This window comes from Haliotis cracherodii, unplaced genomic scaffold, assembly GCF_022045235.1.
Source record: "Haliotis cracherodii isolate W230 unplaced genomic scaffold, xgHalCrac1.p SCAF_15, whole genome shotgun sequence".
Taxonomy (NCBI): Eukaryota; Metazoa; Mollusca; class Gastropoda; order Lepetellida; family Haliotidae; genus Haliotis; species Haliotis cracherodii.
The window spans coordinates 13,025,328-13,097,416 of NW_027266270.1; the positions used below are offsets into that span (position 1 = coordinate 13,025,328).

Sequence of the window (72,089 nt, forward strand, 5' to 3'; positions counted from 1 at the left end):
AAAGCCTTTTACAAAGTATAAAACCACCATTAACAGTGCCCACATCAAGCATCTATTATACAATGTAAATAATAACTGTGGGCTGCTCGAAAATGTAATTAGCCAAATATCTAATATTCATCAAATATATGTGATTTGCTTTGTGGAACAATAAAACAATTTATGCGTCATACGTTTTTCATTTGTATTTCTGTTAAAATAGATTAAAATAGATTAAATAAAAAAGGGCACATTTAATGAAAGCCAGTTTGGTGCATATTTCCAGATTGAATCAAGCTTCCTGATCACTGATTACGGTAAGTGCATATATATATATATATATACTTGTGAACAAATATACTGACAGTATATGTGTCACTCGTTTGTCCACGTTTGTTATATTTAGGATAAATTCTTGCAAACTTACAAAGCAAAGGTGCATATGGTATAAGAAGGTGTGCGAAAGGGGAACTAAATTGATGAAATGGCCACCAGAGGACACGAATCGTAACTCGGGTCGTTCCGGATTGACACAATTAGTGACACAATGTGGTGACACAACCGGTACACCGTCTGAACAAGCAATGTACTACAAAGATATTTTTGGCTATCATATTTAAAATCAGATTGGATATCCCATTGAAGACATACAAATGTATATTAATTTGTTTGTTGTTTGACACCGCACTCCTCAATATGACATCTACATGCCGGCGGTCTGTATATAAAGGAGTCTGGACCAGACAAACCAGTTATTGTATGAGCAATAATCACGCATTTGGGGACAGGTAACTTCAATCAACCAAGTGGCCCCTTACAACAAGCATAGGTTCCTGGGACAATTCTTATTGCCATGGAGGTGGGGCATTTCAAAAAAAGATGGACTTCCTCCTTTTTTGAAAAGGTATTTCTATGATTTACAACTAGGATGTACATACACAGCAGGATGTTCCCATTGAATTGAAACTTATTCAGTCTTCTAGTTCTGGGTGTATACACTCTTCAAAAAAAAAACGCACAGGTAGATATTTAGTACATTTATCGAACCTAATAAAGTCGATATATTTTATTTAATATCATAGATACAAATATGAAATGTTGAAGCTCGATAGTCACATGTTGTCGGTGTACAGAGACATTGAAATCTGTTCATTGTCATGTCACATAAGGCCACAAGGTTGCGCTGAACTCATTATCTCGTGTGACCGCCCAGGGCAGCAATCACCGCTCTGCATCTCCTCGGCACTGACTGGATAAGTGTACGAATTCTGTCTTGCGAAATTCTGCGCCATTCTGCTTGTAACGCGTTAGCCAGTTGTGTGAGTGTCTGCGGCGTGTTCTGATGTTGACGTACACGTCGATGGAGTTCATCTCAGAGGTGTTCCCTTGGGTTGAGATCTGGAGATCTCGACGGCCAGGGCAAGTCGTTGATGTTGGAATTATGAAGGAAGTCTATGTGCGGTGGAGCGTTGTCCTGTTGAAACAGCTCCCTCTGGCGGTCAATGATTGGAAGAAGATGAGGTTGAAGAATTTCATTCATGCATTGATTTGCTGTCACCCCCCCCTCAACACCATGACACTACCCCCACCGAACTTCACGTCGAATTCACGTACACGTACACAATACGGGGCAAACCGCTCATTTCGACGACGATAAACACGCTGTCCTCCATCTTGTAGGTGAAGAAGAAATCTCGATTTATCGCTAAACCACACTCGTCTCCAGTTTTCAAATTCCAAGGCTGTAAGATATGACACCGACGCAAGCGTCGCTGTCGCTGGATCTGTTGCAAAACAGTGACGATAACTGGACTTCTGGGTCGGATTCCAGCCTCGCGAAGATGGTTCCCCTCAGTCTGGTCCGATATCCTCCTCAAACCAGGGATGCGTCCTGAAGTCTCCGTTGCTGCGGCATTGCGATGACGTGGGCGGAACAGTCGAATGAAGCGATCCTGTGCAGGGGCGGTAACTCTTGGTTTGGCCGGTTCTCGGACGGTCTGCAGTGGAATTGAACTGTGTGTATCGGGCTCAAAGGCGGCAAATGGTGCTGTGGTGGACGTAAGTGGCGTGCAACAGAAGACTGCGATTCCCCTCTTTGGATACGTCCTATGGCGATGCTCCGATCGGCAGCGCTGAGTCTCGGCATTTTCGACATTTCGAAAAATGTTGACAATTGAATGACAACTTATTGGCTAATGCATGCTTGCCTTTATATAGCCACTACCATGAGATACGAATGCCATTACTTGCACTAGCATTTTGCTTTACTGTTTTCCTCCATGACATTTTTTAACAAGTGTGAAAACAATGCCGTTTAAGGCATTGTAAATCGACAATGATGCACCGTTTGTCGAATATCAGGCCACCAACATTTTCCAATATATATCCATTTTTTTATACCGGATATTTTGTGTATTTAGGTTCCATGAACTACATACTACCTGTGCATTTCTTTTTTTTTAGAAGTACGTATGCATGTGACATGTCTCGTAGTCATATGTGTATGGTTGTTGTTGCCTCTTTGAACAATATTCCAGCAATAACACGCTTCGGGGACACCTGAAATGCGGTTGACGCTTTGTACAATGTACCTATGAGGGAAAGTGAACCCGGGTCATCGGAGAGACGGGCACATAATTTAACCACTAGGTTCACCCACTTATAAAGGCCACTTAACACCCTTGCCGAACTAGGCTGGAATTCCTGGGTTCGATCGTATCGCCACCAGTGGCAATTATGATTTATGACTCTTCTATGTCCCTACTATTGACCAATCAGCTTCCACCTCTCATATCACTTGCATTTGTTTCAAACAGAATGGTGGCGCCGAGACAAGAGGATCTGATCGATAATCAAGATCAAGAAACGGGTCACAACTCGCAAAGTGTATAAAATCACTTGAGCACCTTGGTTGAACACAAAAGAAAATTTTGAAAATATCTGTCGACCACCATTTGATGGTACACATGCTCTGCAAATCCTGCAGTCGACGGACATCTGCACGGTGATGTCTAGGTCGTTACGCGATTGTGATTGGACTATGTATAGACTCGTTAGTCCAGCCGCAATGTAACGAAGAGTACAGCCTAGTTCGGCAAGGGTGGAAATTGGACTTTTATAGTCAGTTAACGCCCTTGATTCGGGAAGATGCACCATCCCGAACGGCATGCATGTATGATAGCTTCAGTACAGTCACTGTTATCAATTTGCATCCTTATTGTATGTTCAGATACCGCCCTGTCATCTGGCGATATTTCCTATTTCCGTCTGACTGTAATTATCTTTCCTGTGAGCTGTTCACATGTTTCCTTCTCAGACACATTCAACCTTACATTTGGCTCATGGTATGCGAGGCAATGTCGAGCGTTGGTTGACAGACATAGTCCGGCTCTTCAAGGTAGGATAAACGTATGCAATTAAAATGCACTCTTCGATGTGTATTTCATGCATGAACAGAAATAATGTTTCACATTTGTGTTTACGCTCGTGTATTGAGATTGCTAAATTGTTTCAGTAAAGCTTTCAAAAATTGTATGGTATACATGTTGAGGACATTTCCAAATTCGATTTATCAGTGACAAAAATGATGTCTGATCCCGTGTTTTATGAGGTGAATACTTGACTTGTCTTTGCATGTGTTTGTGATGGATGCCACCGTTTCTGGTACGTCTAGTAACATCATTATTTGATAGTGATTCATAAACACATGCTCATGATATAGTGGGTATCCTACAGTCGACACTGCTTTTGACTGAGAGCTCTTATGAACATGGAAAGGGTTTGGTCGCCTTTATTTATTATCATTTTGCACGAACTTACAGACTTCGTTTCACACAGCTTCGTCTCATGAATGTTAATGCACTTTCAATTGGTTTTGTTACAGATGCCGTGGTGGGATAAATGCGTTGGGGCGGTAATGTATTAATTTGTTGATAAAAGTGAGACGAGTTTTACGACTCAATCAGAATTATTCGCGATACATGTATACATATATATAACGGCGGCCTGTAAATATACATGTCGTCTGAATCAGGCAAACCCCCGACTGAAAAAATGACACGCACTTAAGTGACTAGACCCCATTTCACAAAGTCACCGTAGAGCTAAGACTAACGTAAAGCTATATGAGTCGTATATACGACAGTCGTATACTCACTTTGTATAACGGTACCAAGCCGGCTGGTAATCAGAAGAATCTGGACAAGAGTCTGCGACTGAAAGACCATGTGATCCAGATGAGAGTCACATTGGTAGCCACTATGATAGCCATTGATGCTAGACCCGGGATGATCCGGGGTAGCACTCGATAGTTATTCAATATTTTACCAAGATTGTCAGAAGGGCTGTATTCCTGGTAGCAAATCCGGGTACTCTCCAAATGTCAGTCAACAGATTGGGAGGTACCAAACCTAAGGCACCGAGAACAATGGGGGTCGGACAACTTCGTACTTGGGATGCATGCGTGACATTTCGAAAAGCGAGGTCTGCATATTTGCTATGTTTTACCTGAATCTTGTCAATCACATTAGTGTCAAAAATTGTGTACACATTAGTGTACCGAAAATTCAATGATATCAATGATTTCATTGGATTTGTCAAAAAGGACAAGATCGGGTTTGTTGGCTACGTTTGTATTTCTCATTTTCCATGAAGCCCTCTACATATTCTGGGTCGTACCATGGATGGACCTCTGTGTCAAAACCACAAGCATGGCGAAGACAGTAGTAAAATGATCGAGCCACTCGATCATGTCGCTTTAGATAATGTGTTTGTGCCAAAGCGGGGCATCCACTGACAGTGTGTTGAGCAGTCTCATTAAATTCATTGCATAATTTACATTTCATAATTTATTTACATTTTGAGGCAAAATTACACATTGACGGTTTCGAGTGGGAAGTGACTGGTCCTGAGCAGCAAACAGAAAGCCTTCTGTTTCACTTTTCACGTCAGCCAACTTCATCCAGAAGGGTCACTGATCTTCTCAAGACACTGAACATAGACTCGATGCAGTCGCTCAGATAGCGTCTCCTTCAAAAACTCAGTCTGGGCCGATTTGCGATGACTCTTCGCTTGGTTGACACTCATTTCTGTACTGTCCAGCAGTTCAGAACCATCAACAAAATCAACATTGACATTGAGATTATGTCCCACATCCTTGGCTAGCTTAAGAGCGAGGGTGGTGGGATCTATTGTCTGACATAATTCTTCGTGTGAAGGTGTCAATGCTATGAATTTCCTATTCATCCTTTTAACAACAAGAAAAGAATCTTAAAGGACAGGTTAATTATTTTCATTTTTAACATTTTTATTTTTTAACATTATGCTTCGCCATAGCTTCGTCCTGGAAGTGACCTCAGTATCTCGATCTCCCCATCTTTATCATCAGAAACATCGCACGAAATTTCTCTCGTTAGTTAGTGTAATTTGAATGGTAGGCTGTTTAAATCGTCGCGTAACCTAAACCGGACTCACGACGAAGGTGTAGCTGTGAATGGTCCAGCGTATTTATCATTGAGGAAAAAAGTGAGTGAGTGATTAGATCAATTTAACGCCTTTTATTTATTTTTTGCAGTGTGGCGTGTGTCTGCTGATGGTAATGTACACATTTCAATACCTCATACGAAAACAAGATTTACATTAACGGTCAAACGTTTGATCAACCATGTACAGTTAAACTTTCGGTAAGGATGTAAAAACATGTGTAGGAATAATGCTATCATTTCATAACGAAGTCATAATCGTTTGATAGGCATTACTTAGAAGTTGGCGGATGACAAAGAAGACACATGGTATTGATAACAACTTCTTTATTTACTACCCAAGTTGAATTGGGTCTACTTTGAAATCATAATCCATTTTAAGAATGACTTTAAGAGTATCTAGTTAAGTTGTGAACACATTTGCTGAAATGGTGCTCGTTTTATTTTTTTCAGACGATTGCACATTTATGCTCTTGCTGTTTACCGCGAGTACGTAAACATGTCACCTATTCTGAAATATGGAACATTTAACCGTAATAAATCATGTTATAAACTTTCCCGTAAGCAGTGGAATAACCTTTACAATCTCTTTTCTCTTTGATACGTTTGTATGACGATACAGCGGTTTTGTAAACATGCACATACTGCAAGTTATGATATCCTGTGTTTTATTAACACGAAGTTGGATATTGACATTGTGTTGTTTTTAAGAACCACATGTACTTGTTTAACATGTATCAGATGCATGCAAACCTGTTACTACATGAAAACTGAAAAACAAATTTATGGGATGGAAACACGCATATACAACAGCATGACAAACACGCCTGCTTTGTTTGCACAAAATATATGAGATGTATAAATGAAATGTATGTATACTGTAAACAGCTATATTTCAGCGCCGTTAAAATATTGCGAATACCACACCAAAGACAATATTGCGACGAGATATTTTTGCGAGTTGCCGTGTTGATGATTGATAACTGATTACTGTGAGGTAACAGTGACATTAATTGGTCTGTTAACACTGTCATTTGTGATGTATTGTGTGACCATTCTGCATTCATTTGTGTTTTTAACTTATTGAGTAACTTGTGGTTCTGGTTGAAGATTTCAACGTTTGATGACGTGTTGCAATGAATAAAGTATGTATTTATTATTTATACTTATTTTTGCGTTTTTAAATTTTGCGATTGAGTCTCGTTCGCAAAACTCGCAATAATAAAACGGTCGCAAAAAAATCCCTGTTTACAGTATTCAAGCAATATCACGGCGAGAGACGCCTTAACTTGGTTTTACATGTTGTACACATGGAGGACATCGGTCCCGGACCTTTAACACCGACCATTCTAACCGTAAGGCAATCCCAACGTCCTTTTTACAAAAATCAATTATACTAAAGCTATGTTCTGTTGCAGAGAATTGGTGGGAAAAAGAAGTCGGCTGACCGTTCATTTGACAAATCGGTAATTTCGTTAACATAGATATACACATATATTTATTGTTATTGTAAGCATTACCAATATAGTCTTTATAAAAAGAACATATGTTTAGAATATTCAAATGTTTATACCGGGACCATCTTCTTTTATCGAGTGTATTTTATCTCCATTTTATTATGATAAATATCTTGAACCCATTCACCACCATAAAGCTTCATGCCGGAAGTGACGTCACCATCTCTGATTCTCGCTAATATGAGTAATTTGACAAAGTGGCTATTATTAGCAGCTCGCCATCCGATTCGGGCTCTAAAAGACGCTATGGTGCGGTGCATCTCCAGGGTAGACATAACAGATTATAATACACTTGATAATCGAGGATGTATTGGATGTACATGCACGTATAGATGAAGAATGGATTGTTCCTCAACATGTGCTTGATTGTGAGAAGTGTTGTTATTAGTTTACAGAATGTACATGTTTCAATGTTCACAGAAACGAAATGGACAAAATAAAAAGTGATCAAGCAAACGCGGGAGAGGGATAGTTAATAAACTGACTTTCAATGTTATCGTGTGAATATAATCTAAAACCTAAAATAAACAACACAATAGATAAAAGCAACAAAACATATTTCCATTTCCTGGACCACGTTACACAAAGCGATCTCAGGGCTAAGGCGATCGTAACTTTTAACATAGACTTACATAGACATTTGAAACGGGGCCTTGGAACAGTTACAAATGTAATCGACAGCACCCTTTCCATACTCATGCGAAATCTCTGCCTAAAGCAGGGTCCATTATACGATTCTGACTCCATCATAAGAATGTGGCACGAATCACTATCAAATGGTGATTATACCAGGTGTTTTCTGAAAGGTGAGCGTATCCTGCTCCACCGGTGACACCGTCATAAACACATGCAAGCCAACTGTTTACCTGAAACATACACGGCAGGAAAACACGGTACAGGTCGAAATAGGGAATTGCAACGGACATCATTTTAGTTATTGATGCGTCAAAATTGCAATTGTCTTCACATCTCTACCCTAATTTTTTGGAAAGATTGAATGAAGCCGGAGTCTATTATTTATGACGCTCTTTGAAATCTTCCTAGAAAGAGCATGCTCGATTGTACCTCAAAAGTTGTGAAATGTAGACACCAAAGGCTGGAGCTGCGGGAATACTGCTCGACATGAAGGGAAAATTGACTGTTGGAAGGTTGAAGTCATCCCTCTTATTATACAGTCTTGTGGAGAGTTTTTTGTTTTGCTCTGAATCTTTATACATAGATCTAAATGAAAAAGTTGAGACGGTCACTGATTTCTTTTATATTTAGTCCATATTTATTTGACCGTTATTGAACAACACATGCTTCGCCATAGTTATCAATGTGTGTGTGTGTGTGTGTGTGTGTGTGTGTGTGTGTGTGTGTGTGTGTGTGTGTGTGTGTGTGTGTGTGTGTGTGTGACAGTTTCTCTGACCACCCGATCCATTTAGTCGCCTTTTACGACCAGCATAACTTGATATGGGTCAATTCTGACTGGGGACTCCTACGGCGGCTATCTGTCAATAAGGAGTGAGTGAGTCGTATTTTACGTCGCTTCTAGCAGTTCAACCAAATTTTAACTTCGTCAATGACAATGTTTCAGTTGAGGAACGGGCTTTTCAAGCGAATTCTGTCATGGACCCCATACAATGACAACACAAACGCGACGACACTGAAGATTCTCGTCATAGGGCCAGAAGACAGTGGCAAGTCTGCCTTCATTAACAGTCTGGTGTCCATATTCCTGGGGAAAATAATCCACCTTGGTGACATGGAACAGGCGAGTAGTGAATGCTTCATGGTCAGTTATTGTACCATGAGAAATGCATTTATTAATGTCAACATTGATCCATAATATAACATAATTCGAACATTTATAGAGCATTTCACAATCGGAACATGCTACAACTGTCAATGAGTATATTGCTGGTATGACATTGGTTTTTCACATAAATGTTAACTGTTATGTTCATCAAAAATGTGTATAATAACAACAGATTGTGTTATGTATAAACCAGTCTGATAAATGTGGTAGAGTACAATACGGTTATAACGAACTCAAAGGGATCACTAATTTTAGTTCGTTATAACCGTAGTTCGTTATAAGCATATTTGCAGAATATATACAGTACATGGTCAGGACCAAAAACAAAGTTCGTTATATCCGTCAGTTCGTTATATGCGTGTTCGTTATAAACATTTTTACTGTATATGCAAATGAGGTCACCAAGCGGGAACAACTTTAACAAAGCTCTATACATCGATGCGATGTCTACTTCCTCAATACTATTTTGCCTAATTTTCTAAATACGCTCAGATAGTCAACTTAAACGTAGGGGTATTTGAAAATAACAGACGCAACCATTACACGAGACCATTGGCGATTCCCCATTTTCCTGGCCCTAAACACCACCGGCTTCTGGCTAGAATGTGTCGGTTTGCTAACGGTGGTACAAGACGTGATCGCCAAGCCTGCAGTTTTCTAATCGTCTGGTCAGTAACCCGAACTATAGTGACCTGGCGCAAGTTAACCACGATTTCATCGGCTGTTTTGGGCTCGATTTCCTGGTTTCTGATTAATCGGTTCTGGATTTGTGATGTTTCCCTGAGGTTCCCTGGTCGATCATTAACATCTCGAACATCTGCAAATCGCAGACTCAGACAGGTTGAAGATATTGGTGACCCCGTTTTTACCAGCTTGAAGCATGTCAGTTTCCCTTAGGCGTTCGTCACTTTGTAGAAGACACATTTCCAATCTGGTCACACATACTGCATTAAAGCCAGATTAGAGAGCTTACGTATTACTGTGGATAATACAATCAATAATGCAATGACTCAGAGCGAGTTGACGACCTTTCACTGAAGCGTCAAAATCAAGAATAATTTACGGTTGGTTGGTTTGTTGCACTAAGCCAGAAAATCCAATGATTAATATCATGAGCATCCATCCCACGCAATGGGGATCGATGACATGCATGAACGGAGTCAGCGAGCCTGACCACCCGATCCCGTTAGAGTCCACCTACAATGTTTTTGGTGTGTTGGGGCGTTAGGGTTCATGTTTCGAGACCGTTCTTTGTCTGGAAGTCCTTTTCCAAAGCTGATCGTTCTTATGACGACCAAGCATAACCTGTATATTTCATAATCCCCTACTTTTGTTGGAGATTATAAGTAATCGACACTTTGAAAACACGAAGATCGCATTATACTTTTGACGTCCAACTCGTTGTTAATGGCGTAAAGTAGTTGATAGCCTAAAATATCAGGGAATTTCAGCTGCAAATAAAATAAAATGCAGCATACATAAGATCCTAGTTTGCGTAACTATGACGTTAAACGTTCTTGTTTCTCTGTATGTTTTAAGAATGCCTTTTTCGTTTAAGATGGTATCTTTAATATTCACGTGTAATCTATGCAACGTAAATGTGTTTATCAACAGTGCCTCGAGAAAAGGCTAACTCATGGGAGAAAGGCCTTGCCTATAGTCATGTGTGAGTGTAAGGAAACATCAGAAGAAGACAGCTTGTACGATCAAGTCTTAAGGGCGATTGAAGCACAGACGCTACCCGGAGAAAACGTAAGAGTATTCTGTTCAATGATACTAATATTACTATCACAACGCTATGAAAATTCATAGCGTCAGATTAATAAGTATGGACGTCAGCTAAACTAGAAATGCATATGGATAAGGATCGGGTGGGCTGGATCCGTGACATAGCTGATTGCTGTAGTATCGACGTGGGTGTCACTCGTGTTACCAAACCCCGAGTTGGTCCAGATCCGATTATTTCACAGGCCGCCGTAATAGAGCTGCAATAATGTTGATTGCGAAAAGCAACATTACACACTTTTAGTAAATGAATAATTTTTATATAACATGGCTAAAATTTACAATTATTATCAAATTATTGTTTAAACACCTCAGTGTCCGTCATCATGTCTTGCTGTAACGACAGTCAGTTTGCTTCAGGTGTCTACAAACACAATGACAATAATGACTGAGGAGGTGGCACCTGATACGTCATTGGGAGTTATCTTTGTCGTCGATGTTCAGAAGATTGCAGGCTTAATGCAAACAGACTTAGTGGCCAAGTATGATAGTATCGCTGACCTTCTCAAACATTTCGGTAAGTTTTGTTTGTTGGTTTGTTTCTTGTTTAACGCTGCACTCAGCAATATTCCATCTATATGACGTCTGTCTGTAAATAATCGACTCTTTGACATCATGAGCATCGATCCACGCAGTTGAGATACGATGACATACATCATCAACCAAGTCAGCGAGCCTGACCACCCGATTCTGTTGGTCGCTTCTTATGACAAGCATAGTCGCTTTTTACGGCAAGCATGGGTTGCTGAAGACCTATTCTAACCCGGATCTTCACGGGTATTTCGGTAAGTCGTGGCATCATATGATACTGAGGGGTGTCGTCGTATGATACTGAGTGAGCGAGTTTGGCCCTTTTGAACACTTTTTGTATTCAACGTTCACAGCAAAAGCAAAGCCCGTAAAGATGCGTCGGAGTTTGCTATGCAGAGATGGCGTCCATTAGACAAGACAAGACAATTTTATTCAGTATAGATGCCAGTGGCCCAAAATACAGTCATATAAAGGTTTCATTTCTGAGCGCTATTTTGCATCCACACACACACACACACACACACACACGCGCACGCACGCACGCACGCACGCACGCACGCACGCACGCACGCACGCGCACACACACACACACACAGACTCACACACATAGGAGTGCAAGAAACCTCAGAAAGTGGTTTCGAGAGTGAGAAAGTGGAGTTTGGTTTTACACCTCTTTTACCAATATTTCAACCATATCGCGACGGGGGACACCAGACAAAGGCTTCATACTTTGTACCCATGTGTGGAATTGGACCCGGGCCTTCGGCGTAACAAGCGAACGCTTAACCACTAGTTCTAGGTTACCCCATCGCCCTCATGGGTTCGAATCGAGTTTGTTTCTAGGGTTGTCGGTACGCGTCCTCGTGGATTTTACCAAAGTTGTATGCGTCTAAGACTACATCTCCACCACATTGAGCGGACACGCCGTGATATAACTAACATAGTGTTTAAAGCGGCGTTAAACAAAATTTCCTTCTCACTCAAGTAAAGAGCACAGTTTGTAGTTGATAAGTAACGATTGTCGTCTATGTTTCAGATGTTCCAAGGTGTGTGGTTCTAACACATGCTGACATTCTAGAGCCTGATGTACGAGCTGTATTCGGAAATGGAGCTTTGAAAACTGCATTGCTTCAGGCCCAGATGATGTTTGACGTTCCTGAACATGATGTATTTCCCGTGAAGTGCTACACAGACGAGCAGCAGCTTCACCAGAACATGGACATATTGCTTCTTGATGCGTTGAATTCCATTTTAGAAATTCTAGACAGAAATAATGTAACTTGAATATACGGTCATGTTTGTTTAACGTCCCACTCAACGACATGCTAATTATAAGACGACCGCATGTGGTCGCGTATGTATTCGAACTTGGGCCAGCATGAGCAAAGTTTCACTCCGTCTTTAAAATATAATATTGTTATTGTTTAAAGTCACACTCAGCAATATTCCAGTTATATGACGGCGGCTGTAAATAATTTTATCTAGATGAGATATCCAGTGATTGAGGGCGTTCGGTTGGTCTTGTGGTTAAAGCGTTCGCTCGTCATGCCGAAGACCCGGTCAACCCGACCACTTGTACAACTTGGCAACTTGTAACCCGGAATCCCAAAGAGGATCAAAATTAGATTTACAAGAGACTAAAGAGGTTGCTATTAAAAGAAAGATTCACAAGCGAATTGCCATCTTTAATATTGATAATTATCAGTTATAGTTACCAATCAACCTACATGTAGCCTAGTGGTTAAAGCGTTCGCTCGTCTCGCCGAAGGCCCATGGATTACAATGTGTGAAGCCCATTTCTAGTGTCCCCCGACATGATATTGCTGAAATATTGCTATAAGTCACTCAATAAATCACGTGTAATTATCATCGATGCTGCAATAAAATGGCTATTTGAACTTTACTTTTTCTTGTATCTACATACATGCGTTATAACTATAACATAGATGCAGAAAGATATTTTATGAAAGGCCGTTTTTTGTTTTCATTAAATTTCTTTTGTGATAACGACCTATTATGTCGCCATGACATACTCGCATTACAATCTGGGTAATGTAGAAGGCTGCAGTGTTACTCTTCACATTCTCCGAAAAGGTCTTGGCGTGTTCGACTAGGCAGCGCTTCCTGAGGGCCCTGAGCTGATGATGAGTCTTACCAGCCTGACTGTGCCAGGATCATCCAAACCCTCTTTGCACATAATAATCTATTAACTGAAAGGTATATGAGGTACATTTGCGTGTAGAGAAATATACATGTGTATACAGATAGACACCTGGGGTATATATGTGTATACAGAAAGGAACATTTGGTGAGTCTGTGGGTACAGAAAGGTACATGTGGTGTATCTACGTATACAAAAAGGAACATGTGGTATATCTACGTATACAAAAAGGAACATGTGGTGTATCTACGTGTACAGAAAGGCACATGTGGTATATCTACGTATACAAAAAGGAACATGTGGTATATCTACGTATACAAAAAGGAACATGTGGTGTATCTACGTGTACAGAAAGGCACATGTGGCATATCTGCGTATACAGAAAGGAACATGTGGTATATCTACGTATACAAAAAGGAACATGTGGTGTATCCACGAGTACAGAAAGGCACATGTGGTATATCTGCGTATACAGAAAGGAACATTTGGTGTGTCTGTGGGTACAGAAAGGAACATGTGGTATATCTGCGTATACGGAAAGGTACATTTGGTATATGTGTATATACAGAAAGGAACATGTGGTGTATCTGTGGATACAGAAAGGAACATGTGGCATATCTACGTATACAGAAAGGAACATGTGGTATATCTGTGGATACAGAAAGGTACATGTGGTATATCTGTGGATACAGACAAGTTCATGTGGTATATTTAGGTATACAGAAAGGAACATGTGGTATATCTGTGGATACAGAAAGGCACATGTGGTATATCTGTGGATACAGAAAGGTACATGTGGTGTATCTGTGGATACAGAAAAGTACAGGTGGTATACCTGCGTATACAGAAAGGTACATTTGGTGTATCTGTGGATACAGAAAGGTACATGTGATACATCTAAGTATACAGAAATGTACATGTGGTGTATCTGTGGATACAGCTGTGACCAAACGATTGGTAATCAGGATGCACGAACGTACGGGCCAGTTTATCTAGAAAGCTCTTCAGTCATCATCATATTTAAAACAGGTCGTGATACGTTATCTTGGTTAGTAACATATAATCATTCGCAAACAGTAGCGATTTCACACACGTAACTACATCCCTCTCAAGGTAATTTTGTTTTCGTTTCAGATTTTCAATTGCGAGTGTATTTGACGTTGTGTTGTGTAAGCAGTGTCATGATGCTTGTTGATGTTATTGTTTAATAATGTCCATACAGGCAGTGGCAACATATTGTCATTATATGGCCGTAACATCGATAGCTTCATGTCGGCTTGCGAACAATGTGATGGATTAGAAGATAAACAAGCCATCTGTGTTTGCAATTTAGCGATCTCGAACGTCATATATTTTTGGACAAGAATACGAAAATGTACGAGCAAGGATTCTATCACACCTACACCAACACCAGCCACACACATACACCCTCCACCCACCCACTCCACACACACACATACACACTCCACCCACCCACTCCACACACACATACACACTCCACCCCTCCACTCAACCCACCCTCCACACACATACACCCTCCACTCACTAACTCCACACACACATACACACTCCACCCACCCACTCAACCCACACACACACACTCCACCCACCCTCCAAACACACACACACACTCCACCCACCCTCCAAACACGCCACCCGCCCACCCACACACACACTCCACACACATACTCCACACACACACACACACACTCCACACACATACTCCACACACACACACACACTTCACTCACCAACTCCACACACACACATACACCTACCCACTCCACACACACACACACACCACACACATACACCCTCCACCCACCCACTCCACACACACACATACACACTCCACCCACCCACTCAACCCACCCTCCACACACATACACCCTCCACTCACCAACTCCACACACACATACACACTCCACCCACCCACTCAACCCACACACACACACACACACACGCACGCACGCACGTACGCACGCACGCACGCACGCACGCACGCACGGCCAATAGGAGTGCAAGAAACCTAAGAAGGTGGTTTCGAGAGTGAGAAAGTGTAGTATGGTTTTACACCGCTTTTACGAATATTTGAACCATATCGCGACGGGGGACACCAGACAAAGGCTTCATACTTTGTACCCATGTGTGGAATTGGACCCGGGCCTTCGGCGTAACAAGCGAACGCTTAACCACTAGTTCTAGGTTACCCCATCGCCCTCATGGGTTCGAATCGAGTTTGTTTCTATGCGTCTAAAACTACATCTCCAGCACATTGAGCGGACACGCCGTGATATAACTAACATAGTGTTTAAAGCGGCGTTAAACAAAATTCACTCTCTCTCAAGTAAAAAGCACAGTTTGTAGTTGATAAATAACGATTTCATAATTAACGCCTTCACAGACAAACACCCTCCACACGTGTATTCGGACTTCTGTGATCGAATTTAGATTCTACGAGTACCATGCTACTGAAGATTTTTTTATTCTTTGATATCTCAAAGTGAACAAGTCATTTAACATAAAAAGTTGCTTGTGAATATCTCGATCTATGGAATTCCTCGACATCGATGCATATAAATATGTCTGATTAGACTTGTATGCATTTCATATAGGAGCATTATCAAAATATATTTTTTTTGGTGACGGTTTTGACGTTCTGGACCTTAACCTACACTGGTTTGATGATACGATATCTACACAAGTAGGGGTGGAGAGATAGACTGTAAGTAGTTCTGAATATGTATCACAGACACTAAGGGAATATTTTCAACATAATACATTACATTCTACAGAAAAGTTCCGCGAGTTTTTAACCATTTCGACAACCTGTCATCCTAACAATGGACGTGGGATGAGGGGAAATGGGGTTTAACGTCGCGTCCAAGATCATTGCTCTTATATAGCGACGTGAATGCACGTGTGTCAGGCTACTTGTACTAGACAGGACTGATGCCAATTCATAGTGCTCGCACACTGAGATACCATCCTGGAGTTTAACAGGAATACCCCACTCAGACACAGTATACTGACTCCGAGCCGACCAGTTCTTATTTTTGTCCCTTAAGGCCGAGCGCCATACAGGGTAACAACAAATACCACATTTTAACGTCTTTTGGTTTCGAACCCCGGACTTCCTATCTACCACTAGACCACGAAGCCGGTCCCCAACAATGGAAGATGTCATATGCAACATGTTACGAAGTAATTAACTGTATGTCTTTGTAGAAGGGGGCGGTCAGGTAGCCTCGTGGTTAAAGCGTTCGCTCGTCACACCGAAGACCCGGGTTCGATTCCCGACATTGGTACAATGAGTGAAGCCCATTTCTGGTGTCCCCCGCCGTGATATTGCTGGAATATTGCTAAAAGCGGCGTAAAATCAAACTCACTCACTCACTCACTCTTTGTAGAGGTTTTAATGCCTTTAAAAAATCACTATGTATACGTTCCCAATATTTTGAACCTGTAGGAACATAAGTACTTAATACTGAAGTAGATTAGATACATGTTATTTAAATCAGCGCGTCTCCAAATTAATTCATTGCTTGCAAGCTATTGGCAGATGTGTCATTCCCCCATTTCTACCTTCACAGGACCAGACTTAAGGTCTTGGCGTACAACATGGCAAAACGACTTTCTAAGAAGTTCTCAATGAATCCGGTAGGTTTCTCTCATTCATTGTTACATTGAGTGATTTGGTTTATCGCCGCTTTTAACAATATTCCAGGTATACCACAGTGTGATGCATAATGTGTGAGCAACGCCCGAAGTGATACAGGTCGCATGATCACATATTTTCCACTTTGGTGTGGTGCTGAAACACCTAGAAACATTATCAGGGCACCGGCTTCGAACGTTCAATCATTGGTTTCGGGCGTGACCAAGGGACGCAACTCTGCGTATTGCGCCGTCTTAGACGATTGACCCTGAGATCACAGTAAGGGTTCTGACACTCCTAAGGGACGTAACTCTTAACAGCGGCGCCTCAGACTACTGGGACTCCCATGTCCCCCGAGACATTTTTTTCTTTGCATTACAGGGGGCACGGCTGGCCCAGTCGTCTCAGGCGCCACGATTCGCTGTGCAGAGTTGCGTCCCTTGGGTACGCCAGGACCTATGATTGTGGGTTCGATTCCCTGTTCGCCCCGATTATGTTTCCAGGTTTGTCAGCACCATACCCGTGCTCGTGGGTTTCACCGAAGTGGTAAACGTCTGAGACCTGCATCACTTCGGGCTTTCCTCCCACATTGAGCTGATACGCCGTTATATGACTGGAATACTGTTAAAAGCGGCGTTAAACCCAACTCACTCACTCACTTTTTACATTACATACTTGTTTGTGATAGTACTGGTTCAAAGTGGCAGAAAACAATTAACGATACACCCAGTGACACATAAATATTGTTTGTAGGACTGGAGGGGACATCCGCCTTTTACCGAAGAGGTAAATATGTTTTGAATATTAACAAATATGTATTTTTTTAAATACCATTGCGTAATGCTCTTCTAACATAACAACGACTTGCATTGGCACACATTCATATACGTGGTGCGATGTGTATGTTTAGCTTTCCTTGCACATCCTGCTGGCGCTTGGGTCGTTGTCTATAATATCAATCACTGGATTGTCTGGTCCCGACTATTGTGTTTGTTTGCTTGTGTGTTGTTTAACGCCGCAATACTTTGACATCATGAGCATCGACCCACGGAATTGGGATACAATGACGTGTACCAACCAAGTAAGCGGGCCTGACCACCCGATCCCGTTAGTCGCCTCTTACGACAAGTACAGTCGCCTTTTACGGCAAGCATGGGTTGCTGAAGACCTATTCTATCCCGGACACGTGCTATTAGGAATATTGCAAGTTTCACGCAAGTATAATCATTTTAAAACAAATCACCTATATTTTGCACTTTATCTGCGCCACTGTCTATGTTATGGTACCCAAGGGTTAAGATAGAAAAAGCTGAAACAAGAGCGAGAAGGGACTTCTTCCATTTTTTCCTTGTACATTATATGCGTCGCTATATGGCTGAAATAATGCCGATGCGACGTTAACTTATAGCTTATATGACATGCGACATTACTTCATACGGCAGAGGGAGTATACAAAGGTTGTTTTTCTTACCCGGAATCCCCAAGATCTATATCAATGGTGCTTAGGTAGGTTAGTTTTGCTCAGTGTTTCGTTTGTTTCAGACACGTCATGAACTATTGCAGTACGTGACATCATGGAGACCAAGTGAGCTCGTACAAAAAACATATGGACGAAAGCCTATTCGGTTTCTGATTTTCGGCCCATCAGGTCACGGGAAGTCCTCCTTTATCTCAAGCATTAAGTCGTGTCTTGATGGAGAGATTGGGCAGGGGGCTGTTGTTGGAGCGGGGATGGCACAAGTCAGCCGACAGGTACTTACCAATGGGCGATCTATTTGCAATTAATCGTTCACCTTTTATCAGCTACGTCACTGCTGGGCCTGCGGAACAACTCGTAAGAAAAGTATGCCAGTACTGACCTAATTCTTACATAGAATTTGTTTGTTTATTTGTTTGTTGTCCCTCTGACACAGCAACTGCGTTTTGTGTAGGGACATATATGTCCAAATGGCATCCAGGGGTTAACGCCGCACTAAGCAATATTCCAGCTATATGACGGCGGTCTGTAAATAATCGAGTCTGGACCAGACAATCCAGTGACTGACATCGTGAGCATCGATCCACGCAATTGGGATACGATGACATGCATCAACTAAGTCAGCGAGCCTGACCACCCGATCCCGTTAGTAGCCTTTTACGACAAGCATAGTCGCCTTTTACGACAAGCATGGGTTGCTGAAGACCCCGAGTCTTCAAGGGTTGCATTGTAGTATGTTTGGTGTCAAGGCCAAATTAGTACTAATTGAGTTGTTTGAATATTGATATATTTTGTAGATTAACTGCATTTATTTAAAATCTGAGATCGAAAAACACTTTTTTATAATTCCCGTGAGTACTTTTAGTATAAGGTTAAATGACAAAGAAAACTTAACTCATGCTTAATGTAAACGAACAATTTGTCACAAACTGATAGCAGTTACTGTCACGCTTCAGTACAACGAACATCCGCTGATATACAAGGGAGAAGACCTACCGTTCGTGTTGTGTGACTCCCGGGGCCTGCATGAGGAAGGAGGAGGCGCTGCGATTGATGGGATCCGGATGGTTATTACTGGACAATTTCAACAAGGAGAAATTGTAGGCTGTTGAAACATTTTAGTTCCATTTTTTGCACGTCCTCAATACAAGTATATCTGAGATGTTAATTTAGCATTATTATCTATATAGTAGCTGTAAACCTTTACATACATGATGGGGGAGTAACAGCCTAGTGGTTACGTTGGGGCCACATTCTGAAGGCACGGGTTCGCATGTGTCTTAAATGAAACAGTGAGTGAGTGAGTGAGTTGGGTTTAACGCCGCTTTTAACAGTATTCCAGTTATATCGCGGCGTGTCAGCTTAATGTGGGAGGAAAGCCCGAAGTGATGCAGGTCTTAGACGTTTACCACTTCGGTGAAACCCACGAGCACGGGTATGGTGCTGACAAACCTAGAAACATAATCGGGGCGAACCGGGATTCGAACCCACAATCATAGGTTTCTGGCGTGCCCAAGGGACGCAACTCTGCACAGCTTAAATGAAACAGAAGAGGGGTGGTTGAAGTGTGCTGAGCATTACGAAGGATGTGTGGTATACTCTTAACAGTTTTCATGTATTCAAAGTATAAAACAGTCTCCAGGCTGCATTTGAACCAAATACACACCCAGACAGCGTATTTGTTCATCAAATATTTTCAAATAGTTTATTCGGATAAGATAAACCTTTGCACATGGACAGGTGGGACAACTGTTATTTTATCTCAATACAATATTTATGATACACGATATGATACAGATTTTTTTCAAATATACAACAATATTATTAATTAGCTTAACTTTTTTTGTTGCTACTATTTGATTAATTTTTGCCCGTGATGGATACTTGTAATAGTAGCTTGGGATGTAGAGGGTTATTCCAAAAGCCTTCCATGTGGACATGGTATCAACCTTAGGGAACGATACTCCTTTCCTTGTCACTGTTGTACGATTGGCAGCGGAGATTTAAGAGGGAAAGAGAGAACCCCGAAGATCCCAGAGTAGGAAAACCTTCAACTGCCACCATTAAGGAAAATGTTGTACAAAATATGATAGGATCATGTGGATGATCGACGACTCACCACATTGTCCATACATGAAAGAGTTGAGAACATTCTGAAGAATGAACTGGAAATGACAAAGGTTACAACACTCTGGGTTCCAAGGTTTATCATTCCTGATCAGAACCACCCCAGATTGTATTGTGATAATAAACATCGTTTGAAAGCAGACTGATATTGTGCGATTTGTAACCATGGACGAGTCTTGGGTTCATCTCAATCAGCCAGAGACCACACTAACGGCAAGGTGATGGCTTCGGTTTTATGGGATTCCAAAGGACTCCAACTGGTGGACTACCTCCCCAAAAGGTCCGACCTGATCAGAAACACCCCAGATTGTATTGTGATAATTTACGTCGTTTGAAAGCAGACTGATATTGTGCGATTTGTGACCATGGACGAGTCTTGGGTTCATCTCTATCAGCCAGAGACTACACGAAGGGCAAGGTGATGGCTTCGGTTTAATGGGATTCCAAAGGAATTCCACTGGTGGACTACCTCCCCAAAAGGTCAGACCATCAATGGCCAACATTACACAAATAAACTCAGGGCACTAAGTGAGAATATCAAGACTCTTCGTCGTGGAAACTCACTTAAAGATGTCTTTGTTTCCACCAGGTCAGTGCGCGTGTCAGTTGTCGCCACCGTTGCGATGCAAGGCTGTGAGTTTCAATTCACTAAACGTCCTCCGTGTTCACCAGATTTGGCACCGTGAGATTTCCAATACGTGGCAAGCATTATGCAAATGAGGATGGCATTTCTGCTGTAGAGGTCTTTTTACATCTCCAGAAGGAAACCTTCTACAAAGGTGGATCCAGGCAGCATTGTTGACAAAAGTGGAATATGTTGAAAATAATTAGCAACCTACTTCATCGTAGTTATGCTCAGAGCCGTTAAACCGTCCCGGTAATACATTAATATTCTCTCATTGTAATCTAAATAATGAATAATCCTTATACGTAATTTAGCTGAAATATTGCTCAGAACGGCGTAAGACAACGCACAAACAAACAAAAACGTTCCAAGTGATACCTCCTATGCTTAAAAACCTCTGACGTGGTTCCTATTAATGGTGTGTTGTTTTTTCTTCAAGATGCCAACCCAACGGGAAATGCTAATTGACCCAGCAATGCCTTTCAAAGCTACGGATCTTCCCTTGGGGATAATCTTTGTTGTTGATGCAACAAAGTCAGAGAATCTCCGTACAAAACATTCATTCGCATTGTATCTAGAAAAGATAATCGATTTCCTCAATGACAATGGTAAGAATTAACATTATGGAAACAAGTATATCATTCACTGGGTGAACAAGAAACACCTCATAATTAACATCACTTTATCGTAATGTCCACGATACGGAACACATCAGTACGAGTTTATGAACTGGTGACACAATGTCATACAGCGCTGTGTGTACTGACGCTGCCAGAATTGGTACAATCCAAGAATCACGGTTATAATTCTTGGTCTGGCAAAGCCATACCTGTGATAATTGGTTTTACGAAACAATAGCAAGTGTCTACGATAGTAATAACTGCTGTCTTTTCCGTGAGGCAAGTACACCCAATCTCAAATTTTAAAATCTTCAATACCAGTCTTGTTCCATTTTTTGCAAGAAGAGAAGAGAAACAGAAACTAATATGGATAGTCCAGCAAAAATCCTTTTCTTAATTTCAGAAATTCCCCGATGCGTTGTCATGACACACACTGATGTTGTGGTTACATCTGACTTGAAGAGAAGATAAACACTAACTAATATGGATGGTCTAACAAAAATCCTTTTCTTAATTTCAGAAATTCCCCGATGCGTTGTTATGACACACACTGATGCTGTGGTTACATCTGACTTAAAGAGAAGAGAAACACAATTTTGAAACTAATATGGATGGTCTAACAAAAATCCTTTTCTTAATTTCAGAAATTCCTCGATGCGTTGTTATGACACACACTGATGCTGTGGTTTCATCTGACTTGAAGACGACGTTCTCGAATAAGTCACTCGAAACGGCAGTCGATTCTTCCGGAAAGCTTTTCCGTGTACCTAAGAATAATGTGTACCCTGTTAAATGTTACACAGAAGAAACGGGGACAAAAAAGAAGGTTGACATCTTGCTGTTATGTGCCTTAAAGGGCGTACTGATTGCTGCTAGGCATAGGGCGGAGTTCATAGCGAGATCAAATACGCGATCACAAATACGAGACCACGGGTTCCAGCCTCTAGGCGGACGTGCTTCTGATATTTAAATACAGATATATTACACACTGGAGCCCGGACATAGGTGAAACTATTTTCGGTAATTCTCACTGAGCTTTATGTTTGGTTTCTTGCTGATCGTCCAGTTCGGTCCAGTTGTTTTATTGTTTGCGACGACCCACATAGCAGCATGTCGTCATATCAAGGCATTTTCGCAAATTACTAATTATATACTAAACATACGCTATTGCATTGTTCATGGCGTCACAAATGATTTACGTGACGTTCCAACAATAGTCTCACGGAGCCAATACCCCCATTTGAGAAACCCATCGTTTTCTACATCACTCAGACAATGACAGTGGGTAATATATACAAAATAAACATACTCGTGGATTCTAATTCCGGATTATCTAAGTCCCTCGACAATGCTCGGAATTTATAAAATACATTCACTTTAGGAGTCAGAAAAGGGAGAATGTATCAAACCAAAACAAAACGTTCAACATTATCAACAAAAGCAATTATTCCCCCCCAAAAGGCCTAAATATGATTCAGTTGCTTAATTGTTTTCTAAGTGCGGTGATCAACGCTGTCGTACTTGAAGTAACATAATTAAAGGATGTTCTTTGATAAAAAAAATGTCATTGACGTTATTTGCAGTGGTGGTAATGAAAAGTATATCGGGAAAACGGAACTGAAATTAAACAAGCGAAACAATCTGTTCCGCTCGCAGATAAAATAGTCACCTCACTGAACTATTCCACTTAAAAACATGTAGATAAAATGGAAGAGACCATGTTTATGTTTTCCTGTTATACAAACACAATTATGATGACATTACCACAAAAAGAGCAGCATGTAATACATTAATATTGATATAAGTGTAAAGTCAAACATTCACTATTCCGTTGTACCTTGTATTGTGACGACACAGTCCAACTGATGCAATGAGATTATGTTACTAAGCAACGTCCTTTTGTCTGTTTTTCAGCTTACACAATGTGTATTGTTCTACCGTCGTTTCTGCTTCAAGTTCTCTACATTTTCCATACATTGTGTTTGATACTTTTCTGTGATTAAGTTGGATCTGACAGTCAGAAGTACAAATATATACATGATATTGTTTTATCCATGACGTAGATTCATAAACAAAACGTTCAGAAAGTAGCTATGTCAATCACGCCTTAGTTCTGTCATAGCATTGTTCTAGGGTTATTAATTTATGTGACATTATACATGGTTGAAACAATATAGTGACGTCATAAGAAAGGTTTTTGAGAACACAAAGGCCTCACAAACTATAATCTTTTTAAAGTAAAAGTAGACATGAAGAATATAAATAACATTGTGATGAATTTATGTGCTGTTTTTCGATATTTTACTGTAGAGGTTGTGCGTACACTGCATTGACATAAATCAAAATACAGATTGTAAATTATGTATCCAGTCCTGTGTAAGTGACATGTATAAATAAACATGTATGTATAAAATGGTTGCTGAGTAATGTTTTTTTAATTTCTGTTACCATGTTTCATTAAATTGTTACTGTGTTACTGTTTTATTGATTCGAGCGAACGTGTGAGAGAGAGGCGTATAAAAGTCACGTTTCAGAAAATAAAATTTCCCTCTGACATGTTTCATTGATATCCTCAGGGACACTAGGGAAGGATGCAAGTATGGTAAAAAAGTACGTTTTTTGTATTAGCATCTATGATCTCCCCGTCGGGAGGCCGTGGTACAGTACATGTAGGTCACCAGCAAAGTATGCTGTCCGTAGGCTCAGACGCCTTTGGTTGTACCTCATCGCACCCCATTAACGTGTGGGGCTGTTCATGATATCAATCACTGGTTCGTCCAGACTCATTTATTTTGTGCCCGTCGCCTGAAAGCTGGAATATTGGTGCGTCCGGTGTTAAACAACAAGCAAACATGTCAATGTTTAATCGATCATCCCGTGCTTCTCCAAACTAATTATCAATCTTGAAATTGCAACCAATTGCTGAAGTTTGAATATCGGTATGATGTTTCTGGCTTATTAAAAGAGGGTTCATAGAGCCTTTTGGTCTCAGACAGAAGGAATTTCGTTGTAGTGATTTTGTTGTTGTGGATATTACAGAAAGTCATAGAAGTATATTCACAATAATGTTGATTGAATTGAGCAAATTGTTTCACATTGACAAGTAAAAGGGGGTAACATAGCAATATTGTGGGCAGACAAGAAGATGACTTCTACGAAACAGGTCAAAATCCTACCAATATCGTTGGAAAGATGTGTATCAATGAGAAAGGGAATTATGTTGAAAAAATAAATTGAATGTCTTTATTTGTCTGTTGTTTAACGCCGAACTCAGCAATATTCCAGCTATATGACGGCGGTCTGTAAATAATCAAGTCCTGACCAGACAATCCAGTGATTAATATCATGAGCATCGATCCACGCAATTGGGATCGATGACATGGATCAACCAAGTCAGCGAGCCTCACCACCCGATCCCGTCAGTCGCCTTTTACGACAAGCATAGTCGCCTTTTACGACAAGCATGGGTTGCTGAAGACCTATTCTACCCCGGATCTTCTTGAGTCGAGTCTTTCTTTGTGAGGCTCAACCACCTTGCATATATGGATTTGAAAAGAGCCACAGTAAACGGTATCACTATTGTGTTTGGAAGGGAAACACGTGTGTATACCGAGACTGTTTTGCAATGTAGATAAATATACATGTAATATGATTTTCATTCGGTGTCCTATTTAGTTGATGCAAAGTTTCTTTATTGAAACCGGAATTAAACATTGTCCTACAACAAATATATTATCCCTTAGTTCTAGTTGTGCGGGTGAGTTTCATCAAAATACACGAGGCATGAAGTAATTGATTTTTTCTGAATTTTTCTGACGTGATATATAAGAATATATTGTTTTACCCAGTTCTGTCTATAAATGTTGCAATGGTATTGCCGTCATGCTAGCTTCTGACCGACGTTTTCAAACATTTGAATTTGGTTTCGTGTAGCTGTTGTCACTTCATCGTTGATGATCAAAGTCAGCTAAACAACAGAAACACAATGACCCATAGTATTGACCAAATATAAGTAGCACTGTTATATCATGTACACGGTTGGTTCAGTTTCCCTTATTGACAGGAAAATCAGAATCAGTCGACACAACGAAGTCCATGTTGTCTCCCCGTCGTAGATTTAGTTCAGTTAAGTTTGTTAATTTACGCCGCACTCAGCAGTATTCCAGCTATATGACGGCGGTCTGTAAATAGTCGAGTCTGGACGAGACAATCCAGTGATTAATATCATGAGCATCGATCCACGCAATTGGGATCGATGAAATGCTTCAACCAAGTCAGCGAGCCTGGCTAGCCGATCCCGTTTGTCGCCTTTTTCGACAAGCACAGTCGCTTTTTACGACAATCATGATTTGCTGAAGATCTATTAATAATACCCTGAACACTACTGTGCATTTAGTCGATTCATTCCTGTAATTACTTGTAGATTATAAATCATAACAGGAGGTATATATATTGATGTAACAATAACGTTGAAGAGTCGTTTCCTCGTGTGTGGCGCTTCTGCAAAGAAGCGGACATAAAATTCACACTATATACCTTGCTTTGAATAATAATTTGAAGGTACGCCTTCGTTCACTGTGGAAACTGTCAGCCATGCATGCTGTACTTTTATTTTCATTTACATACATTATGTAGAGCAATTACACTACGAAACTAGTACTAGATTGATAAAATATGATCACACTTCTTTTCACTTCGAATTCCCGCAATGGAGGTTTCGTTGCTATATCCACCTATCATACCATTCTTGGAGCAAAGCCTGCAGAGACCTGTGATCGTGGGTTCGAATCCCGGCTCGCAGTGACTCTATTTCTAGTGCTGTGTGGGGTAACTGGCTTGTTTATTAGGTGATAAAGTGTTTTGGAGTGTATTTGGTTATAAACTTTACTTTGTTTTTTTATTTATTTGTTTTCCAATACCGCTTCTCCAACTATTAATAACGATCTTTAAATAGACCTGTCTGTGTCAGGCAAGTCGGTTGTTGGTGTTGTGAGCAACGATCCACTTCCACGTGGGTTCGGGACCCGCATTAAACCGAGCCTGACACCCGGTCCATTGAGTCGCCTCTTACGTCAAGTCGTCAAAGGCCCCGCAATTCGCTGTACAGAGTTACGTCCCTAGGGCACGCCCGAGAACTATAAGCGTCATAAGAATCCCGATTCGCCCCGATCAATTTTCTAGGTTTGTCAGCACCATACCCGTGCCCGTGGGTGTCACCAAAGCCATAAATGTCTGAGACCTGCATCACTTTGGACTTTCCTCCGACATTAAGCTGATCCGCCGTGGTATAAATGTAATACTGTTCAAAGCGGCGTTAAATCCAACTCAATCACTCTTACGACAAACGCACGTTAACGGACACCAATCCATACCCGGAATCACCACGGTGAACAGACAACTCTCAAGGTACGTCTGTTACGTTATGGTGAAAGTTTTTGAAAATGTCAGATCAAACTATGTTTATGGTCTCTGTTTGGACAAAGAAGCATTTGTCACTGTTAAGATGTTAATACCATATGCGAGTATTCCCTGTATTGCCGTTCTTTCCTGACAAAGAGCTTTGGAGATAATGAAGTCACTTCCAAACGAAGGTTTAATGCCTTCATGTAATAGGAGAGGTGAAATGGGGTTTAACGTCGCGTCCAAGATTATTGCACCTATATAGCGACGTGCATGTACTTGTGTGCGTTTGTGTGGCTGCTTGTACTTGCCCGGACTGATGCCGATTTATATTGCTAGCTCACTGAGATACCATGCCGCAGTTTAACATGAATACCCCACTCAGACACAGTATACTGACTCCGAGCCGACCAGTCCTTGTTTTAGCCTCTTAATGCCGAGCGCCAGACATGGTAACAACAAGTACCATCTTTTAACGTCTTTTGGTATGACGCGGCGGACGCTCTACCACTTGACCACGGAGGCGGTCCCGTCATGTTATAGGTACGGTGTATTTACTATAACAGAATGGAGACAGTCTGCCATGAGTGATTGACGCTGTGCCAACACGTGCACTGAGAACAGTCATTCATTGTGGGGACAACGTATATTATTATTGTCATAACACAGTGAATTTGTTTTTGGTCAACGCGATTTGTTGCGAAGATTGTGAAGAAATGTACACATTTTTATAGATATTAAAATAATAGGTGTTCATGTGTTGTGCGTAATTGTAATTTGATATTTTTCTGTGTGTAACAATGTACTTGTATATGGTGCCTAACAATAGGTATGTTGCCTTTTATAAGGAAGGGGTAGCCTAGTGGTTAAAGTGTTCGCTCGTCAGGCCGAAGACCAGGGTTAGATTCCCCAAATGTGTGAAGCCCATTTCTGGTGTTCCCCGTCGTGACATTGCTGGAATGTTGGTAAAAGCGGCGAAAAACCATATTCATTCATTCATTTACTCAATTTGTATAAGGAATACTGGATTCTTATTCGCAAAGCAATTTTTTTGCCCTTATGATTGATTGTTAGCCCTGTAACGGCCAGTGGAATGACTTATAGGCAATGAAAGGGCTAAAGCTGTTGTAAGAAAATTGTCAAAACTATATTACTACTGTATCGAGCTTATTATTTTTTTATATTCATTTAGAAATAAAATGTTGTATTTGTCTGATATTCAACCTGTGTCTTTTCTTATGATAATAACATGTTTTTCATGTTTTTTTAGAGTTCATATTTTTACTCGTGGGAAGCTGCGCAGCTAATAAAAAAATACTTTCGTCACCCAATGAGATAGACGTGTTATTTGGCAAGAAAAGCCAAAAAACCCTATGTAGTCTGTCAAAGATTGCAGCTGCTACACTGGTGAGTGAGTGACAGCGCGTGTCAAAATGTGTGACAGCGAGTTGCCTCCCTTGCCCCACTGACGTTTGCCCACAGACACATGTTACTGTCACAGTTTTGTCAAACACGCTGTGAAACAACACTTAACCTGGTAACATCAGGTAGAGTTAACAACGTTTATACTACTTATTATGTTATTGCAGTAATCCCATACCACGAGGTTGGCACATATGTCGGGGCGGAATCACAGGGGGTAGAGTTTTTAATTTGGTCCTCAAGGGTGTCCTAATAAAAAAACAGTAGCCAGGAGGTGTAACGTCGCGAGAAATTGCGAGACAGGTGTTCGAGGAATGGGATTTATGGACTGTCCATGTAAGAATGAACTCAGACAATTTTGAGCGAACACTTTAATTGGCTACATCGTCGCTGAAAGGAAGGATTTACCATTCATGGTACCAGTGGCGGCAGTGATAGCAACATCGTCGCCATCTTTTGAGACTGTACCGTCATCAATTAAGTTATCATAATCTCAATAAGCATATTAATAATGAATGTTTCAGCTGATAGTTTAGAAGGGAAATTCACTGCATTCAGAGTCAAGAGCATTAGTTATAACATAAAACACGGCCGTTAATCTACAATCTATTCATAAAAAAATATTGTAAAGTAAATAAAAACTGAAAATGGCCAATAAAACAGTTACTGGATTTATAATCTAAAATACCAAAGCACCATACACCAACAACATTCCACAAACAAAGAAAGCATAAAATATTTTGGTATATCATAAAATACAGCGACCTTCACATTTTTCATAGGACGAGCCATAACGTGTTTGAAGCCGGTTTAACTGCCGGAGAAAGACAAGTGAAATTCACACTGAAGCGAGTGAAGCAAGAATACATTATATTACATATGCTGATAGTGTTAGTGGGAGACATCTCGCATGTTCAGTGAAGCCAAGTTAAACAGCATGACGTGAATGCCCACAGCCAGATTTATTATTCGCTGCCTGCAAAACCGCACGTCGTCCTTCCACGGATGACTGATCAAACTTACTCGTGTCACAATCAGGAAATGATGTTGCGGTTTGATTGGGCGTCTGATGTCTAAATATGACCCACCTACACGGGTCGTTACGTACCACATAGCACAGTCCGTCATGATCGGTACAGGTGTGGTTTCACACCAAACTGTTCACATATAATGACCAGAAATGGGAAGCACGACTTTACACGACATGTTATTGTACAAACGTTTTCAACTCTGTTAATGTATTATGCGGGTTTTCTTTTTTATGATGTGAAACTTCAAGGCCAGAGAAAAATCGTTCTCGATTCCACTGGGCGTAGAAGGCAAACGGCGATGGAAATCTAGTGTTTAAATCCATCTCTGACACAGTCAAATGAAATTCACTTGATGTTGAAATCACTGACGTTCGGGACATATTGTCGAGTGAAAGCAAGAGATAATATTTATGTTTGAGTGAGAGAGAAACATTATGTATGATGAGAGACAGATGATATACATGGGAAGTGAGATCGAATGATAGAGGAGAGAGAGAGAGAGAGAGAGAGAGAGAGAGGAGAGGGAGGGGTGAGGGAGAGAGAGAGGAGAGAGAGAGAGAGAGAGAGGAGAGGGAGGGGTGAGGGAGAGAGAGAGGAGAGAGGGGGAGAGAGAGGAGAGAGAGGAGAGAGAGAGAGGGGAGAGAGAGGGGAGAGGTGAGAGAGAGAGGAGAGAGGTGAGGGAGAGAGAGAGGAGAGAGGGGGAGAGAGAGGAGAGAAAGAGGGGAGAGGTGAGGGAGAGAGAGAGGAGAGGGAGGGGTTAGGGAGAGAGAGGGGAGAGAGGGGGAGAGAGAGGGGAGAGAGGGGGGAGAGAGAGGGGAGAGGTGAGGGAGAGAGAGAGAGGAGAGGGAGGGGTGAGGGAGAGAGAGAGAGGGGGAGAGAGAGGAGAGAGAGGAGAGAAAGAGGGGAGAGGTGAGGGAGAGAGAGAGGAGAGGGAGGGGTTAGGGGAGAGAGGGGAGAGGGGGGGAGAGAGAGGGGAGAGGTGAGGGAGAGAGAGGGAGGAGAGGGAGAGGTGAGGGAGAGAGAGAGAGGAGAGGGAGGGGTGAGGGAGAGAGAGAGAGGGAGGTGAGGAGAGAGAGAGAGGAGAGAAAGAGGGGAGAGGTGAGGGAGAGAGAGAAGGAGAGGGAGGGGTGAGGGAGAGAGAGAGAGGAGAGAGGGGGAGAGAGAGGAGAGAGGGGAGAGAGAGGAGAGAAAGAGGGGAGAGGTGAGGGAGAGAGAGAGGGAGAGAGAGGAGAGAAAGAGGGGAGAGGTGAGGGAGAGAGATGGAGGAGAGGGAGAGGTTAGGGAGACAGAGAGGGGAGAGGTGAGGGAGAGAGAGGAGTGGGGGAGGTGAGGGAGAGGTGAGGGAGAGAGAGAGAGGAGAGAGAGGTGAAGGAGAGAGAGAGAGAGGTGAGGGGGGAGAGAGGGAGAAAGAGAGAGGTGAGGGAGACAGATGTAATAGATTATGAGAGATATGATATAATATAATGAGAAAGAGAGAGATTTATATAGATGATCGGTGAGACAGATAGATAATCATTTTATGAGATAGCGTTTGTGAGAGAGTGAGAGATACATACTAAGTGATATGAGTGAGATAGACAGATAAAATTATATATAAAATATTATATGTATAAAGCGCGATAGAGAGATACTATTTATGATGGGGAGACAGAGAGATACTATATATGATAAGTAAGATAGAGAGATGATATATATGATGAGCGAGAAAGAGAGATAATATTTGTGGTGGGTGAGATATAGAGCAATTACTCTCTTCAAAAAAAAAGAAATGCACAGGTAGTATGTGGTTCATTGAGCCTGACTACATAAAAAACGGTATATAAATTGGATATATGTTATTAGAAAATGTTGGTGGCCTGATATTCGAAAGACGGTGCGTCAGAGGGCAGCCATTGTCAATTTGCAATGGAATAAACGGTAGTGTTTTCACACTTGTTAAAAAGTCATGGAGGAAAACAGTGAAGCAAAATGTACGTGCAAGTTATGGTATTCGTAACTCGTGGTAGTGGCTATAAAAAGGCAAGCATACGCCAATAATTTGTCATTCAATTGTCAACATTTGTCAAGTTCGAAAATGCCGTGACTCAGCGCTGCCGATCGGATCATCGCTATATGACGTATCCAAAGAAGGGAATCGCAGTCGTCTGTTGCACGCCATGGTCATATCATACCACACGAGATCTTACTTGGTTGTGGTTCAGGAAGTTTGACAGCAAATCGCTACATGAATCAAATTCTTCACCCTCACCTTCTTCAGATCATTGACAGGACAACGCTCCACTGCACACACCTCGTTTCAAGGTAGACTACCTTCATAATGCCAACATCACCGCTTGCCCTGGCCGTCGAGATCTCCAGATCTTAACCCAATAGGACACCTCTTGGATGAACTCGATCGACGTGTATGTCAACGTCAGAACACGCGTTTCAAGCAGAATGGCGCAGAATTCCGCAGGACAGAATTCGTACACTTATCCAGTCAGTGCCTAGGAGATGCATTGCCGTGATTGCTACCCGGGGCGGTCACACGAGTTCTGCGCAACCTTGTGGCCTTATGTTGTATTTATGATATTAAATTAAATATATCGACTTTATTAGGTACAAAACATTTACTAAAAAAATCTGCCTCTGCGTTTCTTTTTTTGAAGAGTATATATATGATGTGTGAGATAGAGAGGTAAAATATATGATGGGTGAGAAAAGATGATTTAGAGAAAGTGAGTGGGAGAAAATGATCAGAGATTGATGAAATGGAGAGAAAACACAATGATATTGATGGAGTTCCATTATAAATTAATACTTTCTTTCTTAATAATTGATTTGCCTTTGCATGTGTTTGTTACGGGTGCCACCGGTGGCGCAGGATACGCTCACCTTTTCGCGAACACCTGGTATCATTACTAAGGTATAGTGATTCATAAACACATGCTCATGATATAGTCGGAATTGATCAATCGACTCTGCTTTATGCAGAGATTTCCATTGGATATGAAAAGGGTTTTATCGCTAGGGGATAGTGTTGATAAACAAAATATATTCTGTCTGTAACACAAATCTCACAAATTTTTGCGAGCTTCGAATCCCTTGCCAATGCTTTTCTCCATTCCCTTGAGTGAGTGAGTGAGTTGGGTTTAACGCCGCTTTTAACATTATTCCAGTCATATCGCGGCGTGTCAGCTTAATGTGGGAGGAAAGCCCGAAGTGATGCAGGTTTTAGACGTTTACCACTTCGGTGAAACCCACGAGCACGGGTTTGGTGCTGACAAACCTAGAAACATAATTGGGGCGAACCGGGATTCGAACCCACAATCATAGGTTTCTGGCATGCCCAAGGGACGCAACTCTGCACAGCGAATCGCGGCGCCTTAGACGACTGGGCCACCCGTGCCCCCCCTTCCCTTGAAGTCCTTTATCCTTTGCTTCACTTTATAATTATGTTTAGTGAATGGTGTTTGTTTTTCCTGTAATGTTTAATATTTAATTCTTATAGATGAAGGGGTCGAAGATCTAGCACGTTGCATACAACAGTGTTAACGTTAGTGACGCCGCATATCCTCGCGACCTCCGTTGGACGTTCACAGCCCCTGCTAATCAGTAAGAAACGGAAACACACAGTAAAAACATAGGATGCCATGATTTCTTCCTTGTGTACAAGAAGTGTCACATCGCTGAGTGAGTGAGTGAGTTGGGTTTAACGCCGCTTTTAACATTATATCACGGCGTGTCAGCTTAATGTGGGAGGAAAGCCCGAAGTGATGCAGGTCTCAGACGTTTACCACTTCGGTGAAACCCACGAGCACGGGTATGGTGCTGACAAACCTAGAAACATAATCGGGGCGAACCAGGATTCGAACCCACAATCATAGGTTTCTGGCGTGCCCAAGGGACGCAACTCTGCACAGCGAATCGCGGCGCCTAATTGCGTGGATCGATGCTCATGGTATTAATCACTGGATTGTCTGGTCCAGACTCGATTATTTACAGACCGCCGTCATATAGCTGGAATATTGCTGAGTGCGGCGTTTAACAACAAACCAACCAACCAACATGGTCAAAGTTGACATGTTAATTCCGAATCCGCATACAGTATTAAACAACGTCAACCGTTGGCTCGGACGAGACACCACCAAACCCCAAGAAACAAAAGGTGGAGTGTAAAAAATGACTGTAAGTGAAGACAATGACAGGTGAAACACCAAAATCAAAGAGCACAAAACTTCAATCATCATGTCAGACAGTAAATCAGCCGCCTCGGACCATATCAGCAACTGCCCCAATCACAACATCAATTGAGAACATAAACATACGCATTAGACGTAGCAATAAAACGTAGCTAATTCCTCTTCCTTGTCTGTATATGTGTAAGGCTAGCATGTTGAAATAGTGCGGTTATCCCGACATGTTGCAATCTGTCTATGAACAGTTTAACGTCTATTGAATATGACTACACCTAAAGCACCTCTTAACAAATGTAACAGTCGTGATATTCAATCACCGTGTATGGTATAAACGAAAATACGTTTCATTTTCAGATTAACGGTATGAATATATTTTGAGTATTGACGGTTAAAGAGCGCTGTCTCATGCTACCATAATGCCCTCCAACCCCTCCCCACCCCCATCCCCCCACCATCACCCCCACCGCCCATATCACATTCCCCTCCCGACCCTGTTATGTTTCTAGGGTTGTCAGCATCATACCCGTACTCTTAGTAGTGGACTAAGTAGTAAACGTCTGAGACCTGCATCACTTCATCTGATGAAGTTCGTTCTCGGGGGTCCTCTTCTCGGACAGTGATAGTAGTGAAGGGAGTATAGCTAAGACAGTTCAACATTAAGCTGACGCGCGGTGATATAACTGGAATACTGTGAAATACAACGTTAAACCAAACCCACTCATTCCTTCGCCTTTTTGAGGAAATTCGGTATTGGTAAGAGCAATTAAGGAAGTATATTCTCTGGTACATTTCAACACCCACCGGTGTCCAATGAAAAGTCTTGACATCGGAAAGGGGTCAACAAAAGTCTCAAGGTTATCTTGGGCGAACTAAATTTAGTTCCCCCGTGGTTTCGAAGTGTGGTTTTGAAAGGCAACTTGGACAAAGAGGTCGGAGACGGACTGTGCACAACGATTCACGCCTAAAAATCCATCGAGTACTTCGTGCTTACCGATTTACAACAACTGGGGACGTGGGGGCGGATTAGAATTTTCTGTGTAATCAATACAAATAGAATTGTATGTACGTGCAATTTATTTCAGGAGTCGCATGCTGATATTGAATCTATTCGTATTGGAAGGTGTCACAAGCACGAATTAAACGACGCAAGGCAAGTCTCAGCTTTACGATTTTTTTTCACTCGTAACTGTAACTAATCAGTTACTTGCCATTCCTGATTGCTAACTCGTAACTATTCACTAGCAACTAGTAAGATACATATTAATGATCACCTCAACTTCTTGCTATCCATGGTGTCCACCGCCGTGATATGGCTGGAATATGACATGAGATAACACTTCCTTAGTAACGTACACATTCTTGATTGCCTTACTCTGGCAGTGTGGGTTCGAATCCCGGATGGGAATTAACCCCCAAAAGTACTAGAATCTGTACTTTATTAAGAAAGTGTTATCCCAAATATGACATGTGATAATTTTGACAATTTTCTATGTGGCAATGTCTGTTCATGATTGAATAATTGCTTAAAACGGCGTAGAACCATACTCACTCACTCACTCACTCTTGTTATACCACTATTCGTTATACAACTATAAAAAGAGGAATAATAATTTGTGTTTTGTGTTTTGTGTTCGCGACGCCAATGTCGGAACCTAGAAAACCCTCGTCTCCTTGGATTTATCATGGGGGTTTCAACTTCGTGACTGATCGATGCTCATGATGTCAATCACTGGATTGCCTGGTCCAGACTCAATTATTTACAGACCACCGTTATATACCTGGATTATTGCTGAATGGGATAAACGTGACTGAATGGGATAAACGCCGCTTTGAACTGTATCTTTGTCAGTTGGGGAGTATCAGCTTCATCATGGAGGTGATCCTACGTGAGCCACGACTTGGACGTTGACCACTTTGACAAATGAGTGAGGGAGTATGACTTTACGCCGTTTTTACAATATCCAGCTATGTTACCGCCGGACACCAGACACGGACTACATATCATGCCCATGTGAGGCATCGACCCCGGTCGCATCGCAATGATCATAATAAGGTGTACCTGGAATTCGAACCCAACCGCAGTGGATCCTGGTAAGACAAAGGGACGCAACCATGACCAGCAGGTTTTCGGCGCCCTAGACAATGAATAAAACCGTACGTTCGTACTCATGATTCGTCATGAAGGCATGTGGTCATTTCTTAACTTATTGAAGCCAACTCGTCGAAAGCGTCACAGGGCGATAGGGTAGCCTTGTGGTTAAAGCGTTTGCTCATCACGCCGAATGCCCGGGTTCGATTACTGATATGAGTAAAATGTGTGAAGCCCATTTCTGGTGTCTTTCGACGTCTTTCACGGGTTAGAATCAAGATTCGCAGCACCATAGTACGTTTCACCAAAGTGCTAAATGTCTAATACATGCATCCTGTTTGCATTCATATAGCAGTGTTATAATCATATGTATTGTCAATGTTAAAAAAACCCATTTTAGTGTCAATTTCAACAAGCCAGCTCAATATCAAAGCCAAATGAGTGCAGTTATCATAAAATAGAAGATATATTAGGTATGCATTTCATTCTCAAATTCCACAAATGCTTTATTATGGTGTCCGTTCACTGGTTTATCCTCAGCTCAATCTGTCACTTGGGGAAATTGACAAAGATGTATGTGTACTCTGTTTCTTAGTTTACAATGTTGACATATGACTGCGCTGTTAACAGTGACGCTGGTAAATAACCGTTATCAAGACGCCGTTCACATGGGCCGCCTGGAGAGCGCTGTTTAAATATGTGTAAACCGACTTGGAGAGTGCGTTTCATCGGATGAATCTGTTGTGAAATTGAATTATAAAATGAATGGGTGTGTGTGTCGCAATCTAGTTGTTTGTAAAACGCTGTTAAATTTATTTCAAAGCCAAACGTTATCTTGCCTTTTCACGGCACATCTAATACACGTTTCAGATAAAGTGACATTCAGCATGGCGACATGAATACCGCATCCATTATATACAAAAGAAAGTGCTTCATAAAAAGTTGAATAAAAATGCATTTATTCAGAACTAAAATTATTTGATGCAATAATGCATCTTTCACTACATTTGTTTAAAAAAATGATTTAAATTCAATTCAATCCACTTTATTTACAAAGGTGTGCAGGCCAGTAGGTCATATCACATGATGTTACGCAAGAGAGGGAGTTTGTTCAATCACAGCTCTTCATTGTTGTGTAGACTTGTATACACACATTGCAAGATTTGTAAAAGTGTCTCCATTTTAATGCACTTGAGCATATTATATATATTAATTGAGGGGGAGTTGGGTTTAACGCCGCTTTTAACAGTATTCCAGTTATATCACGGCGTGTCAGCTTAATGTGGGAGGAAAGCTCGAAATGATGCAGGTCTCAGACGTTTACCACTTCGGTGAAACCCACGAGCACGGGTAAGGTGCTGACAAACCTAGAAACATAATCGTGGCAAACCGGGATTCGAACCCACAATCATAGGTTCCTGGCGTGTATATTTATTGAGGGACTGACAAAAAATGTTGATGGTGTATAACAGTCCCTTATGAATCCTCTATACACACAATTTATTCCACAATAAACATACTCTCCCACTTCTTGCTTCTTTGCAGTATCGCCCGGTTTCAATTCTTAACTGATGGGAACTGCATCTTACATTTTCAAGACAGTTTCTAAACTTAGCTATATCTATTATATTTAAATACATTTCTAAACCAAATGACGTTTTATAGAAAGAATATTTATACGTTTTTGAACAGTTTTCGAGGGCGTCATACCAATTTTGAGCGCAGGAAGACTTTAATCGAAATATAAATTCTGAAAAAATGTAAGAATGTTACCGGCAGGTTGATGTTCCCCAACATAACCAACGCCATTGGGGTAGAGCAAATGCTAAATCTAGATATTCACTTGATCTTTCCATGATTTGCAGATAGATAACAACAACATATTATAACATTCTTTGATATATCGCTTTTCAGGAAAATTTACTTGACATCAGTATTTTACAGCATGTTTGTAAGCATACATATATATTTATGCGATATTCTCCCCTTACGATAGTCCTTGGAGTTGATAATTTTCCCCGTAAGAATGCCAATAAAAGAATCGTCTCAACTTCTTTACAATTATCTAACCCTACAATTACAATTTTGTAACCCTACAACAAATTAGGACAAATTATTGTATCAAACATTTTGAGTGAGTGTGGTTTTATGCCGCTTTTAGCAATATTCCAGCAATATCATGGCGGGGGACACAGAAATGGGCTTCACCCATGTGGAGAATCGAACCAGGACTTTCGGCCTGACGAGCGAACACTTTATAAATTAGGCTACCTCACCAACCCTCAAACATTTTGAAATAAGTGTCCTTTGGTAGAGGTTGAGTTGATAACAATGTCATGAATAAAACTCACATAACCTTGTTTGCTTACAACGTGGCATTTAAAACATTCTTTTTTCATGATAATGATTTAGAAACTAATTTTTCAAGGTACGAATAAAACACATAATTGTATCTGTGTGTCACGTTAAAACCATTTTTCTAACCTTCATCCCTTGTCATAGAAGCGTTGTATTACTTATTGGTGTAAGGTTATGTCTATGCCTAATAGAGCAATAAAGAAGCTGTAAATGGCAAGATTAATTGGGTATCCAAGGTTTAAAATACCTTATATTAATTTGGTTTCGGCTATGTTTGGGAACACCAATGAGTGAGTGAGTTCGGATTAAGGCCGATTCCAGTTATATCACGGCGTGTCAGCTAAATGTGGGAGGAAAGCCCGAAGTGATGTAGGTCTCAGACGTGAAAACCACGAGCACGATTATGGTGCTGACAAACCTAGAAATATAATCGGGGCGAACCGGGATTCGAACCAACAATCCTAGGTTTCTGGCGTGCCCAAGGGACGCAACTCTGCACAGCGAATCGGGCCACCCGTGCCCCCATTTGTATTTGAATTGGTATCACGATTAAAATATATTCATGAACAAGAATGGCATTCAGATATTGCTAGTAGTGTTAAATGCATACGTATTCTTTTTTAAAATTTTATTTTTGTGTTGAACCGTATCTTCTAAATATCAATATTGATAAATGTCGTACTGCTCTTTCCCGCTATCAGTGTTGCTCTTATACACTCCATACTAAAGTGGGTGGACATCACCATGTCCCAAGAGACCAACGAGCTTGTAACCTCTGTAACATTGGTCTTATTTAAAACGAATACCTTTTTCCGTTAATTTGTCAAACATATAACAATCTTAGAAATACATATAGGCGCAAAAAATAGTATGTCCATCCTATACTACATAAATTCAACATATTGTTGTCATCATGTATTGCTGAAACCATGAAAAACCTTTCCTTATATATATCCCATGCCATGAATATTAGAAACTCTTTAATGTGTATTGTGGACCTGACTACCTAAATGTACAATTTGTCGATGGCCTACAGTGCTAAAAGAACAAAGAATATCAAGACTTTGACGAAATACCACCATACGTGCAGACAGGTATTTAGGTTTTATCAATATTAAAAGACAAATTGTAATGAGAACACAAACTGTCCAAAGTACCGTTCTGGTTCTGAAGACCAGTAATAGTCTGTTGTGTCATCAGTCAGCAAACAAAAGCAGAAATATTGGAATGATAACTTGGTGAAGCTGGGTACCAACACCACAAATTGGTTCGATGTCATCAGCATGTTCAATGATAGAGACGGCCCCGGTCCACAAAGCGAATTAAGCACTAATACGGTAGCAATTTAGTAGTTAAATATAGACTTACGACGGACGAAGTGAGTGAGTGAGTTTGGTTTTACGCCGCTTTTAGCAATATTCAAGCAATATCACGGCGGGGAACACCAGAAATGGGCTTCACACATTGAACCCATGTCGGGAATCGAACCCGGGTCTTCGGCGTGACGACCGAACGCTTTAACCACGAGGCTACCCGACCGCCCCTACGACGGACGAAGACCTGCGAAAGCTTTATGAATCGGGACCTTAGGCCCCTATGGTTAATGTTTTGTTTGTTTTTTTGTTGTTTAACGCCGCACTCAGCAATATTCCAGCTATATGACGCCGTCTGTAAATAATAGAGTCTGGACCAGACAATCCAGTGATTGATATCATGAGCATCGATCCACGTCACTTGGATACGATGACATGCATCAACCAAGGCAGCGAGCCTGACCACGTGCACCAGATCCCGTAGTTGCCTTTTACGGCAAGCATGGGTTGCTGAAGACCTATTTTACCCCGGATCTTCACGGGTCTTGTTAATGAATCTTGAGTAACAATCGTATTGATTTATGTATTATTGTATTTAATGTTCATGAACCGCCATGTGTTGGTCTGTTGTGAAATGAATGAATCTTGAAATCTTGAATCTTGTTAAATGTGTAACCGAAACTTGGGAAAATTGGAAAGAAAAGAAATGCAAAATGAATATTAATCGATTATAAAACAATGAAAAATATCATCTTCTTTGTGTGTGTGATGTAGTGTTCTCCCCGACTCTACATAATATTAACACGCAAAATACCAACAGTTTTCCAATAATATATTGTTGTCTAATAAAAACATGTCAAGTGACAAGTTCACTGAGAACGAATATCTTTTATCTCTAATCTGAAGCATGTCTGTCCGAGATATATACACATGTAAATTACATAAACAATGACTAAAGAGATCACAGGTGTTTATGATAGGAATATATCTGTACAAAGGCTGGTGACTTTGCACTCAGTAGTGAGTGAGTGAGTTGTGTTTAACGCCGCTTTTAACAGTATTCCAGTTATATCGCGGCGTGTCAGCTTAATGTGGGAGGAAAGCTCGAATTGATTCAGGTCTCAGACGTTTACCACTTCGGTGATACCCACGAGCACGGGTATGGTGCTGACAAACCTAGAAACATAATCGGGGCGAACCGGGATTCGAACCCACAATCATAGGTTCCTGGCAAGCCCAAGGGACGCAACTCTGCACGGGGAATCGCGGCGCCTTAGACGACTGGGCCACCCATGCCCCCTTGCACTCAGTAGAAGTTGAAGGACGCCAATGACTAAATGCTATTAACATGAAAATGACTGGTCTCACGTTTTATGTGATACAGAACGCCCAATAAAAACATGTCAAGTGACAAGTTCACTGAGAACTAAGATATTTTATCTCTCGTCTCTGGCATGACAGCGGTTTGTCGTTCGGAGGTCTGTCCGATATATATATATATATATACACATGTAAATTACATAAACAGTGACTAAAGAGATCACAGGCGTTTATAATAGGAATATATCTGTACAAAGGGTAGTGATTTTGCACTCAGTAGAAGTTGAAGGACGCAATGAAATGTACACATTGACTAAATGTTATTAACATGAAAATGACGGAAGCTTTCTCGGCTTGGACCGCCCTTGGTACAGAAATAAACACATCCGAAGAGAAATCGATTGAATGCAGTTTTGAGATTTACATGCGAACAATGTATTGGGTTTGGTGGTGATATATTATCGTCTCCTGATTTGAATAATGAGTATAACTAACTGGTTTTTGATTAGTCGTCATTGATCGCTTATTCAATAGTCGGACGGATATTTCAATTGGCCCAAAACTGTCCCGACAACGGGCTGTTGTTCCATTGGGTTGTTTCCCGATTGTGTGACAGTTTTTCACCTTGTTCACGAAACATTTTTTATAGAGCTAACGTTACATTTTGGTCATTGAAAAGTTTTTTGTCAATATTTATACTACTAATGGTTATAGAATTATCGTTTTGAATCATGGTAAAGTTTTTGTTCAAGAGTTTAGTCAGTGCAACAGTTAATGCACTGCGTTTACTGCCAAATTCGTGTTACGCATACGAACGTCAGTGTTACGGGTAAGATAGTATTAGCCTTAAGCTCGCTTTGTGCAGCTATACCCTTGTTGGATGTAAGATTGTAAGGGTTTATACTTCCTCGTGAGCGAGTGGGTGTAACACCACTTAAACCGTAGTGCGGTTATATCATGTCTGCTTGATGTGGGAAGAAAGCCCGAAGTAAAGCAGATCTTATGCGTTTACCACTTTGGAGCGATTGAGTGAGTTGGATTTAACGCCGCTTTGAACAGTATTCCAGCTCTACCACGGCGTGTCAGATTAATGTGGGAGGAAAACCCGAAGTTATACAGGTCTCAGACGTTTATAATTTCCACTTTTAGGAACCCACGGGAAAGGGTATGGTGCTGGCAAACCTAGAAACATTATCGGGTCGAATCTGAGATTTAAACCCACGATCATAAGTTTTTGATGCGGCAGTGGGACTCTGCATGGCGAATCGCGTCGCCTTACATGACGGGTCACCCGTGGCCCCTTCGTGGTTCCTCATATCATGATATCATATTAATATGCACTTGTTGACCTTAATTATGTTTGGGATGTCTTGTTAATTAGTTGATTTGTCTGATGTGTACGTTAATGAGCTCATATTTAAAATATAGGCTTGTTGGTCTGATAAATAGAGATCATTAGCCGTATCGAAAATATAATATGATAGAAATAAATAAGATGTATTTTGCAAGCATTTGGCGAGCATAATACATATTTCGTATTCCGAATATATTATATTTCATGCTGATGGTCCTCCTCTGTGTTCTAGTGGATATAGCATCTGTGGTTCGATCCCATGGTCACGTCATACCACTAGACGTTAAATATGGTACTTCTTGAGATAAGACCCGTGAAGACCCGCGGTAGAATAGGTCTTCAGCAACCCATGCTTGCCGTAAAAGGCGACTATGCTTGTCTTAAGGGGCGACTAACGGGATCGGGTGGTCAGGATCGTTGTCTTGGTTGAAGCATGTCATCGATCCCCATTGCGTGGATCGGTGCTCATGATGTCAATCACTGGATTGTCTGGAGACTCGATTATTTACAGACCGCTGTCATATAGCTGGAATATTGCTGCGTGCGGCATAAAACAACAAACCAACTAACCACCTTTATGAGATAACACAAGAACGGGTTGGCTGGGAGCCAGTATAATGTGTCTGAGAGGGGTATTCATGTTAAACCTGCGGCATGTTAGCACAAACTGGCAAAGTTCGGACAAGTACAACCAGGAACACACACACACGTGCATGCACGACGCTCTATACGTGCAAACATCTTGAGCGCGACGTTTAACCCCATTTCACCTCATCATTTTGAGAAAACAATGCACCTGTTCATACTAACTAAACAATCTAGTGTTATCAGCACTAGAGGAGACGGGAGTGGCAAACCTACGTCATGTTGGAAGATATCTCGCTGATTGGAAGGAGCGAGAACGCTTTACGACGGAAAAGTGTATACAAATACTCTAACAATAACAAGTACAATCTAAGCATACTGACGTCGACGTAGAGAGTGAGGTGGCTTTATTGATGATATGAACATTATCTCAGTTTTACACGGATTAATATTAATTCAGTTATATCCAACTTAACGTTGCTGAAACACTCAAAGTGGCCTAGTTCTAAGTTTACTACTTTCGCGAAACCGACGAGCATGGTTAAGGTGCGACAGATCAAAATCGGGCAAATCTTGGATTCAAACCCATGCCACAGCGTATGGACGAAACCCTGTACTGCCACGTGAACATATAAAGGGAGTCATCGGTATATGTAACTACTTTCCTGTGTATTGAAACAATGTTTAAGTCTCACATTTTCATTTGACCTTAATGTTCCTGTTTAATAAGGGAGGGAGTAGGTAGCGGAGTGGTTAAAGCTTTCCTTCATGGCGTCGAGTTCAGGCTTCGATCCCCACACGGGTACAGTGTGTTAAACCTACTTCTGGTGTCCAATGGGAGGTGGGTAGTGGTTAAAGCGTTGACTCGTTATTCCGAAGACCGAGTTCGATTCCCCACATGAAGACAATGTGTGAAGCCCTTGTGTCCCCCGCCGTGATATTGCTGGACATTTGCTAAACGCGGCGTAAAAACATACTCACTCTCTTTGGTGTCTTAACGAGCTTTCGCTGAAGTATATTGTTAATGAAAACGACAAAACCTTTTCTATATTCATAAGAAGCCATAAGGAGTCGAGTGTACAATTCCGACTATATCATGAGCGTGTGTTTATGAATCACTATCAAATAGTGACTACACAAGGTGTTCGCTAAAAGGTAAAAAATATAATGAAATCTCACTCACTCACTCACTAAAAGAAATTTAAAAATGATATTCGTTACAGATCCTTTGTTTGACATGGTGGTTCTAGCTTTGAGATATGATCGATTTCGTGATGAAAATAGCTTACTGTGCATATATACTCTGTTCGGTTTAAAATCGTTCCTGGTAGGCGGGTGTCAGACGACGGGATACAGTGTATTACAAGGTCTGAGCGTTGTACATTCTCAACCACTCACCACGTGTGAAGTACGCTGATAATCTACACGGAGAGGCTATGCACTGATTGCCTTCTCTAGCCACACCGGAAAAATGGCATTTGACCTCAAATATTTGCGGCGACTGAGCAAACAACCACTTGGGGAATCCCAGGTAGTAGCCAGGAAACAACCGTTGAATGTAAGTGAGTAGATCGATGTCGATCAACACTCCTTGGTGAACTCTTCCAGTTTATGAATGAGATATAGACGTTGCAAAAAATGCAGATTGGTAAAGGTGTGAAGTCCATTTCTGGTGTTCCGAGCGATATTGCTGGAATAGTGCGCCGTAAAACCATACTCAATCAATATTTCTCATGACCTACGCGCCCCTAAAATTGGTCCCGCCCTAATATAGGTTTTAAACTCTATTTAAGGGTATCTGCTGGTGTGCGTATGTCTATGGTATAGGTCCACTGTCGTGTATAGGGTGTCCTGTAAATCATAGTGTAATACAATTCATCGCCACAACAAACCCATGCCAGGAGAACCACAGACTACAAGTCTGTATCACATAAAACGTGAGACCCGTCATTTTCATGTTAATAGTATTTAGTCATTGCGTCCTTCAACTTCTACTGAGTGCAAAGTCACTAAACTTTGTACAGATATATTTCTATTATAAACACCTGTGATCTCTTTAGTCACTGTTTATGTAATCTACATGCGTATATATCTCGGACAGACTTCCGAACGACAAACACATTTTTTTGCCTAAACGCTTACATGCCCGAGATAAGAGATAAAAGATATTCGTTCTCGGTGAACTTGTCTCTTGACATGTTTTTATTAGACAACAATATATTTTAGGAAAACTGTTGGTATTTTGCGTGTGAATATTGTGTAGAGTCGGGGAGAATGCTACATCACACACATAAAGAAGATGATATTTTTCATTGTTTTAAAATCGATTAATATTCATTATGCATTTTCCAATCTCCCAAGTTTCGGTTACACATTTTACAAGATTCAAGATTTCTAGGTTCATTCATTTCACAACAGCTCAACACACGGCGGTTCATGAACATGATATACAATAACGCATAAATCAATACGGCGGTTACTCAAGATTCATTAGCAAGACCCGTGAAGATCCGGGGTAGAATAGGTCTTCAGCAACCCATGCTTGCAGTAAAAGGCGACTATGCTTGTAGTAAGAGGCAACTAACGGGATCGGGTGGTCAGGCACGCTGACGTGGTGGATGCATGTCATCGTGTCCTACTTGCGTGGTCCAGACTCGATTATTTACAGACCGCCGTCATATGCGTTAAACAACAAACAAACAAACAAACAAACAAACAAACACACAAAACATAAAACGTGAAGTAATTCCAAAACTACGACCCTTACGCAAAAGTTAATGAATAACTCCGCGACGTTTGAAATAATGATGACGTCACTGCTTTGGGGCCTCGTTTCGCGAATGTCATCGCAGGTTACAACTTGAGGGAAATAAACTGGGGGCAAATGAAAGTATACCGAGTTTGCTTTTAATGTAATTGAAAATTGAAAGGACTGTTGCTAAGTTTGATGATGTCGATTTAACAACAACTTATTCCTGCAAAATACATAGTGACGTGTCTGTGCGTGCGTGTGTGTGTGCGTGTGCGTGTGCGTGTGCGTGTGGCTTCTGCTTGTAAACAAGTCCGGGCTATTGCCGGCTTTATAGTGCTAGCCCAATGTTGAAGTTTAACATGAATAACCCACTCAGACACAGTATACTCCGAGCCGACCAGTCCTTGTCATAGCACCTTAATGTCGAGCGCCAGTCAGGATAACAAGTACTATCTTTTAACGTCTTTTGGTATGATGCGGCTAGGGGATCGAACCACCGACCTTCCGCCCTCCGGGCAGACGCTCTATCCACTACACCAGAAAGATTTGTTGGCCAAGAAACAGTGGTAACCATGGAGTGGGCCCCGCCTATTCACTCTTTGGGCCAAAGGGTACCTGGGTAATTGAGGTCACGTGGTACATTAGAATCAGGTTTATGTTTACCGACATATAACCTAACAAAACAATAAAATAAACATAAAACACTCCATCTCCACGTTGTCAACAAGTATGCCTTTTGATTGTTGAATACAGTGGTTCTCTTTGATACGTAATCTGGACAATTTATGTGAAGGGGGCTTATTTTGAATGTGAGTTGCTAGTGTTGGGTTAAGCTTAAGGGTGCATGAGATGTCTTGGACCGAGTAGACGGGGAGAGGGTGCATGAGATGTCTTGGAGGGAGTAGACGGGGAGAGGGTACATGAGATGTCTAGGTGGGAGTAGACGGGGAGAGGGTACATGAGATGTCTTGGTGGGAGTAGACGGGGAGAGGGTACATGAGATGGCTTGGTGGGAGTAGACGGGGAGAGGGTACATGAGATGTCTTGGTGGGAGTAGACGGGGAGAGGGTACATGAGATGTCTTGGTGGGAGTAGACGGGGAGAGGGTACATGAGATGTCTAGGTGGGAGTAGACGGGGAGAGGGTACATGAGATGTCTTGGTGGGAGTAGACGGGGAGAGGGTACATGAGATGGCTTGGTGGGAGTAGACGGGGAGAGGGTACATGAGATGTCTTGGTGGGAGTAGACGGGGAGAGGGTACATGAGATGTCTTGGTGGGAGTAGACGGGGAGAGGGTACATGAGATGTCTTGGTGGGAGTAGACGGGGAGAGGGTACATGAGATGTCTTGGTGGGAGTAGACGATGAGAGGGTACATGAGATGTCCAGGTGGGAGTAGACAGGGAGAGGGTACATGAGATGTCTTGGTGGGAGTAGACGGGGAGAGGGTACATGCTGTCTTGTTGGGAGTAGAAGGGGAGAGGGTACATGTTGTCTTGTCTAGGAGTAGACAGGGAGAGGGTACATGCTGTATTGTCGAGGATTATAAGGGGTACATGTACCTGCGATTTCATGGTTGGGCATGTGAACAATCTTAGTTGGGTATATCCCTACTCAAACTGATGTGGTACCTCATTACACTGAAAACCCTGACAGTTCATCTTATATTGTCCTATAACATACGTTTTTCGTTACAATCCACCAACTAGACGGGTCGTTATGGACGGTGTCTAGTCTGTCAACTTACCCTGGCGTTATGTGGGGATCATTATAATTATCCTTGTTTACAGACCAACGTCACATGGCCCAGAATACTGGGTCGTGTAAAAAAAGCTGATACGGATATGCTATGTCACGGTTAGTTATTATTATTCAATAACAACAAACCATACATACTTTCTTTCATCCTAGGAGCGTCAGCCCTGCCTTTATTTAAGAACCGTATTATTGATTGGTGCCGTTGTGTATGAATGAGTCAGCTTAAATCCGTCCTTGCACTTACCTTTGACAGGCAACCGCGCGTTTCTCTGACACCTGGTCAAACAATTGCATTTTCATAATGATGATGTAATACACTGAAATGCTATGCTCAGGTGACTGAGTGCGCTCTAAGTGCAGAGGTATTCGACGCGCGGTAGGACCTGTCCACACACATACTAAGTATACGATAACGATAGACCATTGGCACGAAACAGGAAGTGATTTGTATAATATTATGTTACAACACGATAAAGTAGGGAGGTAATTGTGAATTGACGATAACAGGGCATCAAGATGTCACGACGCTAGCGAATACCAAGAACTGTTTAAAGTTCACGTAATGATATAACGATTACACATACCTAAAACTGTGACCTTGAAAGTACGGAACCCCGTTTCGTCAAAAACCTCACATGTTCAATTAGGAGAACAGATTTCAATTATAATAATTGGTTTGAATTCGAAGTCCGTTCAGAGTGAGTTGGCGACCGAATAAGCTGTGTGACGAAATGACAGAATGGTGTTTTACGCCGTAGTCAGCAATACTCTTGCAATATCACTGAAGGTGACCAAATAGATAGGTCACGGGGATTCATTGACCCATATCAAAGTCATCTTGATTACGCTGTTTTTTTTCTAATTCAAGCATCATTATTTTTGGAAGATGGGTCCCCTTTTTTTGTTGTAGGCAGCAAAATTTCCTGAAATACTGTTAAAACCCGCTCGCCATTGTGTAACCTAACTAAATCCCAACAATAATATTTTACGACCATTCACCTATGCTTTAATTATTATTATCTCGATCTCGTTATCATTATTGTTTTTATTGCAGACTACGCTGGCGGTTTTGCTGTGAAGATCAGTTTTCTAAGCTCGTCTCGGTGGAGACCAGGTTCAATTCCAACAGTGCTATAAGCAATCCCGTTAATGTTATTATATACAGTAAACTACGGTTAGAACGAACTCAAAGGGACTGCTGATTTTAGTTCTTTATAACCGTAATTCGTTACGTAATAAGTACATATACAGCATGACTACAGCAAGTAGTCGGGACCAAAAAGTAAGTTCGTTATATCCGTCAGTTCGTTATAAGCGTGTTCGTTATAACCGTAGTTTACTGTAGGTTCAGTAACTCTACGGGGCACAGAACATCAGAGGCCGTGTGCTTCTGGGGCACCTAACATGTTGACAGTATATAAAAAATTCGAGCGGAGAATGAAAAATGTGCTTTGAAACTGATTTTTTCCCCACTTCTGCTCATTGTATCATAATAATTGATCGTTTAAGTCCTATTTCTGCGCTGGAAATCCAAAGGTATTTGCAGAACCCAAGTTACCAGTGACGCAGCAATTATGAATTGTCAAAAGCAAGTACTCTTTTAAGCACCTACTTTGCAGTCCTAAGCTAAAGTTTAATCCTACTTCGTTTTTGTGGCGTTACACTGAAGGAGTGAGTGAGTATGATTTTACGCCGCTTTTAGCAATATTCCAGCAATATATCGCCGGGGGACACCAGGGTTGTACACTGAATAAACTATGAATAGTACTGATCTGCATGAAACTAATTGCTCAATCATAGTTGCGGCCCTTAGATGGGCCAGGATCTGTTGAGTACAAAGTTGATCCCCGATTTTCCGTTTCAGAGATTTCCCCACATTCTAACGTACATTGTACTGGACTGACAACAAATGATTTGGGTCCGGTACTCTGAGTTCTATTCCAAAATGTGACATTAACTAGTCTAACACTGAATCATCTGAATGATATACTGAGAGTTCTATTTCTAATATGATGACATACATGTCTAACACTGAATCATCTGAATGATATACTGAGTGTTCTATTTCTAATATGATGACATACATGTCTAACACTGAATCATCTGAATGATATACTGAGAGTTCTATTCCATAATCTGACATTAACTAGTCTAACACTGAATCATCAGAATGATATACGGAGAGTCCAATTTCTAATATGATGACATACTGGTCTAACACTGAATCATCTGAATGATATACTGAGAGTCCTATTTCTAATATGATGACATACTGGTCTAACACTGAATCATCTGAATGATATACTGAAATTCTATCTCTAATATGATGACATACATGTCTAACACTGAATCATCTGAATGATATACTGAGAGTCCTATTTCTAATATGATGACATACATGTCTAACACTGAATCATCTGAATGATATACTGAGTGAGTGAGTGAGTTAATGCTTTACGTCACATCGGCAATATTTCAGCCATATCGTGACGAGGATATACTGAGAGTTCTATTCCATAATGTGACATTAACTAGTCTAACACTGAATCATCTGAATGATATACTGAGAGTTCTATTTCTAATATGATGACATACATGTCTAACACTGAATCATCTGAATGAGGTACTCTGAGTTCTTTTCCATAATGTGACATTAACTAGTCTAACACTGAATCATCTGAATGATATACTGAGAGTCCAATTTCTAATATGATGACATACTGGTCTAACACTGAATCATCTGAATGATATACTGAGAGTCCTATTCCTAATATGATGATTTACTGGTCTAACACTGAATCATCTGAATGATATTCTGAGAGTTCTATTCCATAAAATGATGATTTACTGATCTAAGAATGAATCATCTGAATGACATACTGAGAGTCCTATTCCAAATAATTTGATTTACTGGTCTAACAATGAATCATCTGGGTGATGTACCGTGTGTTCTATTCCTTAATATGATGAATTACTGGTCTAACGCTGAATCATCTGAATGATATACTGAGAGTTCTATTCCATAATATGATGATTTTCTGGTCTAGCAATGAATCATTTGAATGCTATACTGAGTGTTCTATTCCATATGGTCATTTACTTGTCTAGCAATGAATCATTTGAATGCTATATTGAGTGTTATATTCCATATGGTCATTTACTGGTCTAACAATGAATCATTTGAATGCTTTACTGAGAGTTCTATTCCATATAATGATTTACTGGTCTAACAATGAATCATCTGGATGATATACCCAGAGTTTTATTCTTTTATATGATGAGTTCTGAACTTATACAAGCAGGTTTTTGGCAAAGTGCAGCATCGTTACTAATTACGTTTGGAATCTACACCCACCTCCTATATAGAAATAGTTACCTAATCAATAAAATTAATTTCATAAAAAAAACATCATCGAAACATATTACTAACAGGCGACGAGAACGTGTGAGAGAAACATGTTGAAAAGCCGACAGTGTTTGCCGTGTCAGTGCCTCTCTGTAGACGGAATAAACTCACCATTCTGTCTGGAACCAATTACAGAGCGTGAGTTGCGCAGTACAAAACACGGAGGGGATTCCCCTTTCCGAACAGCTGGGGAAAAGTGACTTCCTTGTGTATGCCGGCTTCATTATATTCCGAACGGATTTTAGGCGGATCCGGATCCGGAACCGTCCCTTGAATGCAGTAATTGTTGTAGTGCGTTGAGGTCCGTCTATGTGAAAAGACACGTGTAAGAGAGTGAAATGGGCTTCAACGTGATATTGAGGAATAATCTAGCCATGTCATGGTGATCTAAACCTTAATCTGAATCAACAAACTGAGAGTAGGTATTACAGCAGTCGTTTGTCATTTTGATGATGGAGAGTAGAAGGTCTGGGGTTCGATCCTCGGCCGTGTCATACCAAAAGGCGTTAAAAGATGGTAGATGTTGTTAACCTGTCTGGCGCTCGGCATTAAGGGACTAAAACAAAGGACTGGTCGGCTCGGAGTCAGTATGCTGGGCCTGAGTGGGGTATTCATGCGGCATGGTATCTCAGTGTGCTAGCACTAATAAATCAGCATCATTCCGGACTAGTACAAGCAGCCACACACACACACACATCACACACACACACACACACACGCGCGCGCGCACGCACGCACGCGCTATATAAGTGCAATAATCCTGGACGCGACGAGAGAGAGAGAGAGAGAGAGAGAGAGAGAGAGAGAGAGAGAGAGAGAGAGGGAGAGAGAGAGAGAGAGAGAGGGGGGGGGGAGAAGAGAATCTATTTTGGCAAGGTACGATCAGCGGCTTGTCAAAGAAAATGTCAACACAGGCTACACCAAAACAGAGATTTATTACAATGTATTTTACAAAAAATAAAATAACACATGATCAGGATGAAAGAATCATACACACGCATTTTAGTGATCTAGTGGATTAACCACACAGATTGCAAACAAAAAGCCGCAACCAATCCTGTCATTTTAACACCATTTCTGTCGTCTTCATCTTCGCCTCATTAATACTATCACAATGAAAACAGCACGTCATGTATATGGCCAACACAGAGGGATGTATTTGTCTCATCTAAACATGTTTTCTACCCAAGGCCCCATTGCCGGGGGCATCGCGGTGGACACGTGATTAGTATTTGTATTCGTGGAAAACACGCTCGTCAACATTTCTAGGTATGCATTGTAGAAAGAAGATTGCCAAATCATGCTTACTCACTTCCTGGTGTAGAAGGTTACGGTGAAAAAAATATTAATAATAACATATCATAACGGCAAAGTGTATTGTATTCGTCATTATATATAGTGTTATATTCGTAATAATCCTACCTTGTGTAAATCTTCTTGTAAATCAATTCTATGCGCTTAAGGACTATTCACTTGATGAAGAGATAGGCGTATCTCCTAGAAACGTGGTTACAAAGAATAAAAGAGATTGCTATACATAAAAATGACACGTATTCAACAGACCATACATTATATAATAGAACCATCTAATCGATCGTATATTAATTGTTTTAGGGAGTGGTCCTGAGGAATATTCCACTAAATTCTTGAATATTTTATTTTTTTGTAAAAACAGCCCAGTATATAGAATAAAGAATGGTCTGGGGTGGTTCCCGCTATATGTTATATATTATATACCCTGATTATTTCAATACCACTCCAACCAGCAATTTTGTATACATATAAATTGGTTCAATGGGGTCAGAAATTAATTACCCCAAACCATGTTAGAAATGTAAGTTTTTTTCGAATTTCTTATATATATATATTTGCAAAGATAAGATGTCGGAGATACCCATCAGCAATTGTGTATTATGTGAAAATCTATCTTTTAATTTTCAAGATTGTGAAAATCAATTATATTTTTAAAACTAAAACCGTTTTGACGTTTTCTTTGAAAACTGGCAGAGGGCCAGTACAGTAATATATGGATATAATATCGCTAACGTTTGATAGTGTCAATAGAAAATGAGGTATCGTTTCTTTTGCTCCTCAAACTTTATCAAGATTTCCCAATGTGTCATTTCTGCTACATTCTTGTGGAAAACTTTCATGCTTAATACAACGACGTCACAATGACACACGCATATAAATACTCGCAATACATTATGGAGAGCCCTTTACATTCGTAGCTGCTCCTATTTCAAGAAATTGTGAAAGGTTTTAAAGAATTCATTATTCTACGCCGGGGGAGAGGCTGGACGCTAACGCTAGCCAATTACAAAGCTTACACTGTGAGAGAGTTCCGGATGTTTCGTCAGAAGATACTCGGAAACATGATGCGGTCGGAAACAGGGGAACGCGAGGAAAGGACGATTAACCCTCCTCCTTTGTTTTTTTATATCTCATAAAAAAACATTGCAATGAAACCACAAAGTGTAATATATCGAATGCTGTGGTTCAAGTCGACTTTCGTGTGTACTTTTCAAAGATTTGTTAACTGTTTGTTGACCTGGGCTCTTAAACATGTAAATTTAATTACACAAGATTTGTTCGTAAAAACAACAATACGCAGACTGCCCAGACAAAGTTATGAATGGTTTAAAGTAAACAAGGAACAAAAGGACTACACAACTCTACAGACTTGTCAAAGCTAGAACTGTGTACACTGCTTGTTGTGTACTTGAGTATTAAGTGTACTGAGCTCGGGGGAGCTTGGCCTGGGGATTTTGATTTTTTTATTTAAAACATATACGACTCTACAGGCTCATCGTGCACCCGGCTACAGCAAATCTGTTCAGTGTTTTGTTGGGGGTCGGTCTTTTAAAATTTCAATGGGGGACATTCGTGTTGTTATGCTGGAAAAAATAACTTGTCTTCAGATATTACCTAAAATAATTAATTGTTCGCTGGGCATAATGAAATTCTTAAAATAAAGTACCCAGCTCTTTTCTGCTGGGAGTTGGGGGTAGGGGTGGGGTTGGAGGTTGAGGGAAGGTGTGTGTGTGCGTGTGTGTGCGTGTATGTGTGTGTGTGTGTGTGTGTGTGTGTGTGTGTGTGTGTGTGTGTGTGTGTGTGTGTGTGTGTGTGTGTGTGTGCGTGGGAAGAGGGAGAGAGGTGGGGCGTCGACCCAGGCGTCTAAGTCACCGTCATTCGCTGTGCAGAGTTGCGTCCCTTGGACACGCCAGAAACCTATGATCGTCGCTTCGAATCCCGGTTCTGATTATGTTTCTGGGTTTGTCAGCACCATACTCGCTGTCGTGCAACTTCTCGAGCCTGAGGATTGCATCAACTGACATTCTGATTCATCAACTGAGTCATCCAACATCACGCTGACACGCCGTGATGTAACTGGAATACTGTTGAAAGCGGCGTTAAACCCAAAAAGCACTGACCTAAACATATCCTGTCTTTAACAAATGTCTAGACGGACTAAATTGTGGTGCCTTATGCGCCGTCAAATGATCACAAAATGAAACATAAAGTCAATCCTTTTATCGCTAAATATAATCATATATAATCATGTTATGCGTGCTAGGAGAAGGCATTTCTGTCTTCGATAAGCAATATTTCCCATATTTAGTTACGTATATTTCCGTTTCGTCCTACACTGACGTATATCCACAGGAGAAGTGGAGAAGTACAATTACGCACTCGCGTGAAGTTCTAGGCTCTGTATTCACCACCACCCTCCCATCACCCCCCTCCCCCCACACCCCCCAAGTCCGGTACTTGTAACATCTGAGACCAAATTGAAATGATCTCAAAAGAAATTGTTAATGTAAAAGCGACAAAACCCTTTCATAATCACAAGAAATATCTGTGACAATTAAAGTCCATTCAACGATCCCGTTTTTAACATAAGCATGTATTTAGCAAAAGGAATTCTATCAAATACGTATAAGTGAGGTATCCTTCCGCACCGGAAACACCCGTCACAAACACATGCAAAGACGAGTCAATTGTTCACTTCAAATACAGCACGGGAATAGGAACACTGACGCCTCATATATCTAAAATAAAAACATTTTAAAATCTTTGCTGAGGCTTCGAATGTTGTATCCATGATCAAATAACGTTTAAACAAGAGTCGAATCATGCTCTTTGAAATCTTCATGGAAAGAACATGTTCGGTTGTACCTTTAAAGTTGACACCAAAGGCTGAAACTGTTGGAATAGTGCTCGATATAATGGGAAAGCTGACTGTTGGAATGTTGAAGCCACCCCTCTTTCATACAGCGACCATGCTTGTCGTAAGAGGCGACTAACGGGACCGGGTGGTCAGGCTCGCCGACTTGGTTGATGCATGCCATCGTATCCCAATTGCGCGGATCGATGCTCATGATGTCATTCAATGGACTGTCTGGTCCAGACTCGATTATTTACAGACCGCCGTCATAGAGCTGGAATATTGCTGCGTGCGGCATTGAGGAACAAACAAACAAACAACATATCCTGGAATGTGTGCCTAAAACACATCCATTCCTCGTATTACTGAAATATATCACCAGAAAACTAGTGTGCGGCATTAAACAACAAACAAAGAAACAAAATCATACATTCTTGTGGGGAGGTTTTATTTCACATCGATTGTTTAGGCATGAATCTAAGTTGGAAACTGATGAGTCCGTCTCCCTGGTCTCTTTTGTTTCTGGTTCATGGCCATTTTTTAACAATATCAGATTATCGATATACCCGAGTCTTAATTACACAAAGTAGTATTTTCTTACGCAATGCGGGCCCGCCTATTGTTGATCGAGCGTCTGCCTGGGCCCACTTGCACAAAGCGATCTTAGCGCTAAGATGATCGTAACTAAATTTACCATACTTTAACATAGGCTTACAATAGTCTTAGCGCTAATATCGCTTTGTGCAAGTGGGCCCTGGAGAGGTCTTATTTACCCTTGCCCTGACACAACCATTGCAGCTCACATCTACGATAAATAAGCCAGCCCCCTTCACATTTCATTGTCCAGATTACGTATCAGATTACGCCAGATTACGCCAGTATATTCGACAATCAAACCGAGACAATCTTGTTTCTCACGACGTTGTGAAAAAGGAATGACTAGATGCAGAGGGAATGTTTTATGTTTATTGTTTTATTAGGATGTACTCTTGAAAAAGTAAATTCGATTCTGAAGTAGGCTAGCACGAAACTTCTATTTCTCAGGTCCCCTTATGGTTGAAGAATGAAGAGGATGGTCCAAGGCAATGGTCATCACGGACATCACACACGCACGCATGCACGCACGCACGCAAACACGCACGCACGCACGAACGCACGCACGCACGCCAGTGACGTTAAACCTCATCATTCATAAAGAGGTCTATAAACAGTCGACTCTGAACTAGGCAAACCGATGAGTGAAAGCAACGCTCTACGCCATAGTGGTCGAGTCTCAGGTACACGTGTGTATAGTTTGGGGTGTTGGTCTTCCGCAACATTTTAATACTTTGGGGGCCACGGTCGGCCCAGTCAACACAGACGCCCCAGATTTGCGTCCCTTAGCCACGCCAGAAACCTATCTGGGTTCGACTCCCGGTTCACCCCGATTATGTTTTTAAGTTTGTCAGCGCCAGACTCGTGTTCGTAGTCACCAAAGAGCTATGCGTATGTATCACTTGATGCTTTCATCCTACATCAAGATGACATGGGGCACGGGTGGCACAGTCGTCTAAGGCGTCAAGATTCGCTGTGCAGAGTTGCGTCCCTTGGGCATGCCAGAAACCAAGAAACCTATGATTGTGGGTTCGAATCCCGGTTCGCCCCAATTATGTTTCTAGGTTTGTCAGCACCATACCCGTGCTCGTGGGTTTCACCGATGTGTAAATGTCTGAGACCTGCATCACTTCGGGCTTTCCTCCCACATTAAGCTGACACGCCGTGATATGACTGGAATACTGTTAAAAGCGGCGTTTAACCCAACTCACTCACTCACTCAAGCTGACGTACCGTGATATAACGGGTATACTGTTAGAAGCGGTGTTAACCCCAACTCACTCACTCACCCACTCTCTCAAACCCACTCACTCACTCACATGAACCAATGACCCAGTTGTGCATGAAAATCAAACATTCACACGGTCCAATCGCATTATGAATAACAGCTATTTACACACATCGATTGGGACGGCATTTTGAGTGTCGAAATAGATGCGAGGTCCTGTATATCATGAGAAATATCGTGATGCACATGCGACACACACGTGCGTGCAAATAGGGTCTGGACCAGCACGTGCAAAACATGACGATACCACTTACGTTTGGGCGCATTCAATTGGTTTTGTCTGTTTGTATTTGAACTCCACACTCAGCAATATTCCATCAAGTTGACGGTGGTCTGTAAATAATCGAATCTGGACCAGACAATCCAGTCATTGACAACATGAGCATCGATCTAAGCTATGGGGATACAATGACGTGCATCAACCAAGTCAGCGAGCCGACCACCCAAAGCCGTTGCTTGTCTGTTTCTTCGAAAATAGGTTGACCAATTCTAACACCGATCTGCACGGGGAACAATTGATTAAACTTCTTTGTTTATGCCTTATGCCTTGTTCATTTAATAAGTTTTCTTTGACCATCGAGTTATCTTTGATTAACATTGTCTGTCAGTGTAACAGATCAACTTTCCGGCTTTTCCCTTGTCTTCGTATATACATGTTCAACCATACAAGGGGGCACGGGTGGCCCAGTCGATTCGCTGCGCAGAGTTGCGTCCCTTGGGCACGCCAGAAACCTATGATTGTGGGTTCGAATCTCGGTTCGCCCCGATTTCGTTTCTAGGTTTGTTAGCACCATATACGTGCTCGTGGGTTTCACCGAAGTGGTAAACGTCTAAGACCTGCATCAATTCGGGCTTTCTCCCACATTAAGCTGACACGCCACGATATCACTGGAACACTGTTAAAAGCGGCGTTTAACACAACTCACTCACTCGACCACACAAGGTTGCAAGGTGGCGCTAAAATGTGAGTGCAGAGATAAGTCCGTTCGACTGGCCGCAGGTTCGCATCCTAAGTATTCTGTGTTCTTGGTTTGTCAGCACCATATTCGTGTTCGTTCCTTACGCCAGAGCGGCTCACGTCTGAGACCTGCTTCACTTCAGGCTTTCCTCCACATCAAGCTGACACGCCCTGGTGTAACTTAAAAAATGGTCAAACTGGCGTTAAAGCAAAACATACACCCTCGACACCAATCGACAGAAACCACTAAATGAGTATAATAAAACTCCTCTGTCAAATATTGCATTTATAGTGACACTTAGTATTGATGTCAGATATTGCGGAACAGACTGTTTTTCCCGTGGATCCCTTTGTGACTTGATCGATTTAGTCCACATATTCATGGCAAAGAGCCTGACTTTGTGTATTGACAAACAGTAACAGTTGTTCGTTTCGACCAAACTTTTCCTTGTAATGTGTGGTCTAGTACCGATAGCTATCTTGGTAAAAAATAATCCTGAAGGGTTTTATTACAATGTTCATGGTCTCTCATCCATCATTCACTTGAGCGGCGGTAAGAGTAAACCTCTTCAACTGGCTCTCGAGCATAACTAAATACTATATATGGAAAGCCGCCCTGGACAAATCGAAAATGCTGAGATTTTCCGTTTAATGATCATGAAAAATTGCGTCCTCTGTCAGTAGGTGAGGTGAAATAGGGTTTAACGTCGCGTCCAAGATTATTGCACTTATATAGCGACGTGCATGCACGTGTGTGTGTGTGTGGCTGCTTGTACTAGTCCGGACTGATGCCGATTTATAGTGTTGGCTCACTGAGATACCATGCCGCAGTTTAACATGAATACCCCACTCAGACACAGTATACTGACTCCGAGCCGACCAGTCCTTGTTTTAGCCCCTTAATGCCGAGCGCCAGACAGGGTAACAACAAGTACCATCTTTTAACGTCTTTTGGTATGACGCGGTCGGGGATCGAACCCCGGACCTTCCGCTCTCCGGGCGGACGCCCTACCACTAGACCACGGAGGCGGTCCCCCTGTCAGTAAGCACGCGCGCGTATTGTAATGAACTTCGACAAAGGTTTGGTTCGTTTGGTGTGACCAATATTTATATAACACTTCCATTCTTTCTCTTTCCCCTTCTGAATATCTCTCTGTATTTCTCCATTTAAAGCTTGTTGTTATGCAATGCTAATTGTTAATATTTTCGAGATCTAAAATTGACATGTCGGGAATTGTTCCTTGACAAAATAAACTCATGCTCATGATGTACAGTCGGACGTCACGTAGCTGGAATATTGTTGAGTGCGGGGCGCGTTAAACAACAAACAACAACAACAACCAAATACAATGGGTTAAATTCGTGACATTTAACCTCCTCTCTCTCTCCTCTCTCCCTCTCTCCCTCCCTCTCTCCCTCTCTCTCTCCTCTCTCTCTCTCCATCTCTCTCCCTCTCTCTCTCCTCTCTCTCTCCTCTCTCTCTCTCCCACTCCCTCTCCCTCTCTCTCTCCTCTCTCTCTCCCTCTCTCTCCATCTCTCTCCCTCTCTCTCTCCTCTCCCTCTCTCTCTCCTCTCTCTCTCCCTCTCTCTCCATCTCTCTCCCTCTCTCTCCATCTCTCTCCCTCTCTCTCTCCTCTCCCTCTCTCTCTCCTCTCTCTCTCCCTCTCTCCTCTCCTCTCTCTCTCCTATTCTCTCTCTCTCCTCTCTCTCTCCCTCTCTCTCTCCCTCTCTCTCTCCCTCTGTCTCTCCTCTCGCTCTCCCCCTCTCTCTCTCCCTCCCTCTCTTCTCTCGCTCTCCCACTCTCTCTCTCTCGCTCTCCCTCTCGCTCTTCCTCTCTCTCTCTCTCTCACTCTCTCTCTCTCTCTCTCTCTCACTCTCTCTCCTAAAACCTAGTGGAAAGAGCGTCTGGGGAGGGAGCGGAAGGTCGGTGGTCCGATATCGCTTTTGCTCTCGTTCTATGTCTATCTCGCTCTCGTTCTATGTTCTATGTCTCTGTATCTATCTTCATCGACATCTATACTTGTCTGTCTTTTCCTCTCTTTCCCTACTCTTGTAAATACCTCACCCTCTCACTCCCCAAGATTTGTGACCCGTGAAGATCCGGGGTAGAATAGATCTTCAGCAACCCATGCTTGCCGTAAAAGGCGACTATGCTTGTCGTAAAAGGCGACAAACGGGATCGGGTGGTCAGGCTCGTTGACTTGGTTGATACATGTCATCGATCCCAATTTCGTGGATCGATGCTCATCATATTAATCACTGGATTGTCTGGTCCAGACTCGATTATTTACGGACCGCCGTCATATAGCTGGAATATTGCTGAGTGCGGCGTTAAACAACAAACCAAACAACCAACCAACCAACCAACCAACCAACTATATCCTCTCTGACTAAACACATTAGCGTTTGTTTTCATACTCATACTGTAAAACAGAAACTATTATAGTTTATGTAATGGCTCATTTGGTACCCATTCCTTGGCAAGTGTGTCCTCTGCTTCTTAACATCATACAATCGAACCCTTGCGAGTGAGCGTTCGCTCGTCACGCCGAAAACCCAGGTTCGATTCCCGACATGGGTACATTGTGTGAAGCCAACTTCTGGTGTCCCCCGCAGTGATATTGCTGGAATATTGCTAAAAGTGGCGTAAAACCTCACTCACTCACCCAAAACTCACTCACTTACTCACTCACTCAGTCCCGCTTTCTATTGATAGCCCCTCCCCCCCCCCACCCCCCCCCCCCCCCCCCCCGACTTCCAGCGACATGGATCTGTCAGGTAACCAACTTTAACTGCTAACTCCTTACTCCTTAATAATAAAGACTCTACCTCTAATCATTAATAAAAGGTGATCATGACAGAGAAACAGCCAAAATTACACCACATCGAAACGAGACGCTCGTAAAAGTGGCATAAAGAGGCCACCGTAGAAAGCATCTGTCGCGCGAGTCTATCGCAAGAGTGAGGTATGACCGTGTTTGTTTAATTAATCTGCCCGTGTTTATATGTTTTACGTGTCACGGGAACACCTGTTGCCGACACAGAGAGGTGAAGTGGGAGATTAAATTCTCGGTTTGTCCTACGCTTGATGAAGCTGTGAAAAGCTTTCACAGAGGACAATTATCTATCACAGCGACCTGCAACAGATCGTTGTTTCACCCAGCGACTTAAAAAAATTATTTCATGAATTAAGGTTGTACTATATGTGAGCTCACAGGTTCATTATCATTTTATGGCATCTTCTTTCATGGCATGATGAAATATTAATTGCTTTTTAAAAAAAACAAACAACTCTTTATAGACCATTGTGATTGAATTTTTTTTCTAACGAAATTTCTGCCTTTTAGGATACATGTACCATCAGTTTCCGTTTACGGGGAACATGTATAATCCTTTAAATTGAGTCACGGAATATGTATAATTCCTGAAATGTTTAGGTAGTAGAATGTAATGTCTATTATAATCCCTATACATAATCCGGGGCGGTCGGGTAGCCTAGTGGTTAAAGCGTTCGCTCGTCACGCCGAAGACCCGGGTTCGATTCCCGACATGGGTACAATGTGTGAAGCCCATTTCTGGTGTCCCCCGCCGTGATATTGCTGGAATATTGCTAAAAGCGGCGTAAAACCATACTCACTCACTCACTATACATAATCCCTACAATGTTCAGGTATTATGCATATATTCCCTGATCCTACAACGCGTGTGTTGACATATTCCCTGTCCTTACTCTGTCGTTGTTTATAATTAGTGCATGTCGTTAGTTTTGTAACACCAGAGATAGAAACTTTTTCTTGGATGTTTACTGAGTTAATTGTAAAAAAGATTAGAAATAACAACAAATAATAACAATAATTATTCACTATAGTATCAATATAATAATGGTAAATGAGTTTATAAGGAGAAGGGTTTATAAAAGCATGATTTTTTATTGTTACAATTATCACAGTTTCGTTACAGCAAAGAGATTTTATTTTTTTTAACAAAAGAGCCTAGGTGTAAAGCTGACAATAGCATGTGTTCCCAAGTGTTTGGTGCGAAATCAGTATTCCCTCCATGTTAAGAATTTCTGAAAGAATCTGCACAAGAAGCGAGGAAACGAGTGTTACTACGTCAAGACGGGTCCAGGTCCATCATCATCATCTTCATCATCATCATCGTCGTCGTCGTCATCATCATCCTTATTCCCCCTATGTTCAGAATTTATGAAAGAATCTGCACAAGAGCTTTGAAGCGAAGAGAAGAGTCCAGCAAACTCATAGGCGAGAAATCAGCAACAACAGCCGCTTCCATGAAGTCTCCTCACAAGCACCATCTTCTGAGGAAATACTTCTGTGTGGAGGCGTACAAAAAAACAACTGTCAGAAACCACCAACAAGAGCTAGTTTATTTTGTCAGCATTGAAGAGACGTTTGATATCAGCCAGAAGTTGCATGTAACTGGCCATGGTGGTGTATGTAATGAGACAAGGGTTTTTCAAGTGGATGAGGGTGAGGTGAAATGGGGTTTAACGTCGCGTCCAAGATTATTGCACTTATATAGCGACGTGCATGTACGTGTGTGTGTTTGTGTGGCTGCTTGTACTAGTCCGGACTGATGCCGATTTATAGTGCTAGCTCACTGAGATACCATGCCGCAGTTTAACATGAATACCCCTCTAAGACCCAGTATACTGACTCCGAGCCGACCAGTCCTTGTTTAAGCCCCTTAATGTCGAGCGCCAGACAGGGTAACAACAAGTACCATCTTTTAACGTCTTTTGGTATGACGCGGCCGGGGATCAAACCCCGGACCTTCCGCTTTCCGGGCGGACGCCCTACCACTAGACCACGGAGGCGGTCTCAAGTGGATGATGGTTAACTTTGATCACCCTACTACGTTCTGTGTACAGAGACCACTGATCTTTAAAGGTGCTGATGTGGTTGAGTATTTCTTCAAGTTGTAACATACACTGCACACAAGTTTGTGTGTTTGTTGTTTAACGCAGTACTCGTCAATGTTCCAGCAGAAAATTAGATATTAAATAAATCGCCGCCTCCGTGGTCTTGTGGTAGAGCGTAAGGTCCGGGGTTCGATCATACCAAAAGACGTTAAAAGATGGTACTTGTGGTGACTCTGTCTGGTCCTCGGCATTAAGGGGCTAAAACAAGGACTGGTCGGCTCGGAGTCAGTATACTGTGTCTGAGTGGGGTATTCATGTTCAACTGCGGCATGGTATCTCAGTGAGCTTACACTATAAATCAGCATCAATCGGGACTAGTACAAGCAGCCACACACACACACGTGCATGCACGTCGCTATATAAGTGCAATAATCTTGGACGCGACGTTAAACCCAATTTCACCTCACCTATTAATTAAATCAACAATCTAACTTCATAGCTCGATACTTAATTCTCAGAATAGTAACGTTTGTGGGGATAACTGAGTAAGCGTATGACCACTTCCACGGTGTACAATTAGCTTCGCTTTAGCCGACTGTTCGACAAAGCCGACAACTCGGTGATTCTTAATTCAGTGAAACGTCTCGACAAATTAATGGGACACCCAGTATCAAATAGGGTTATGAATGTCGCAAGGTCTACTGTGTATCAATAATGAGTGAGTGAGTGAGTGGTGTTTAAGGCAGCTTTAAACAGCACATTTAGTTATTTCACAGCGTGTCAACGTGCTGTGAGAGGAAATATGATAGGCGTTGACGGGTACCGCTTGGGTGAAAGCGACGAACACGGGTATAGTACTGACAAACCTAAAAACGTAATCAGGACGAATCTGAGATTCGAACACACGATCAAAGATTTCTAGATCTAGCAAAACGAAGGGACGCAACTCTCCACATCTAGTCGTGGTGCCCTAGACGACTGGGCCACCCGTGTCCCTGAGTTTTACGTATACTGGGGTCACAAAGAATTAACAACTGTAACTTGGCGGAGTTTGTGTCGAGGTAACCAGTTCGGCTTATCCAGATTCGACTAAAGACAGTTTCTATTTCACTGCAAAATCGACAGTTCGTTACATTCAAAGTTCGTAATCATCAAAGCAGAAACTTAGATTAAGAAATAGTTCGTTATATCCGGAGATTCGCCGTATCCGATTTCGTCATATGAGGAGTGTACACACATTCTTTAGATGTTATATTGCTGACCATGTCACTAACACTTTTGATAGTCTTCATCCTGACTCAAAGCCATAGATTTGACGCTGCATGTGTCACAAATCTCATTACCGTATTCGACGTAATAAGCGCCCCCGCTCTAATAAGCGCCTACGGCGATATTTGTTACTATTTTGACTAGTGAACAATCCCAATTAGCACCCTTTCCGATTGATCAATGTACACAAGACTTATTCATTCGTGCATAATACGCACTCGTGTGTTATGTGCACCCTTAGTTATGGGCAATTAAATTCTGGAAAAGTATATCTGTCGTATATAAACATTTCAGGCTGTCAGAATAAACCACGACATTTATCTTTCAACTCTGTTTCCTTTTACCAAAATACCATACCCTGGGCGCTTATTACGTCGAATACGGTATTAACAACAGTTATCGTTGCTACAATTTCATATTTCGATTATGCGTGTGTGTGTGTTTGGGCGTTGGGGGATTGGTTTTGAATAATCTATTCCCGAAAACGCTGTGAAAATACAATTTCACCTCATGTCATACCCAAATTATGATAAATCGTTCAGTGGATATGCTTGATACTACATGTTTAATATCATATTTCTCTGCCTCGTGTAAAAAATGGCCATAAATGTAACACAATACACGCTTCTCATTACCATGTAACAATAACCCATTGATTTAACACAGTGCACAAGGCATGAATATCCGGCTTAGAGTTAGTCATCAGCAACCCATGCTTGACGTAAAAGGCGACTATGCTTGTAAGAACGACTAACGGGATCGGGTGGTCAGGCTCGCTGACTTGGTTGATGGATGTCACTGCACCCCAATTGCGCAGATCGACGCTCATGATATCAATAACAGGATTGACTGGTCCAGATTCGATTATTTACAGACCGACGTCATATAGCTGGAATATTGCTGTGTGCGGCGTTAAACAAAAATCAAACAAACATAAAACATACAACAAAAGAACTGAGTGAATAAAAAATGAGTATATTAGTCAGCCAAGAGTCACTTTATGTCAGCAGTCAACAAAAATGTTTACAATCAATTATTAGATAATGTTAATAATCAATTATATACATACATATGTACTTAGAACATCAGGCGAATATGATATAGAAGGGTTGACAATGATTGGAACGTAGAAGGATCGTTATTGTACAACGTACAATAGTCTACACATGGTTGAATAAAGTTTTTCCAAAACACTCCAATACCTTACCCAAATGTGTGGGCATTTACACAAGATACATACTTCACTGTATATTAGTCACAATACATATTCCAAGGTAAATAAAGCCGTCATGTTAAACAGAATTGACATAATCTATTCACAGTAGTATAACAACGAGAACTTCTATTATTCACCAAAGTATGACATGTTTAATAACCACATAAACGTGCAGGTATTGCCAAGAATAATCGCATATACAGTAAACTACGGTTATAACGAACACGCTTATAACGAACTTACGGATATAACGAACTTACTGTTTTGGTCCCGACTTTTTTCTGTAGTTATGCTGTATATATGCTTATAACGAACTACGGTTATAACGAACAAAAATTAGTAGTCCCGTTGAGTTCGTTATAACCGTACTTTACTGTAGTTAAGATGTAACATGGTACGAGATACTAACGTTTCATACTAAGTAACAACACAAAGAGGTTCTTAGTCAGTCACAGAGTGATGTCTGACTGTCTGTCGTCCCTTTTCATACCTATTCGAACTACTATGGGGGCGGTCGGGTAGCCTAGTGGTTAAAGCGTTCGCTCGTCACGCCGAAGACCCGGGTTCGATTCCCGACATGGGTACAATGTGTGAAGCCCATTTCTGGTGTCCCCCGCCGTGATATTGCTGGAATATTGCTAAAAGCGGCGTAAAACCATACTCACTCACTCACTCGTACTACTATGATCTTATTTTCAGATTAAAATGGCGATAAAGTTGTGATGTGCGAACTTCAGTGACGCTATCTCGACAGAATTACATTATTTAGTTTGCGAAGGTAGTGGTGATAACAGTGTGTATGAGTGACGCTTAGAATTAAGATGAATATCTGCCCAGTTTGTATGCCACGAATGTACACGTTATATATGTGTGATTTGATAAACATCGCCGTAGCTACAGATAAACGTATCAGCGCCTTATTCTTTTTCCCCACTCCATCTGGCCAGCGTAATAAGATTGTTGTTTGTTGTTTAACGCCGCACTCAGCAATATTCCAGCGTCGGTCTGTAAATAATCGAGTCAATCCAGTGATTGACATCATGAGCATCGACCGACTCCATCCCGGATCTTCACGGGTCAGCGTAATAGGAGATACTGGTCCCGGAGTGTATCTCGATGCGCGGAATCAATTTAACCCTTGGCAGGTCTTATAAATTGGAACGTGGTCTATTAGTTTGTAATATTCCTTTATTTCACAATTTCAAATCCTATGTCGCATGTAACGTGACAAATATTTGTAAAATTTGTCCATTTCCACCCTTTTTCATGAAACAAACAGGATACTGTGCACACGCCTATTCACCTACCTGCGATTTCTCTTAAACACGACCAGTATCTACGTTTAATATTAACCTACAACTTCCCGCGCAGAGACAAATCTCATCTCAGTATCGTTTATTGAGATATATCCAGTATCCGCCAAACCATTGTTCATCGCGGTGTGTAATGGCCTTATTTTGCCTAATCACTGTGATTAATATGATTCGTTGAGCATTTACAAAATAAATATCTCGCACACAGCTTTTCAGTATTGCTTCTGTCAGTACTTCAAAAGTGTATGCGCTACAACTGGTGTATAAATGGAGACGGAGCTTATTTGGACGTTTATTGGGCATATTCAAATTGATCATTTCAATGTTATCGTTTAATCTGCTTTCTCGCAGCTGTCACCATCAGGTGTTGAGTATCTTGATGCGATCTACGTATCCCATTTGTTAACTAGACGGACGAACTCAAGTGTGTCGAGAGCAACTAATAGTTTCAGTGTACCTTCACAACATTTCAACGGCACGGCAAGGAACGATAAGGAACAATTTCGATTGAAAAAATATAGACAAAAGATGAATATCAACACTCAGAGAAAGTTAGATAGCATAGATTAGAAGATACCATTTGAATTCCTAACGTTTACTTTCCCGTGTGATTATGCAACTGTCACATGACCTTCTATATACAGAGAGAGTGGGGGATGGAGAGAGGGAGGAAGAAAAGAGCGAGAGAGAGGAGAGAAAGAAAGACAGCGAGAGAGGGCAGGGTGGGAGAGAGAAAGAGAGAGATGGGAGAGGGGGAAAGACAGAGAGAGAGAAAGAAAGAAAGAGAGAGAAAGAAAGAAAGTTGCACTGTCACATGACCTATATACAGAGAAAGAGAGGGAGAGAGAGAGGGGAGAGGGAGAGAGAGAGAAAGAAAAGAGCGAGAGAGAGGGAGAGAAAGAAAGACAGCGAGAGAGAGCAGGGTGGGGGAGAGAAAGAGAGAGGAGAGAGAGGGAAAAACAGAGAGAGAGAGAGAAAGACGGAAAGAGAGAGAAAGAAAGTTGCACTGTCACATGACCTTGTATATACAAAGAGAGAGAGGGGGAGACAGCGATAGAGGGAGGGAGAGAAAGAAAGCGAGAGAGAGAGCTAGAGAAAAAAAGAGAGAGGGGAGGATTGGAGAGAGAAAGAGAGGTAGAGAGGGAAGGACAGAGAGAGAGAGAGAGAGAGAGAGAGAGAAAGAAAGAAAGAAAGCGAGAGAGAAAGAAATAGAGAGAAGGAATGAGAGAGACAACGAAAGAGAGGAGGTCAAAAGTCAATAAGTTAACACATTGCTTTTGTTTGTTGTTTAACGCCATCAGCAATATTCCAGCTCCACGAGGTCAGTCTGTAAATAATCGAGTCTAAACGAATAAACAGTGATTGACATCATGAGCATCGATTAAGGCATTTGTTGAAATACTTCAACCAAGACAGCAAGCCTTACCAACTGATCCCGTGAGTAGCCTCTAACGACAAGCAGGAGCTGTTGAAGACCAGTTCTAACCCGGATCTTGACGGGTGCATGCTACATGGATCATTGTACACTGAAAACGATCAAGATATAGGATTATTTGCCGAGTGTGTTTCTTTATCGTAACTATCGTCTATAGGGAATCAAATTGTATTTAAGAACTACTCGTGGTCGTTGTTTATTGTGCAATAAGACACTGCAGGGGATACAACTGTAAGATGATAGGTATATGAGATATCAACTTAATGTACTGCCTGTTTAAGGATGGTGATAAAATGTACAAAGTTTATGAACAGGTGGGTTTGGTATTGGTATTTCTCGATATTCTCACAAACGTCAGGCAATAGTTTCTGGAGCAAGAAGTCATTGCATCGATGTTTGGAGCTTAAAAATACTTCCTGTCAGGTGGTCTTAATTGCATATTTATCGAATCGCGATGCTGAATGTATCGGATTGGGATTATTGCATCGGTATACATGATGTAATATTGCTACATAGTGTGTGGGATCACATCAGACCGATTGCCTATTGTTTTGTTTTTCTCATACACTTGATGTGTTTATCTAGAGTGAATGAGCTTTTAGTAATATTCCAGCAATATCACGGCGTGTTTATCTTGAGAAAGAAATAATTCGGATCAAAGTAGAATATATGGGCATTCTTATCGAAATATGTCTACCATACTCGTGAATAATGCGGATCTTTTCTCCCAGTAATGATTATCCGATGAAATGTGTGGATTTCACCGAATTTGGATGTGGAATTTTAGATATCATCGGCTTTATTCCTTGTATACTTAGTAATCCTGCAGGAGTGTGTGTGTGTGTGTGTGTGGAGGGGGGGGGGGGGGGGGGGGGGGGGGCATAGTGTACTGGGGGATATCGTTGACAAAAATTGTATTTGTTCATTTTATCATGACAGTGAGGCTTATACCACATGTAGTTATTTACTGTGTAAACAATAATAGAAAACGAAACATGTTGTTTGGAGCGATATCGCGTACTCTTTCGCTTCCACACAATTCTGTCCCACGCTGTATTTTTTAAAAGTAATGAATGAGTGAGTTAGGCGAGTTTAACGTCGCTTTGAACAATATTCCAGTTATATCACGGCGTGTCAGTATACAGGCCGCAATTATGCAGGTCTCAGACATTTACCACTTTGGTGAAACCCACGAACACGGGTACGATGCTGACAGACGTAATCGTTTTCTTTCAAAGGATTTCACGTTTTGTTGTAGGGAATGGGTAGAGTTAGTAGAAAAGGGGCGGGGTGTTAGGGTGTGTGTATATGCGTATATGGCTGCTGCTGCTGGCGTTCACTGGATATTTAAAAGATTCATCCGTGTTGATGTCTCGCCGAATACGAGGGGAAATCAAAAGGTTTTGAGCCTCACACAGAAAAAGTAAAAGAATTGGATTGTTACTACTTTATTTTTCAACATAGTCCCCTCCCAACTCCACACACTTGTTCCACCTAGTTTGCCAGTCACTGATGCCCGATCGGTAGAAGTCAACATTCTGGTCCCCTAACCAACCCTCCACAGCAGCAGTTAGCTCATCGTCATCTTCAAATCTCCGGCCCCGGAGGTTTTTTTTCAGCCTGGGAAAGAGGTGGAAGTCGCTGGGGTGGGTCAGGGAGGAGGACGTAGCCACATTCTTGCACAGCGGTCATTGCAACACGGCTCGTGTGGACTGGTGCGTTGTCCTGGTGAAGCAGTATCCCACGACGGATTTTTCCACGGCGTTTCACCTTGATGGATTGGCGCACCTGCTTCTTGGCGTAATACTCCCCATTCATTGTGGTGCCATGGGGCAGGTAGTCGATGTGAATCACTCCTTTGCTGTCCCAGAAGATGGTCATCATAACCTTCTTGGTGGATCTGGTGGCTTTGAACTTCTTTGTCTTTGGAGAAGTGGCGTGCTTCCATTCCATCGACTCCTGTTTGCTCTCTGGATCATAATGATAAACCCAGGTTTCATCACTGGTTACAATCCTAAAATGAAAAACATCTGGGTTGGCGTTGTACCAAGTTAGCAAGGCTCCACTAATGGTGACCCTTGATAGCTTCATGTCATCTGTAAGCATTCCCATGACCCATCTGGCACACACTTTGGACAGGTGGAGTTTGCCATGAATTATTTTATGTATGGATCCATATGATAGGCCTGTTGTTTCTTCTAGCTCATGGAGAGTAATACGGCGGTTTTCCATCACTAGTTTGTGTACAGTGTCAATGTTTTCAGGGCTGGTACTGGTTGATGGCCGTCCGGACCGGGCATCATCTTCTAAGCTTTCTCTCTGCTACGCTGAAATTCCTTCACCCACCGTTTGATAGTTGCAGACGATGGGGAAGACTCTCCATAAACTGCAGTCAATCACTCTTCCACCTGTCTGGCAGATTGACCCTCTAGGACAAGGAACTTTATCACCGCTCTGTACTCAGATTTGTCCATTTTGCCAATTCACTAGGGGTAGGTCTCTTCCACGAAGTGTTGTGACAAAATAATTGCAGCCAGCAATATATTTCTACATAGCATCAGTAGCTAAGACATTCATGTACACTAGGTGTAGCGCATTGTACCATTCGACCAGGAATACTGTGTGAGGCTCAAAACTTTCTGATATCCCCTCGTAAGTGAGTGAGTGAGTGAGTTTGGTTTTACGCCGCTTTTAGCAATATTCCAGCAATATCACGGCGGGGGACACCAGAAATGGACTTCACACATTGTACCCATGTCGGGAATCGAACCCGGGTCTTCGGCGTGACGAGCGAACGCTTTAACCACTAGGCTACCCGACCGCCCCCATAGTAGTACGAATAGGTATGAAAAGGGACGACAGACAGTCAGACATCACTCTGTGACTGACTAAGAACCTCTTTGTGTTGTTACTTAGTATGAAACGTTAGTATCTCGTACCATGTTACATATTAACTACAGTAAAGTACTGTTATAACGAACTCAACGGGACTACTAATTTTTGTTCGTTATAACCGTAGTTCGTTATAAGCATATATACAGCATAACTACAGAAAAAAGTCGGGACCAAAACAGTAAGTTCGTTATATCCGGAAGTTCGTTATAAGCGTGTTCGTTATGACCGTAGTTTACTGTATATGTGATTATCCTTGGCAATACCTGCACGTTTATGTGGTAATTAAACATGTCATACTTTGGTGAATAAAAGATGTTCTCGTTGTTATACTACCCCCCTCGTAAGTCACCCACATGTGGTCGAAAGCCACTGCGACTTTTCAAATGTCCCACACTGCTTTTTGAGAGTGCGTATTTAGTTCACCATAGGATGAATTTTATGTAAACCTTAATCTAAAATGGAGATGAACCTAACCCCTCAAATCCAATTTTGATTTTATAGTGATTTTGAATTCTTCGCGAAAATGTTTCTTTACCGTCAATTTTTAAACTCAGGCCAAAGTATACTAGCTGATGTTCTGTTTCTTTGTTGAAGACGAAAGTTTGTGTAGAATAAGCTTATCAACACGTTCCGCTATGCTACGCTCAACGTGTTGCAACTTTGGGTGTGACAAAATCAATAGGCGACGCCTTGCAGAATATCATTAGAATTAAAAACACACACGGAAGTATCAGTTTAACCTACTGAATAGCGCGGATTGGTTAAAATCGTTATCTTGGAATTTAATCGACAGATCGGATCAATTTCACTCGACTGGAACCGGATAACGTAGACGTTAACGTAGGACCCAATTTGACGTTTTTGTATTGCCTTTAGAATACTGAACGGTCAAACGACAGTTTCGAGTATACGTATCACTTACAATTAAAAATCAGATACAAATCTGTTACCGTTCGGCACGTGAAGATCAACCTCATGTGATATTATCACGAGCCGCGTGATTACATCATGCTGTGCGTCAGCTCATGCTTGTCATTGTGATATTCTCGGTTTCAAATTTTTTCAGGCTGAAAAACCTACATCTGGTTGCCTGATGCTCGAGCGGATTAGAATAGTGCGTTCGCCAGAATATGTTTGCTTTTAATCTGGATTAATTGAAGGTATAACAACAGCGCTGTAGATAGAACATGTTTCTTTTGAACTTAACGTCATAATAAAAATGCAAATGAAAAATACACATGCACAAAAGCAGTCTTGTTAATAATACCCTGGATAACAATAGATTAAGCTTCTTTGCAAGGACATTGCACATGAAACTGTATGGTTTATCACTGGCATATGTCA

General features: G+C 41.6%; 2 protein-coding genes across 3 annotated transcripts; both read left to right on the forward strand.

The window, feature by feature from the left end:
- Positions 1-3,322: 3,322 nt before the first annotated feature.
- On the forward strand, positions 3,323-12,956 carry LOC139461825 (interferon-induced protein 44-like). Of its 2 annotated transcripts, XM_071243305.1 has the most exons (9): positions 3,323-3,376; positions 3,863-3,892; positions 5,552-5,572; positions 5,913-5,948; positions 6,878-6,925; positions 8,556-8,732; positions 10,392-10,529; positions 10,923-11,079; positions 12,130-12,956. In XM_071243305.1, exons 1-9 carry the CDS (start codon positions 3,326-3,328, stop codon positions 12,375-12,377), a joined length of 906 nt encoding a protein of 301 aa, XP_071099406.1. In that variant the 5' UTR covers positions 3,323-3,325; the 3' UTR covers positions 12,378-12,956. The 2 variants fall into 2 exon arrangements, with proteins under 2 accessions (XP_071099406.1, XP_071099407.1); XM_071243306.1 differs by lacking the exon at positions 5,913-5,948.
- Positions 12,957-14,336: 1,380 nt separating this feature from the next.
- Positions 14,337-24,258, forward strand: LOC139461826 (interferon-induced protein 44-like). The gene is made up of 7 exons (XM_071243307.1): positions 14,337-14,367; positions 16,848-16,914; positions 17,666-17,698; positions 18,455-18,664; positions 19,346-19,489; positions 21,581-21,749; positions 22,406-24,258. Exons 2-7 carry the CDS (start codon positions 16,876-16,878, stop codon positions 22,729-22,731), a joined length of 921 nt encoding a protein of 306 aa, XP_071099408.1. The 5' UTR covers positions 14,337-14,367; positions 16,848-16,875; the 3' UTR covers positions 22,732-24,258.
- The last annotated feature ends 47,831 nt before the right edge of the window (positions 24,259-72,089 follow it).

Coding starts and splice junctions, on each gene's coding strand:
- LOC139461825 (XM_071243305.1), top strand. CDS start 3,326: ATGCGAGGCAATGTCGAGCGTTGGTTGACAGACATAGTCCGGCTCTTC. Junction 5,949..6,877: donor GCTCTTGCTGTTTACCGCGA/GTACGTAAACAT, acceptor GTTCTGTTGCAG/AGAATTGGTGGGAAAAAGAA. Junction 11,080..12,129: donor TGACCTTCTCAAACATTTCG/GTAAGTTTTGTT, acceptor TCTATGTTTCAG/ATGTTCCAAGGTGTGTGGTT.
- LOC139461826 (XM_071243307.1), top strand. CDS start 16,876: ATGGCAAAACGACTTTCTAAGAAGTTCTCAATGAATCCG. Junction 17,699..18,454: donor ATCCGCCTTTTACCGAAGAG/GTAAATATGTTT, acceptor CGTTTGTTTCAG/ACACGTCATGAACTATTGCA. Junction 18,665..19,345: donor TGGCACAAGTCAGCCGACAG/GTACTTACCAAT, acceptor GTCACGCTTCAG/TACAACGAACATCCGCTGAT.